Source organism: Nyctibius grandis, chromosome 3 (assembly GCF_013368605.1).
Source record: "Nyctibius grandis isolate bNycGra1 chromosome 3, bNycGra1.pri, whole genome shotgun sequence".
In the NCBI taxonomy this organism is placed as follows: domain Eukaryota; kingdom Metazoa; phylum Chordata; class Aves; order Nyctibiiformes; family Nyctibiidae; genus Nyctibius; species Nyctibius grandis.
This window is the reverse complement of record NC_090660.1, coordinates 46,623,628-46,695,716: the sequence shown is the minus strand read 5'-3', so window position 1 is coordinate 46,695,716 and position 72,089 is coordinate 46,623,628. Positions and strand designations below refer to the sequence as shown.

Below are 72,089 nucleotides of genomic sequence, written 5' to 3'. Positions count from 1 at the left end.
TAGAAGGAACATCTACTGCTGTGAACAATTCAAAGCCTTTAAATGCCATCAGCATGCAAGAAAGCAGAAAATTACATATCAGTGTATACCACAGACTCAAGTCCATTTTCCAGCTGCTAAAATAAATTACTCTCACATGCACGACAGAGAACATTTGAAACAAATCACGCCATGCAAACGCCCGATGAAAACCATCTCCATTAAGTGTGGTATACAGCATGCAACGAGTCCCTAACGCTAGAACATCAAATGTGTCATTTTTTGGGAAGCATTGCAGCCAAAGAATTACCATAATTTCCTAATAGTAATAATAATAAAGTTTATAAGCTATTCAGCAACCAGAACATATTCTGTAGCACCATAATGAATTATCCTCAGTTTCCATCCTACTAGAAATTTGCTGTTACGATGCACATCTTGTTTCTTGTCTGAAAAAAGTATGTATTTCTTGCTACATGCTAGAATCATCTTTCAGCTGTCATTGTGGCATTGCATACTACTTAAGGTGAATCTACTTACTGCAAACAACATCCACTTGCCATATTATTGGGCTTCAACACAAGCTGAACTATCCTTGTCCATTACGTATAAGAAATATTGTACAGTTGTGTCACATTACAGTTGTGTCTCATTTAACCTCATCACATACATAATAGACTGGCTCTTGGCTACCTTCAGATGCTGCACATCAATTCCAGAAGCAGCATAGCCGGTAGATTTAATTTTTTTTTTTTTTAGATCAGGAGAAGGACTGTATAATAACTGAGAACGCTTACAGTTTTTCAGCCTTAGGGCTGCTTTTTTAAAAGAATCATATCATTTAACATTTTGTTGCTTGTTGTGCAGAAGAATTCAGAAAAATACCCAAGCTAACACTACGCTTCCAGTTACAGAACTGTACCTACACAGTCCTACATGAACACATTAACCCTGTGCTGCCATAGCTATACTATTCGTTGAACCTGCACACGGATCTACAAATGTCTTTGAGCAGTGGAGTTTCATTAGCGATCTCAGAGTCACCTTTTGCATCCCAAAAGCAGTAGTGCATCACACGGTGCTAACATGTCTTAAGTCAGATGTCTTTCTCCACTGCACCATTACAACACAGAAACGGTGAATAAAGAATACACCTATGGTGAAAGATGTAGAACGGAGTTATTCATATTAAACACCAAAATATAACTTTCCCAACATTTTTACATTTTTGCACAAGCAGGAAACAGAACAACTGCATAAACAGAAGCACTTACCTTGGACTCTAGCATTCCTTAGCATACTGTTTCATCTTGCAAAGACCTTTCTGGGGTGTTTTGGTTTCTTTTACTAACTGCCAGTTCAACAAATGCAGTCAATTAAGAACATACTGAATTGGTTTTTTTCAGTTTCTAAAGCTTGGCACTTCAGAAGCTTCTACTCATTACTTCACCATAAGTAATAAGAAATGGTGGTAGATTTTTCTAAGATGCTGCCATTTGTACTAGCAGCGTTCTGACTCTCAATATGTAACAGAAATTCCAGGTCAACGTTTAGGTATAAAATAAACAATGTAACCTCCTCCAACATTAAGCACACAAAATGACTCTTCAACAGTGATGGTATAGCATCTCAATAAGGTGCAACAGGGTTTGGAAATCAACTGGGAAAAAGACAAAACAAAAATTCAATAGCCACTTTTAAATGGGATCATACATCTGTTTTAACAGCACTGACAGCAGTAAGATTTATGACTTATGTTCTTAACAAAAGATAAACAGTCCAAAGTCTCCTCAAATATACACTGTCACTTCTCCTTCCCATGTGAGAGTTTAGAATATGGCGGGGAATGTTGTTTGTCTGGTGGGTGCTAGCTGGTGACCCCTTTCCTGCTTTAGTTACAAATATAATTTTACCACTCAGGAATGGGCAGTTCAGCATAAACCACCAGCTCAGTATAACAGGTCTTAAATGATGTATTTCAGACACTTTTTAATTTTCCCTGTGATTTGTAAGTCTTCAAGATTCATTTAAGTCATATTGTCACGCCTGCTTTCACCACCACGCAGTCAGACACCTGGGCGGGGTGGGGAGACAGTAAGGAACCACACTGCCAAAGGTTGCACTGCCAAAGGCAAAATACAAATTATCAGATCTTCCAAACCCTATAATAAAAATAATACTTAGGATTACTCCTTAAAAATTTTGCTTTTTGAGGTTTTTATGTAAAACAGAATTTTCTGAATCTATCCAACTTCATGCTGTGCAGAAAACTGAGCAGTTCTAAGGGAGCACTAGACAAAAAACATTGTTATGACATCAAAGACAAACACAGAAGTCGTTTGCAGGGCATGGGCAGTGAAGAGTTTTAAAATCTATACAAGCTGTTGATTCTTGGCTCATTGATCAAAGATCTGCTGGCGTAAGAAACATTTCAAAGCAATCTCTTGCTTCAGCTTAGATGAACAATTATGTTTCAACCATACAAATTAACTAAGAGGAAGTGAAATATAACCCATTTTTTATGCAAACCTTAGCAGCAAACTCCAACTCTGACCCCACTTGCACATTTTACAGCGGAACCATCCTGACTTTTCTACCCAGCTTCATACATACCATAGAAATTAATGCAGCAGGATATAGAAACACTGGGATTGACCCATGCATAATGAAAACAAGGAGCCTGGAACAGAATTCACTGAAGAGACAGAAACTGCTAGATGGTAGCTAAAATGCTACCGAAAAAACATCATTCAAGACGAAATGTGCAGAAGCCCAAAGGTCACAATGAGTATGAGCTAGAACGGCACACTCAGTAACTAGCTCTTCAATGAGTGACTCTAGGGCAGTGATAAGCAAGTACGCATAATCAAATGAATGCTGGCCTACAAACTAAAGATTGCTCATCAGTGTAACCACATGGGGAGAGCAGTTCCTAGGAAAGGATATTTGCGTGACTGCCCCTAGATTTACTGCTGCAGTTTCATGACATGCTGGCTGGAAGGGGGGAAAGGGAAAGGACACGAACTTCATTTTTCTCAGCCCAGCAAAACTGGCCCCAGCTACTTTTAGAATTCTTTTCAAGCATCTATTTCCAATTGTCAACCTTCACCTCTCGGAAAAAAAACAGGGTTTTTGACAGAGACCTTACAAAATTATCTTTCTCACAATAACCTGATTAGGAACCATTACATGACTGCAGGTGCTTCAACACAAGAAGAGTACTTCCTATGTAATGCTGGAAAGACGGAGAAAGAAATTTTCCAATGAGCACAGGAATAAACCTTCTCATAAAGGCAATGAGTGAAATGTGAATACAAAACGTGAACTATGTATTGACAGAACCTTAGACTTTTCAGATGTACGCTCGCATGTTTAACTATGCTCACCACATAAGTCCTGCTGGGATCTAACTCTTTCCCGCAGATATGCTTCTGTCAATATTCTCACTGAAAAAAATTTGGGACTATGGGAGAAACAGGTGGCAATTTTATTCCCCAAAAGCCAAACTAGATGTATGCATACATACTCAAAGTGAGACTTTGTAGTAGATGGTACCTTTCAAGTCACCGGTTAAAATCCAGTCAAAGAAATTCAATATAGCCCTCTTTCATTATCAGATAAGATATGCTACCTTATAGTTATTTCACGGCAGCAGGATAATATCAGCCACATAACTGAAAAGCAGGCAACACAGATATAAACTGCTTGCATGTCAAAACCTGTTTCTCCCCAGAGTTAACTGAAGATTGTAACCACACTGCAGGTTTATCCTACTGCAGGATGGAATTTCTGTACGATGCTGATGCTAACTTGCTGCATCACCTTTAGTATCCCTAGAGGTAACAAAGCTGAAAGGACATGACTGCTGAGCTACTTGGGTATGTCCAGAGGCGACATTCCCAGGATAAAGTTGCTGATGAACCTTAGTGCCATCCACACTGCACCATTTTTGACCTACTTAGAACGTCTCCGCTTAAAGGAAGCACTTTCCACAGCCTTAAATTCACTTAAAATGCAAACTAGGAAAAGCATTGCCTATAACATCAACAGGAGTTTTTTAAACCCAATGAATAAGATTAACCAATTTCAGTGCAAATTACGAAATTCTTTTCAGTTTAAGCTAACTCATTAAACTCCCTTAGATGTTAACATTCTCAAGGCTAAAAGATTAGTATGCAACTTCTTCTACTGAATCAGTAAGCCGCAACAGAAGTTAAGCTAAACATTTTCTCTCGCTGTCTGTCACAAACTTATAGGAGTGTAATGTGAAAATAAGCATTAGTGAAAGTGGCAGGGAAAAGTGCTGGTTTGTGATTTATGTCCTTTACAGAATAGATGGCTAGAAATTTCACTAGGTCCTTGTTGCCACATTGCAGCTACCATACATATTAAAGTCATGCTTCAGTTCATACTTTCCTTACAAATGGCTGAAATCTGCTCTGTAAAGTGTCCAATTCTGCCAATAATAAGCAGATGCTACCAGTGTGACATATTCTGTATAAACTTCGCTGTTTTACAAGTTTATATTATACTGGAATCTTCTGTCCCTCAGTTGCTTTAATCCACTGGGCAGCTACTGCTCTTTTCATCAAGGACACCAGGAATCACTCCATCCCTTTATATAATATTCAGTTCCATACTTGTGGCCAGATCATTTGCCTGACACTGATGAAGCCAAAAAAGGTCCTGGCTGCTCCCAGCAGCAAACCTGCCAAATATTCAGCAGATAAATGAACAAGGGGCATCCCCCGATCCCCTCCGTGGATACCACTTGGATTAAGATAAGACAGAGGCAGAAACAGATAAAGAAGCAAAAGCAATAGGAAAAAAAATAAGAAAAAGGGGTAGAGGTTGAAGCCTAAAGTATAGAACTTTTTTCCACCTTCAGCTGCAACCTTTGTACGTGCCATTACATACAGTGACCTTTTTCTTGCAGTCTCCTGCTGCAGTTTCCAAGGAGGAGCTGCAAAGATTACCATTTGTTGGCGACATTTGTTGTACCAGCCTTACATTGCATTTCGTGAACCCTCAGCAGTGGTCCATAGCGTAGAAGGCTGGTATCGTCAGTAATGCAAATCACAGAAGGGCTAGTCCAAAATTCCAGTGAATTACTGCTCAGTAAATTGCCCAGCTCGTGGGTAAACTTTGTATTCTGAGAGATATCCTGGAAAAAAAAAAAATCACCTCTCCATAAGGATTACAACAAACCAGTGAGTTCCATGGGCCATCCACACTGACTTTCTGCTTCCATCCAAACTCCATCTCTCTTCTGGAACACATCTCATGACAAGCTCTTTGGCAAGCTCTTTCTTCTACCTTGGTGCAAGAAAGTTCATGGACTCAAAGGGCTTAGATTTATCTCACTTGCCTCTATGCACCTTAGAAAGTTACCTAGGGTAGGAACCCTGTTACTACAGTCTTTCACTACCTTCCCAGGAAAGAAACAGGTACATGGGGGAAGCCGAGGCAAGGAAGCATTCATTTTCCTCTAAGACAGCAGAACTTGGTGCTGCTCTCCAGTTCAAGTCTTACCTTGCTACATGGGAAACATTGGTAGTGACCAGTGCCTAAAAGTTATCAGTTGTTGCCTATCCTATACCCTCTTAGCAGTAAAGAAGTTCTTTGCTTCCTCATACAAACACATTTACAAGAAACACATACAGCAGGAGAGGGAAAGAGAAAGCAAGTAAGCATATGCAAGACAGAATCATTCCATGAAAACAGATTACAAGGACAGTCAGACTACCAGCTGTTTTGGTGCCTTGAGAAGAAACACCCTAATGGCAGAAAAAATGAATGCTTAACCACAGGTGACCTTGCACAGATGCCAGCTGCTCCCCATGTGAAAAACAGAGTGAACTGTCATGAGCCATCCTCTATGAACAAGACTTTGTGCGCAAGTTAGTGTGTGTTATTTTATATATCACATTGAAACAAGAAAAGGAAATGAAAAGAATGATACTGCTCTACACAGGAGCTGCCTGGAATGCCAAATGCACAACAAGGTTAGTAAGAGGTGGTGGGTGCTTCCATAGGGCTAGGAAAAAAAAAAATCAATAAAAGGAGTAAAATGAGAAAATGTCCTGTCTGAAATTTGCTGCAATGATGTGACATAGGCCTCTAGAGAAAAAAAAAATAAGAAAAAGGCGGGGGGGGGCGGGTGGGGAGCATCAGAGAGAGAGAGATATCTCCAGCATCTTAAAATCATCTCTGGGTCTTGAAAAACAACTTTCCAAAACCTTAGTCCTTGGAAAAAGATTCAAATTGTAGATTTAAAGGAGGCAGCAAACTATTCACAGCTAGAAAATGTATTATGATTACCTGGAGTTATAAATAACTTTTCACACAGAGATACACACATACTCTCTACCTAGGTAAGTAAGTCTACACTATGAGAACATAAATGTTAATGAAAGCTCAGCAAAAATTATTAATGAAGGACAAAAGGGGCAAATCAACTTCCGTTACTCTTACCTCTAAAAGAGAAGAAATTAATTTTTCAGAGAAGAATCTCAGATGAACAAGTACCTGCTACAACAGTCAACCAGTGTGCATTATTTTCAGTTGGATCAAGCAGTCATAAATTTGGGGCAGTCTGCTAACATCTGAGAATTGGTTTCTATAAAAATAACTGGTAAGAAAAGCAAGAATCAAGAATGTTTCTATGCTAATACCCAAGCATACTGGGTATAGGTAATTTGCTTGAACCAATTTTTAATAGTCAAGGCAAAACTATCAACACAAACCAGAAAACTTAAATCTTCTTCCTCTTACTGGATGTAATTCTGCCCAGTTTCACTGCTAGATAATTTATTTCAGCTCTGATAGAGATATGAGATTATAAAGTACATCTATACTGGAAATCCTTACTGCTGAATTAGTAGGAATAAACATAAAGAGCTGAGTTAAAGCACCAACCGAAACTCCAATTTTAATAAATCCTGGAACAAATGTCCCATGTAACACAAATAAGGATGTGCAGTCTGACTTGCAGATAGGGCTCTCCTTGGACTTTAAAATTTGCAGACATCTTCCTCTTTGCACTGAAATATTACTGCACACTAGTTGCACAAAATTACTGCAGGTGCAAAATGAGCAACCAAGGCATAGCAGAAGAGTCTCAGAGAGTGCTCTGCGACAGTAAATTAAAATTCCACATATAAGTGTCTAGTAACTTAAGTAGAAGGCCTCTAGTACATTAGACATTACACTGTACTTACTTGCTGATCCCAGAGCAAAACATAGATCATGTTCAGTAACTTAATGGTTTGTCCATGCAAGCACATTTGTGCCACCGGGTTTTTTTAAGAATGTATATAAGCTGTAAAATTGAAGTGCCAAGATTAAAAAAAAGGAGCAGGATTTCAATTACTTCTTCAATCACTTCCTAAAGACAGTGGATTTCCAATTCAGTCTTCACCACATGTCCTGCAATATGTGAAAGCAGGTGCAAAACTTGAAATAAAAAAATTACTAAGTAATTGTATTATTCTATTACTTATTCATTAAATGTCTTTTCAGGATAGCATAATATCAGCATTACAAAGTTCAGTCTTTCCTCATGCACAAATATCCCATTCTTACAAATATACTCTATAATAGAATTACAAGTGAAATTTTAAGATCCTTATATACATTTGTAAAAATTAGAACAAAACATGGTGGACATGTGGTATAATTACTATAACAGGGTTTTTTTCCTCAAAAACATTCTTTTACTTACCATAATGTACAGGTAGCAAACGTGAAATAGAATTATTTAGTTTCAGAGTGCCTCACCTCTCTTTTAAGGTTTTGGTTAAACATTTTAACTAGCTACACACAGACACCTCTCTTTGCACATTTCTAACAGGACAAAAATAAGGGAAAGTTGTAAATCAAGGCGTTCTAAAACAAATGAGATAACAATGAACAAAGAACCACTGATAATCACGAATAAGAATACTGACTTTATTAATTATTTCCAGATGTTTCCAAACACTGGAAGTTTTCAGTATATTTTTTATCTTTACTCATTATTTCCAGATTTTTCCGAACATCAAAAGGTTTTTTCAGCATATTTGTAAAAATGTATTATCTTTGGTATGGAAGAAATATTGATGATATTGAACTCTGATAAGCTAAGTATCTGCCTTAGCTTGAGGGGTTTGGTGGTGGTGGGTTTTTGTGCAACAGTTAAATACTTTCCAACCCCTGCAGATTAAACTGATTTATGGTATTTCAGTGAATAATCAGGACATTACCTAGCTATTACACATTCTTCCCTACCTTGTGGGGTTTTTTTGGATAAGATTTCATCAAGACAGCTGAATTTAACTTTGTGCATGACTGATTCAGGAGAGGAAAAAAAAGTCATTAACATGCATCCTAAGTGGTCTGTATGCAGAACAAAAGTAATTCTACCTACTAATGTACGAATCGTATCTGACTCATAAGTGCATTTCCCTTCAAAAGGTTCATCTGCCTTCAAAAGAGATAAACAACTTAAAAAGAGTAACTCCCATTTCCGTTTTCTTTGGTGTGTTTAAAAGCCTTACAGTTTTCAACTTTCTAATAATAATTTCTACAACTGGAGTAGCATTAATACAAAGTAACATTACTCCTTTTTCACAGACATTTCAAAAAAGGCACAGCACAAGAAAGACCCCTAAATGGTTTAGAATTTGAAGGAAGACCAAAACAAGCAATACTTTTGACATTCAGTACAATAAATCCTTCCTCACTACACACAACTCATCAGTTATCCTTGTTGCCACCATTTCCCATTCTGATTTATGGTGGAAGCAAGAGACAGGAAAAAATGACAGAATTAACTTTTCATATTAATATCCTTCCAACCCACTACACACAAGCAGGGATTAAAACCCATCACTTGTTCTCATTTTAATTTCTTGAAACACTGTTTTATCTGTGCAGTTTCTAATGCAGGTATATTTGAGTTCAGATTCAGTTATTACGACTTAGTGAGTCACTGCGTATCAGCTGAGCAGGAGTAATATGCCAGACAGGCAGGAGAGCAAATGTTTTACCTAAATCTCCTTCTAATTGTTTGAATGTGTTGGAACACCCAGTATATACAAGGTAGGCTACATGACTGTTGCTGGACAGTAACTCATTAAGATATACTTAAGATATACAACTTGATTACTTGTCTAGATTCTTAATCTGAAACAGTATTAATCCATATCAGTTCATGGTATAATTATACTATACAGATATTTTTGCTAAATACTCCATCACTAGCATCAGATACCCACGTAGCTGAATAAAAAAAATACAAAAAGACAGACAGACAGTACTTGTCTCAAAAAGCAAGCATATGACAATGAGAACAGTTTCAATGAAATCAAGACCATACCTAAATATCTAATGGAAGAACGCAAATCAAAACAAGCCCGCTAAATAGGGAGAGAGAGGCCAGGCAGGGAAAAAAACATCTGTGATGAGGCCATCCACCGTACAACTGCTTTCTGTATTCAATCACAAGTTATCAGAAGTGCATTGGAGCAGAAATGCAGTATGAAAGCAGAGCTGGTTCTCTACTAGCCATTGCAGAAAGATGGGAAGAAAAACCAAAGCAATTGAAAGGCCAGTTTGAAAAAAATACCATGATTACTAGCCCACACTATAAAGACTTCAGAAAGACACAGCTGCTATTAGTTCCCCACTAAAGGAAGTGAACAGCAGTAAAGAGCAACGACTCCAGAGTGGCAGTGTTAAAATTAAGGACAATTCTTCAGATGATATAAACCAACACAGTTCCAGCTTGTATCAATGGAAGATCATACTAAGTGCCCAAGAATATTAATGAATTGTTCATTGAAGACATTTTCCATTTACAAGTACCTCTTTCAAAAAAAAAAAAAAAAAAAAAAAAAAGAAAGAAAAAATCTAGAACACAGAATATGGGAGCGTTTAGGTACACAGCAGACATCTGGCAAAACAATGACAAATGGCAGGATTAACATTTAGATGTAGTTCTATTAAAAAGACAACTCCTCCACTGTTGGAATAATCTCACAAAAGCCCTTTCATTAAATCACTCTTTCATACTAACCAATTCCTTTTCAATGCAATTTAATCTCATTACGCTAAATGAGCACTATTATATTTGCAATAAAATAAACATAAGTACTGTTTTTATGCTTGCCTACCAGGTAAATCACCCTTTTAAAAATATTACAGTTCTATCTGTTGCAGAGTACTTAAACACACTCATTGAAAAGTTGGTGGTGGTTACTCTCTTTTTACTTGGATGACTTGGTCCCTGAAGAGCACACAAATACACGTAAAATCTTTAACTTTTAAATTTTTTTCCACTTACCAAGTGCTTATACTTTCTCTCACAGAAATTGTCCTACTACTTGGATAAATGATGCAATTACAGCAAAGACATTGTCCTGTCTTCAGTATGGAACACTAACAAAATCATTAAAAGCAGCTGCAAGAAATCCTGAGGCATTAAGAGGAAAATGTGATGCAAGGCTTAGTGTCACAACCAGTTTTGTATTTTGATGATGAGATTTCAGCTGGTGCCTCCATTTTTCCAATTTGTTCTAACAACTGTCTTTTATACAGCAAGAGTGGGACATGCAACTCATCCTACTGCCTTTTGCACTAGGTATATAAAAAGGGACTTAGCAGAAGATTAGCTGAAGATTTTATCAAAATGTGTAGTTTTTTGGAACAGATGATATTTTCTTTCATGAAAAGGGCCGGGGCAGCTACCTAACGTCATCCTTTTTCTTTGTGGAGGTTCAGTGTATGTCCTCCCTTATACAAAGAAAGGAAGATGGGAGTTAAAGAAATGGGAGTTTAAATGAAGCCACATGCAACATTTCAGGTTTGATCATACAGGTGGTAACTACTGAATTTGCTTTTGCTGTGCAAGTTAAAAGCAACTGTCAGCTGAAATTAAAGCAGTGTACACATGGCATAATACTACAGCAGGTTTAGGGCCATCTCAGACCTATCTGACAAGGTAAAAATAGATTCTTTGTCTTCGTATCTTCAGAACGGACAAGATTATGGCCCTGTTACTTCAGTGAAGATGCATGAGAACAGCTCTGCAACAGTTACATCCATTTTTTAAGAACTCAGAACCACCATTTGCTTGGGTCTGCTGCATATACACATTCTTGTTTATGAACAGCAGAAATAAGTTAGCAATAGCCTGAGAAAACTCTGCTATGCCTTGTATCACTTTTCAGGTTGACAGTGCCGCTAAAGACTTACCCTCTTCCTCATTAATTCAGCTGGAAAACTTTCAGGCTACTAGATTGGAGTATTGGGGGTAAGGACAGCATACTCTCTTATTTCATGTCAACAGTGACACCAGAATTTTCTATAAAATATTCAGTTGTATAAAACAGTCAAATGCTTTAGAAATTGAAATTGCTTTTTAAAGAAAGGGAAGTACTTCACTTTTAAAAAAAACCCCACACATTGGAAATGCAACAAAAACTCAGCTAGAGTGAGCAGTGACAGAACTCTTACCATTTTATGGCTGCTGAGTGCCCAATGACTCCAGCAGCTTCACAGCAGGTCAGAGAACATACTTGCACATCTCAAAGGATCAATGCAGTCAGAATACTTCTACATCTTCATTTAGAGGCCTAGCAGTGAGGCCAACGACTGAGAGAATGGGGGGACTGACCTACCATTTCCTTGCTAAAGGTGGTGCCTCATAGTCTAACCTCAGGCAAAAGAAAATCTTGACTGGCCACTTGTCTGTGCGGCATAAATTTCAGCATCTGTTGTTCTGGCATTCATCACACTCAGTCCACTTGTGAAAACATTTATATTACTTCAAGGGATCCCAGTCCCATCAGCAGTCAATAAGAAAGGAGACAGAATGCAGCTGATCATGCTTGTTGCACTGGTTAACCACCAAACACAGAAGTGTTTCTGTTTCCTCATTAGGCAAGGTCATACAAGTCAAACTAGAACTGAATCAGCCTTAACTTTACTATCTTTGAAAGTTACATCAAGAAACAACCATATCGCTGTAGTAGAAGTCTCCTACTGTCTCTGTAGTATAGAGCCCAAATGCTTACACATAAACATTGCTTGCATGAACTAATTAACGTACTTAAATGAATAAAGAAAAGAGAAATTATTTTTAAGGAAATCACTACCATAATAAAGTCACAGAAATCAACAATATAGTTGTGCTTTTTTATTAACAGAATACTGCGAAACTACACAAATTTGCTGTGGTTTGTAACACACTATGTAATGACACTGGAGTCCCACTATCATGTCATTTTATTTTTTTTAATACAGTGAGTAGAAGATTTGGTCCTAAAGTTACTTCAAAGAATCTGAAAGATCAGGAACATACATTCAACTGTTCTATGAATACTTATTGTTAGATAAACTGTATCAGATATGCATTGTTTCCAAAACAACTGAACCTTACATACATTCAGTAAAAACAAACATCAGCTCAGGTGTGCTGATAATTGGGACACTTAGTCATAGGCCAATACATGAGGCAAGTATCTAAGCTCAAATCAGACAGACGGTTAGAACATGGAAAAACAGAACAAACAGGAATTTAAAGGAATTTCATAATAGACATTATATGTGATTTTCTCAACAAATGCCTTAACTGCCATGTGTTCAGATCTGTGACTTCCTGTCTACCTTCTAAATCCTCTACTAGAATACATTTAAGTGAAGTATTTTCTGAAAAAAAAAAAGTATTTCTGCATTTAACAAAACCTGTCAAAACCTGTTATTTACCAATAACACTAATGAATCTGAAGAGAACAGCACACATGCTGTTTTACTACTAGGCATAAAAGTCAATGTTCTCAAAAACAGTGTAGCTTATGTAAGGTAAGGCATCTTCACAGTATGGCTCTCACAAGAAGCCATTTGTTAACCACAGTAACAAGTATCTATAAAGAAAAATATTCCTAAAAATAATTTCAATATACCTAGTACCAGAAACAGACTAACCATGTGATGCTCAACAGAGAAGAAAAACATTCTTTTATATCAACATGTCTCTTCAATCCCTCCAATGCCAATTAAAAACAAAATATGCAATTGCAGTTGTTACTGAAAAACTTGCAGGAACAGTCTTGCTCATGGGTATCAATTTTAAGCATCAAAAGTTTAGTATGTTTTTTGGTTGGGGTTTTTTTGGGGGGGGGTTTTTTTTGGGGTTTTTTTTTAAAGCAAGAAAATTAGTGACTCAATTAAGTCAGTAATTTGTTCCATACCAGTTATTTACCTTTTTGGTGCTTATATAAAGCACCAAGTTGACTATAATATATTCCTTGTTTTTTTCCAACCATACCAACTCAACACAGACTTTACCCTCTGAATCTGCATAGTCTGTGGTATAGATATGACCCATATAGTCATAAAGGCTGGATGCCTCGGAAGACAGCTTCATGTAGACTGGGGCACTGAAACACCAGAAGAGCTTTTCAGTTTCATCCAAGAGAGTAACATCCATCACGTAGCAGTCCTACAAACACAAGCAGAAGAGATTATTTCCCTATGCCATGGCACAGTAAGTAGCTCTGTCCCTGATTTTAGGAGAAATATCAATGGTTCAGAGAGCAATTTTTGGTATGAAGGCTAAAATCTCAACATATAATTGATAGTGCTCCACTGACTACTGCAAAGCAACAAATACTTATTCAGAGGTTTTATACAGAAACCAAAATTGCAACTTACAGACATCAAAAAGTGTGCTATAGAAGGCAGCACTGCCAACCTAAAACAGACATTATTTCTTGAACATTTTTTAAGCCTTTAACTAATAATTGAGAAACACAGATGTTATCTTACCATTCAAAATAATGACAGTCCTTTCAATATGAGAAAGAAACCTATGTTTAAAACCAGGTGCTAAACTTGTGCGAATGCAGCTGTTTGCAAAGGTACTCAAAGAGACCACCCCCAAGGCAATGTACAGACACAGCAATTACCCTTATATGCCAGCGATAAACAAAAGGTACACAGCACTTTTTGAATGGCTGCAAGCTTCAGTTCCCAGAAAGGTAATATTAATATATCTTTCTACCCTTCAAATAATTCTTCCTTTCAAAAATTCTTGAAAATATTTCTTTACAACACTACACTATTACATCATTTTATAATGCTAAAGTCAGGATGTCAGTTCTTGGGCACTTGCAGACTGATGGTTTCACACATGCTTTAGAAGTATATGGGTTGTTAGTATCAGCTGTTACCTATTCTCATGAGTTCTGAATCACTAAATGAATCAGATGATCCTAATTATGCTATATATATATGCTTTACTTCCAGGAGTATCATATGCTCCAAAAGCATAAACAAACCAACATCACATATTCCATGCTAAAAAATTAATTTAGAATGCTTTATTTCACTGCACAGCATAGTTGTGCTTCCTTTGCTTTAACATTTCTTTCACTGTTACTGCACTTCAATCGAACAATACAGAGGGATGGTACAAACATAAGGGTAATGGGATACATACAGTTCTCCTAAGTTTGTTACTGTAGACTATGCTGAAAATACAAAATTCAAACCAAATCTGATGATTATTTAATAAGTTATACAAGCTATAAATCTACACGAAACAAGAAAGAATTACTATTTTCTGGTCTGACATCTTGCATAACAAAGGCCAACTATGAAAAGTAAAGCAGGGTGGCCTTGAGTGTTGGGCAGTTTTTTCTTCCCATGTATTTCCAACTATCTGTACTTCAGCAATTAATTTTTTATAAAACATACACAGAAGAGCCAAAAAAACCTTTTTTTTTTTTTTCCCCTTCAGAGTACTGTACAAAATTCAAATAAATTCAAAGCACTGACATGTTCTGCTGCTGTGGCTGATTGTATCTGGCCTTCACATGCTTTAAGAGTTTTAGAGATTTATGTTAAAAGCCAAATTGAATTCTACCCACAGCTATGTATTGGCCACAAAATGAGGGGTTTAAAAAAATATTGAAATTATTTATTTTTTCCTAGAAACAAATATTCAGTACAACTTATGCTGTAAGCACACAGGACAGCGCTAAACTAAAGACTACAGCCACAGGTCTCCGTTTCCTCTGACAGTTAATTTCCCAGACTTTTATGTGCTACACACGACTATTTTAATGGAAGAAAAAATTCTGCCAGGCAGCTGTAAATCACAGAATGGTTTGGGTTGGAAGGGACCTTTAAAGATCCTCTAGTCCAACTCCCCTGCCATGGACAGGGACACCTTCCACTAGACCAGGTTGCTCAAAGCCCCATCCAACCTCACCTTGCACATTTCCAGTGATGGGCATCCACAACTTCTCTGGGCAACCTGTTCCAGTGTCTCACCACCCGCATCGTAAAAAAAAATTCCTCCTAATGTCCAATTTAAATCTACCCTCTTCCAGTTTAAAACCCTTGTTCTGTCACTACAGGCCTTGGTAAAGAGTCTCCCTCAGTCTTTCTCATAAGCCCCTTTTATATATTGGAAGGCCACAATAAGGTCTCTGCGGAGCCTTAATTTTCTGATATCTGCCCAACACGGCAGCCAGATTGCCTACCTCCTACCATATGCTTTTCAAGCAAATGAAGCATATTCTGTAATTATGTGCTAAGATCTCACTAACTTTAAGCATGCAAATAGTTCTAACAAAATCAATGGGATACACAATAAAAATGAAATAAAATAAACCAAGTCTAAATTTTTTCAGAAGCCTCAAAAAAGCACCTATTCTGCATTACGGTTCTCAACGAACATTTATGGCAATTAAAGAAGGATGGCAAACCATTGCCTTAAAAGCATTTTCTTGTTAGCTTGAATTCGTTCTCATCACCAACGTACACACAGGGGAAGGATTTGTTGTTCTTTTGAAAACAAACACCCAACTCAAAAAAGTTTAGTACAAACTGAGAAAAAATGCAAGTGAACAAATTTGTCACTATGCAAACAAGGAATCTGAAGAAAAAAATTTGCTATGAGCAATTAGAGAGGGAGGGCTGAATGGAAACTGTCATCCAACTGTAGTCGATGTTCCCAACAGATACTAGTAGGTTACTAATTTTTAAGATAAATTTTATATTCCTCATTGAATAGGAAAGCTGGCTGACACTGTAAACTATAAAAAAAAGTATGAGAATGTCTGTAAGAAAAATATTGTTATCAAACAGTATTCCATTCTACACTTATGCAGAATTAGCAGAAACGACAGTTTTATTCATTGTTACTTTTTTCAAAGTAAGCGTCAAAATTGAAATCAAGTGTTGAACCAGATCATTTTTCAGTAGTGCTTAAGTTACATTTATCAGTATTTTTGGTACTTCTGAAATATTCATGCAGCTGAAGTACATTTAAAAACATGTGCCTTCATCACTATCGCAAAATCTACAGAACCACTCTCAAACTTTTTTTAAAAATAATTCTTTTAGGAATTTTACACGAGAGAAGGAGTGAGAATTCCCCTAAAATACAAACAGTTAATCCAGCTGACCCATGTACATGACTGAAGAGCTGGGTGCTGACTGCATGAATGTGGACTCTCATTTCTGCCTGTCTGTCAGCATTTTAACATTCTCCAACAGTTTCTAACTTTCATTGCACATACATGCTACAACAGAACCACAGAGTATTTCCCTGGAGGTTCAAGACTTATTGCCTGAAAAAAACAAAAACAAAAACAAAGAAACAAAAAACACCACAAAAAGCACACCTGCAGTACATTTTTTATTCAGCATTTCCAAGCATTGCTGGTCAGTCACAGCATCTTTGCTGAGTGGAAAGCATTGGAGTCATCACACATGCATAATGGGTCTGTCATGCAATCTAGACTTCAAAGCAGAAAGGATAAAACTTTTTTCCCCTCAAAATTCACATCATTTTCGCAATATTTGAATTCAGGTTTTTTCCTAGTTACAGACACCTTCCACAAACAAAAAACATTTTTTTTTAAATTGGCATATTTAGGATGCATAAACATAATTCTGTTTTGAGATAAGCATTTCCAGAAACAAAGAATATTTCTGACTGACCTTTACATTGCCTTTAAACACATCTGTTTCCCAGGATAAGCCAACTGTCCCAATAAGAGGCAAGTGCTTCGTATTATCCTTTAAGCTTACAACTGTGAGCCTGAAATATCCATTTGCAATGTCACCTGAAAATATTAACAATATGTAACATTATACTACTACAAATCAAACTGAGCCCAAGTACACTGTAAATGTTCTCGCTTCCTCTCTCCTTGTCTTTACTTTCCTCTCTCTCACCAATAAGGAACCCTGACATACACCAACAGCTGGGTATCAAGTACATTATAGAGAATTTAAGTCGCAATTCAGGGCTTTGACTCTGTGATCCACAGTAGAAGCAGCAGCTAAAAAAAAAAATTTGGTATATTTGAGTATAAAAATCTGAATGCCACCTAAAGGACTTACGCAAGGATGCAAGGGGTAAATTCCATGTTCAGTATTTCAATTTCATGCCACCAGTGCTTCCATCACTGCCCATTCCCCGAAAGTCAAGCTCATAACACATCAAATAAATGAGGAGATACACTGCCCCCTTTTTTTAAAAAAAAAAAATAAAAAAATAAAATCTCTCTTCTCTGTCTGGTAACTCAAATAACCCCATACTAACAGGGTATAAAGATAAATTCACTCCTCCCTGGAAAGGATATTGCATCACTTAAACCGACAAGCAGTATGCCTTGATTTGAATTAAGTTTTTAAATTATGGATTTGTTCATTTTCAAATAGCTTTCCAAAGTCTCACTTTCATTTTTTGACAGAATTATTAAGATTTCTTTGTGATTTTTTTTTATCTTATTACTACACGTAACCATATTTCTTTGGTATGACTTCCTCTCCCCCCAGAAGAGATTGACTTTTTTTAATCGTTCTTTTTTCCCGTCACTGTTGGAGGAGGAAAGTCAACCAGGGAGTCCAATGGTCTAAATATAATTTGGGGTACATCATAACAAACAAGATTTCTGACTACTAAAAAAAAAAAAAAAAAGCATCACACCGTGACACAAGCAGATTTCTTAGTAGGACATCCCTTAAGCAAACATCCTTGAACAAGATATATTCTCTTAAAAGAATAAATGAAAGTACTAGAGACCTCAAAGAAGGGGGGGGGGCAGGGGGAGAAACAGAACTAAGTAACTAGTACTTGCAGAAGACAGATAGGAAGGGAGAGAAGGAATTCCCAGGAAAATACTGCTTGTCAGGATCCAGTAGCAGGCCCTGGATGGTAAGTGATAACTGAAGGGCTTGTAGAGGTTTAAGATGCAAGCTGCAAAAGTGAAAAAAAGAGAGAAGTGTTTTGCCTGTGGTTCTTCAATCAAGCCCAAGCAGCAGCATAAGGCTGAAGACCGAAGAAGCAACATCAGAAACACTGGCTTTGAGCTAAAGCCTGTGTGAACGAGCAACAAAAGCCTTTGCCTGGTGGCTGCTGAAGGCAGACAACGAAGTGACATAGAAAGAGAGCCCACAGTTTACCACAGAAGCCAGAAACTTCTCTGAATTGGTACCGTGGGGCCAAGCAATTCCCAAGAGAAGCTTGGCCACAAACCAATGCTGGAACGACATCACTCACAAGCAGGGAGTCCAAAGAATACTTACTGCGTGGAGGAAGCAGCCCAACACATGACAGGGGACAGAAGCAGCAGGTTTTTCAATACAGACACTGTCTGGAATAGGAGTGTGAATACAATAAAACCAACAGCACTATGCCCAGGAAGTTTTTGTAGGGTTGAAGGAAAATGCATCACTCAAGACAATGATAACCACTGTCCTTGCAGTGAAGTCCCAGAGAACTCAGGGAGGAAAATGTACGCAGAATCCAGCTTTCAGGATCCAGCTCAAAGTGCAAAAACGCTTTTAAGTTGAAACCTACCCAAATAGTTCAGTTCCAAACCTCAGTAAATCAAATCCAACGACAAGATTTCATTCAAGATAAAAGTACTTTAAATAAATAGTCAAGCTTTACTGAGTGAACACTGAAAGCCTGCATTTAAAGTTGAGCTTCTATACAGGAGGCTTTAAACAACATCAGTCAACAAGCATTTTTTCCAAAGGACTATTCAGTTAACTGCAATTCAGATTTGAATGGAAGCAGCTATTCCTCTCACTCATTCAAAACAAATGAAAATTTTCATGGAATAAAAACAGACTGAAAAAAGCATACTGCCAATAAATTAATGAAGCCCAGGACATCACTACTACTGCATGGCATTAATAACATGAACTGCTGCATTGCTAGACGGGTCACCTGGCTAAGGCGTAAGTTATAAATCCCCTATTGGAGCTACTTCATAACTTTAAGCCAGAATGGAAACAGGTGACACAGATCAGGAATCTGAAGGCTAATTATTCACAGGTTAGTTAATTCAGCCTTTATAATGTTTCTTTTTAAATATAAAAGCTCCATTGCAGTCCCATATCCATAAGAAAGAAAAAGTATGCCTAGAAATTAGCAAGAAGCTGACGTGCTAAGTACTGAAATCTCCCCTTCCTCATCCCAGTCAGATGAGAAAAGGAAATTAAAGGGCAGAGCAAGCTATGTTAAACATACCGAGGGAAACACCGAGGAAGCAAATTGGATAGAGCTTTCTTCAGCCTGATCTAGAATTTGTTTCATTGTCCCTTTATAATATCTACAGTCCAGAGTTTATGCAAGACACGTATAGCACCAAAGCAGCCCTTTAACCAGTACAGGTTATAGGGAAGAAATATTTCCAAATAAACAGAATACCAATATAGAGAACATGTATCGTGTAGACACACCTCAGGGGAAAGAAACAAAGAGCCTAGTGGTTCAAAAGCACTTATTTTAGCTAAAAGCCAAGCGAGTTTGTTTTGCTAACCAAGCCTTCATTGCAAGTTGTAATCTGATTATTTTCACAGGAAAGGCAGTGCTTAACATTAATTCTTGTGGCAACAACAAGCCTTACCATGCTGAAATGGTCATTTAAACTTGCAAATCAATTTTCAAGGTCAGGCAAAAAACATTTCAAATACATGATACGATATTTTACAAACAAATCTTAAAAGCTCTCTAAACACACAAAAATCACCCCATTACATTTTGCAAGCGCCACACATCACCTAACATCAACAAGGAGTAATATTGAAAAGCCAAAGCTTAGACTACCATATGGCTACAAAGCTACACTTAAAAAGTTGAAAACCTAGGTAAATACATTTCAAGAATGTTTATTAAAAAGCTAGATGTAGTATTCATGGCTTCTATGAGTCATATGAAAAGCCTGTCACAGCTTCCTGAAAACAAGAAACATTATCTAATACTTTCAATTCAATTTTAAAGTATTCAGCATATTCACCCTACAGTATCTATCAACAAGACCATATTACCAATTCTGTTTAAATGGAAGGATGCATAAAATAAAATGCTAATAAACCAACCTAAACAGAGGTTAATTGTAATTGTTTAATTTTAAGTTTAATATTTTAATCTGTCTCTGCTGACAGAAAGACACCTGCGTAGCTGTAGTCAGGGTTGTGCCGAAGTTAAGTCAAAACAGAGATCACCCGTCTATTTTGCAAAACCCTAGTGCAATTATTAAGTTGGGCTGTACATGAACAACAAGGACAGCCAATCAAGTCTCATTAAAAGAAATGCTAAGAACTGAAAAAAAGCAGCACAGTTAAAAACAATCACTGAAATTGTTTATTACACAATGAAAGGATGTCAGAAGAGGCAACCTTAAGTTGATCTCAATAAAAGCTATAAATCTTAAAGTTCACAGTATCTTGCAAATATATTTAATGTGTCAATGCACCTAAAGTATACTTGAGAAGAATTCTACAGAAATAGGTCTCCAAAATGCATGAGGACAAACTCTCTCTCTCTTATACTATACAAGTGGAAGGAACATCAACCTGCACCAAAAGCTGTGCCACTACATTATTAACTCAGCACTGAACCAAAGGAAAATATCCTGACAATCTGCAGAACTTCTGTCTCAGGCCCGACGTTATGTCAAAGTAATTGCAGGCAGACTTCATACAGAGCAAGCTTATGACACCACACAACGCACCATGCGGATATAAAGAAATCACACAATGAACAAAAAAGCTTACTCTTAAAAATCCATTTCAGTTTCAGATACAAGAGGGGAAACATAACAGCAAGGATCATTTTAAAAACAGACATTACTGTTCTGTCAACTCTACCTTTTCTGCAGAAGAGGTTCTTGAATGTTCCACACAGGTACGTGCAGCTTCCACCGTGCATATCAAGATGTAGACTATAGTCATGCAGTCCATATTCTGGGTCAACATCATCTAATACAGGTTTATTAGGTGGAAGGGCATATTGACTTTAAAAAAATAATAATAATAGAATTAAGCAATGGGGAATGACTTAATAGAAAGAGATATAGTAAACAGCCTTACACGGAGACTATCGTTTTAAGAGAGGTTGTAAGAAGGGAAAAAATTATTAGAAGATACAACTTTTCTTCTTTATTAATGATTTTGAAAATGAAACATCTCTAGTTCATCACACTTCTTTTAAGATGTCTAATACAGCGTCTAATACTTTTAACCTGCTGTCCAGCCTAGCCAAAGGCAGAAAATATGGCAGCCAACTTTAAAAGCTACATCTGTTAAACTCCAAAATATGGACTTGTTTATGCAAAAAAAAATGCATCATCTTAACTACAAATCTAAAAGCCAACTAGCTACAGAATTCTCTGGAATAGTACTTATTGAATAATTTTGTCTGTGCCTAACGTAAAACAGAAACTACTGCACACAAATGACTAGAAGAAGCCAAATCCCAGATGGAACTGAGCAGCTCCTACACAGGATCCTATTTTGTAGTAAAGGAGATGGTGTTAAGTCTTACTTTCTGTGTGAAAAGAACCATGCTAAGTTATAGCAGGCACATAAGACTACCAGTAGATACAACAGTATCTGAGCAGAAAGCTGAGGGGGTGGGCTGGGGGGGAAATAAATCCCCAAAATCATCCTCTAAAGCTAAAAAACTCCGTCTTTTTAAACAGTTTACAGTGTATAAACAGGTATTAGATTATACACTGCAATATACACTTATACACAAATACTTCATAAGAAATCCAAGTAGTTTTTCAATAGGACTGAAAGATAAACTTTATCAGTTTACTAGAATTTTTTTCTCCCCTCTCACACAGCTAAAGATTATTTTCCTACTTCCTAAAATGTCTCCCTCTTTTCTAGGTCTTTCAGATAGGAAGAAGGAATAAAAAGTCTGCTTATGAAAAGGGAGAAAGTATGTGTAGTGTATTTCTAACTTTCTCAATACAGCAAGTACTAGTACACTTGTACGTCTAAATTAGCTCCTTAATAGCACAACAATAGCAACATTTTACTATGAAAATACTTCTATAGCTTTGTATATAGTTACCATAATTGTTGTTTATATTAAACAAGAATAGCTAATTGCTGCCTAAATATAAACCTCTTACCAGCAGCCAATTTTAGCTGTAAAACTCAAAGCTTTATTCAAAAGGTTATTTTTATTACCCACAAAGGAGAAACCAAAACTTACACAGTAGCAGAACCCAAAGTGCTTCTCTCAATAAGTTGATGATAATGAAGACTCGCCATAACAAAAGCAATTTCATTTTTCTCCTGAAAAGTTAATTAAAGTAGATGTATTTTCATCTGGAAACATTTTTTTTTCATACAGCCTTCCTGAGCATTAAAATTCATAGATAAATGCTGCTGCTTATTACTCTGCAGTTACTGTAACGATGTTAATAATGGCTTGCTCTAACACTTGGACTCCTATAACTGCTGCTGCCTTTTCACAAGAGTACACAATATATGTAAAATAGACTCTATTCAATAGAAATACTGAATGTCACATAAAACTCCAGATATCTTCACCAGATTATGTACTCCTGGGAAAATGATAAGACATACTTCTATAGGCCTTTATAGCTCAAAGAAAACTTCAGAGCTCAATGTGAGAACTAAGCAGAGTCAAAGGTATCTATTTACTTCCAAGCACACAGAATGTTAGGATTTCAGCTCTCTTTTTTAAAATAAAAATATATTTTTAAAGTCCCACATTTGCAAAGACATAAGTCAATAGCAAAATTATTCACTGCCAGGAGTCTATTACCGTCCTAAAAAGTGGGCAACTATTGTTTTCCTCTCCCTGGGTTACCAAACAAAATGACATCCCCTACTCAACCTCTTTTTTTTTTAGCTACTCCTGTACTTTTGTAGTGCAAAATTACAGCTATAAAACATATAATGACAGAGATTTATCAGTCACACAGAGTTTCTCAGTCTTTCTCTATCCAGGAGACCTGCATGGATGAGCAAGGATCTTCTGGTAAAACTCAAATGGAAGAAGGAAGTCTACAGAATGTGGAAAAAGGGACAGGCCACTTGGGAGGAATATAGGAAGGTTGTCTGAGTATGCAGGGATGCGACCAGGAAGGCTAAGGCCCACTTGGAATTAAATCTGGCAAGGGACATCAAGGACAAGAAGGGCTTCTTCAAGTACATCAGCAGCAAAAGGAAGACTAGGGAAAATGTGGGCCTGCTGCTCAATGAGGAGGGTGCCCTGGTGATGGAGGATACGGAGAAGGCGGAGTTACTGAATGCCTTCTTTGCCTCAGTCTTTACTGCTAAGGCTGGCCCTCAGGAATCCCGGACCCTGGAGGTACGAGAGAAAGTCTGGAGAAAAGAAGACCTTCCCTTGGTTGAGGAGGATCAAGTTAGAGATCATTTAGGCAAACTGGACACCCACAAACCCATGGGCCCAGATGGGATGCACCCACGACTGGTCAGGGAGCTGGCAGATGTTATTGCCAAGCCACTCTCCATCATCTTTGAAAGGTCATGGAGAATAGGAGAGGTGCCTAAGGACTGGAGGAAGGCCAACATCACTCCAGTCTTCGAAAAGGGCAAGACAGATGACACAGGAAACTACAGGCCGGTCAGCCTCACCTCCATCCCTGGAAAGCTGATGGAACAGCTCATTCTGGATGTCATCTCTAAGCACGTGGAGGAAAAGAAGATTATCAGGAATAGTCAAGATGGATTCACCAAGGGGAAACCATGTTTGATCAATCTGATGGCCTTCTACGATAGGATGACTGGCTGGGTAGATGATGGGAGAGCAGTGGATGTTGTCTACCTTGACTTCAGCAAGGCTTGTGACACTGTCTCCTACAACATCCTCATAGCAAAGCTCAGGGAGTGTGGGTTAGATGAGTGGACAGTGAGGTGGATTGAGAGTGGCTGAATGGCAGAGCTCAGAGGATTGTGATCAGTGGTGCTGAGTCTAGTTGGAGGCCTGTGGCTAGTGGTGTTCCCCAGGAGTCAGTACTGGGTCCAGTCTTGTTCAACTTATTCATCAATGACCTGGACAAAGGGACAGAGTGTACCCTCAGCAAGTTTGCTGATGACACAAAACTGGGAGGAGTGGCTGACACACCAGAAGGCTGTGCTGCCATTCAGTGAGAATTGGACAGGCTAGAAGGCTGAGTGGAGAGGAACCTCATGAAGTTCAACAAAGGCAAGTGTAGGGTCCTGCTCCTAGGGAGGAATAATCCCATGCACCAGTACAGGCTGGTGGTTGACCTGCTGGAAAGCAGCTCTGCAGAGAAGGACCTGGGAGTTCTGGTGGACAACAAGCTCACCATGAGCCAACAATGTGCCCTTGTGGCCAAAAAGGCCGATGGTATCCTGGGGTGCATTAGGAAGAGCGTGGCCAGCAGGTCAAGGGAAGTTATCCTCCACCTCTACACAGCCCTAGTGAGGCCACACCTGGAGTACTGTGTCTGGTTCTGGGTCCCCCAGTTCAAGAAAGACAAGGAACTACTGGAAAGAGTCCAGCACAGGGCTACAAAGATGATCAGGGGACTGAAGCATCTCTCTTAGGAGGAAAGGCTGAGAGAGCTGGGTCTGTTTAGTCTGAAGAAGAGAAGACTGAGGGGGGATCTTAGCAATACTTACAAATACCTTAGGGGTTCAGGTGTCAAGAGGATGGGGCCAGCCTTTTCTCAGTGGTGCCCAGTGACAGGACAAGGGGCAATGGGCACAAACTGAAACATGGGAAATTCCATCTCAATATGAGGAAAAACTTCTTTACTCTGAGGGTGACAGAGCACTGGAACAGGCTGCCCAAGGAGGTTGTAGAGTCTCCTTCTCTGAGATATTCAAAACCCACCTGGACGTGACCCTGTGCAACATGCTCTAGGTGAACCTGCTTTGGTAGGGGGTTGGACTAGATGATCTCCAGAGGTCCCTTCTAACCCTAATCATTCTGTGATTCTGTGAAATACCAGAAGGCCCACATAACCTGTCCTTGGTTGTCAAAACTACTAGCATCAACATCTTCTGTTACGCAGATAAGCTATGTGTAAAAAACAAAGATGTGTGTCATTTACGATTATTACACTCATCTACAGTTAAGTGCCTAATGTAACTGCCTTAATGCCACATACAGAGTAAGAACAGCTGTTCAGAAAAGTAAGCAGGAAAAATACACTAGAGTGAGGCACTCAATGCTTGACAGCATTTTGGAACTTAGTTATGATTGAACCATTTCCAGGTGCTGAAAGAGTACCCCTTCCTATGCTTGGAAAGAGAAATGTGCTAGCAAGACCATAGGGTCAACAACACAGAGGCACCAATCTACTAAACTTCTGAAGATAAAAAAACCCTGCTGTTCACTTATCAGAGCTTTTCATAGATTGAGACAACCTCACGCAGGTCAGCCAGTCTCAAGTTTTCTAGGAAATGGACACCTTTAAGTAAGAGTGAAACAAATCTCCCTACTGTGGTTTTAAACAATTCCTCTGGTGAGTGTGCACATTTGAGGTAGCAAGAGTTTCCAGCTGGAAATAAGACACAGCTTAGAGCAACTGTTCACAGGCTCCCTGAGGAAAGCTCCTTGCCGGTGCCAAATAATACAAGTCTACGTCATTAACACAGCAGGGGGAGAAAGAAAGGGCTGCCACCTCTGAATTCAGTCCAAGAGCAGAACACCTGAGATAGACAGGCTTCCATAGCACCTAACTGTACGCAACTTCAGGAAGACACCTAGGTCCCAGTGTATTCAGTGCAAAGATGCAAATTGCTCTAGAGTAGAAGTCTACTTCAGATGTTCTGTACTGCTCTCTGAAGACATTCATCTCTACACACAGTCTACAGAGACTAACCCCTTAACTTAGACACTTAATAAGAACTGTATATCCCCAAAAGGGCACAATTTACAGTGTTCCTACTGCTGGAGCAGGATACGACTATCTGGTGATATAGATTAATGGACACAACTAGCAAAGTTGCCTTGTGGGAATTCATCACTTTAAGTGATGGGGACAGGGCAAGGCATGAGTCAGGGGAAGAAGTACATCTCTCCTCAAACCATTCTACTTAAAATGGCTTTAGAATATCAAACTTTGTCATGTGAAGACTGCAAAATAAATAAAATTGAACACAGAAATAACATCAGTACAGTATCTAATATACTACGATACATAACTGTTCTTTTAATTAGAGGTGGATTTAAGTACAGATACTCCTGCGACAGCTGTTTAAAGTACAATAAATCATCAACTAGCTCTCCCTACCTGTATTTTCTTGTTAGTTTAGAAAAGACCTTTCAAAATCAAAAAAAAAGAGGAAGATTTAAAACAAACAAACCAACCAAAACCCAAAAAGCTTCCCAAATCCCAAACTACAAGGCAAAAGAATCTGTTTCTTCAAGCCATAATAACGTATTGAAACAAAACGTTATCTTACCTTCCAAAGTCCTACTAAGAGTCCTGGATTCAGACTGAAGAGCTGGACAAGGTTATCAGCACCAACTGCTATACTATTTTCAGTCAGGTTAGCACAATGGTATTCAGCAATTAAGGAATGTCGACGAGGTCTTTGAAAAGAACATGTAGAATGTAGCAACAAGATTATGTCTCCTTGTTTATGTAAAAGGTCAGCCTAATTTAATTTTTAACTTTGAAGTCCAACCAACAGCACACGATGAAAACGGTTTTGAAACCATTCAGCATGCACAGCCACAAATTTTACTTTTGAACAACCACAGCATAGTAGCAGGATCTCAACACCCAACAAGAAAAGAAACAAAAGCCACCATAGGATGGCCTAATATACTACTTAAAAGAGAAGAAAAACTTACGTGCTTGCCCAATATTTCAAAATAGCCACAGAATTACTTTATAATTTGTTTTTAATACTATGTTGGTACTAGATGGAATCACTGAATATTTGACAGTATGAAGCAAGCTACTAAGAAGGTAAATTCTTCCTCCACTGAAGTAAAATTCCAAGGAAAGGATCAAACTGTACAACTAAAATTAAAAGCTTCTGTTAGAGGAAGCTTTCCTTTTTTAGATTATTTCTAGATTTTGCCTGCAGTTAAAGCAATTTAGCTCCATAACACCCTTTAACTAAAGTTCATACTTCACAGGCGTTCTTATTGGCTAATGATGCATAAAAAAAGAGCAGAAAGGGGAGTCAACGTTACCTATTCAGAATGAAGAAACTCTTTCCAAAACCCTTCACAGACTTAGGCTCTTATTATATTCAAAACTGTTCTTAGATTTCCCAATAGTACCACAATAGTATCACCTACCACTACACACTGCTAGAAGACAGCAACCGACAGGAACTTCGTCACATAACCTTAAACTGTAAGATTTGGGGCAGAGATGGGACATCAACCCTTTCCATCTTTAAGTCAGTCAGGCTGGTATAAACACAGGGACTTTCCCAAAGGCCCTGCACTAGCTCCTTATACTCCTAACATTCCGAGTAGCATTCTGATATTTGTGAAATCATTACCTTCATGTATATTTGCTAGCTCTAACAACTTATGATTCTGTGAAATAAATACACTAACTGCCTGCAGATCTTCTGTTACTATTTTCTACATACGAATCATCATCTTGGTAAAACAACTACATTTCCCACATAATTTCACTGCAAGACTTGTTTAGCTGACTTTACACAAAAGGCTTCTCTTGATTTTTTTTGTTGTTTTTTTTTTTTTTTAGCAAATACTTTGCTTCTACTTGAGGAACCATGCTTTTTGTAGGTGAACAACAGCTCTCTCTTTTCAGAGCTCTACTGCTAGCAGTTTTGTGTAAGCAGCATGTAGCTGATACTGCATATACTAAAATGACACATAAGACAGACATGTGGAAAACTCCTTGACAGCAACTAAATACATACATAACTCAAATACACACTTTTAAATTAAACATCTTTTCTCAGAATATAAAGCCAGAAAAATATTGTACACACTTCAGTTACAAAACAACGCCTATCCCACATTGTGCTGTGGACTATTTTTTTTATATGCATCTACTTGTATTGTACACGCAGCCAAACACCAAGTTCCCTAAATTCACATACATACCTATCAGATAGAAAAAAAAAAATGTTAGTAGCACAGCCACATAAACATTGATGAACTGTTTCCAATCCAAATGTCTCACATTGAATTCTCCTAGATGTACATGTTTGTTTCACGCTCATTTGTATCTATGCCTTAGATTCCAAGGCAGAACCTAACAGTCTGTATCTTGCATGCCAGCAGCTACATTAACATATGAATTAATGTCATAGCTTACTGGATTAGATCTATTTCTTGCTAAAAAGTTCTACCAATGAAGAGGAGAGCATAGGCTCTGAAATAAATACCATAGAGAGACTTTCTAAGAAAGAATTAACTTGTTAAGTCAAACCAAGGTCAGATAGCTCCTACAGACACATTATCAACCAGTTACACCAAAAACAAAAGCCTCAAAAATCCTATGTTAAAACTCACCCATTCTTGCTGGGAGCTCCACTTTGGTCAGGAAGCAATGGCGTAACTCCAAATAGTTTTAACGTTGACAGGATGTCTAAGCATGGCCAATTTGTACTACACCAACGTATAGTAACAGATGTGTCCTTAAATGATATGTTTGTCTTCTCCATTACATGTTCCTTTCCATTTTTGTCCTTTAGAACAATGATCCAACTCAAGCCAGAGGCTCTGTTATTTAGGAATTGAGAGGGGAGAGGGATGTTTAAAAAAAGGTTCTCAAAGTGACAAAACTTAAACTATGCTTCCAACAGAATTTCTAAATTTCTACTAACTGCTACTTATGTTTCTCAGGCTAGGTCACTTATAGGCTATCATTGTATCTTCTCATTATGATATACATTTTATAGCTCTTTTTCCATATTCCCACAGCATTTCCAAAGCCATTAATATTCTGTACGTTATTCTCGAGTAAACATCTGTGACAAGGCATTGCTTACTTTATAGCTTCTCTGTTTCTACGTGGGAGACCTGTATAAAGATCTACAGGTTTAACAAGTCGCATTACTCTACTTTTGACAGCAGCTATTTGTTTGAAGATATATTCTTTCTTCCAGTACCCAGGCTCTCTATCATGTAGAGCAGCACAGCCTAAGGAAACAGTTTCTGTTTGTTCAGACTTCATTTTCCAAATTGTCCTTTTTGGTGGAAAACAACTGGAATAGATTTTCAGCCAGATTCCACTGAAAATAAAAACAGAATAAAGAGGAAAACTACATAAATTTCAAGAATAGTTACTTCATTATTCTTATATGCATGTCTCAGCTACCGCTGAGCATAATGTTAGCAAAAAAATAAAGTCCTAGATTATCAGGAAACTGGGTTTGATCTAAATCTAGGTTTATAGAAGACCAGAAACTGTAGCCTCCTAGGTACTAGTCAAAAAAATGCAAAGGCACAGTTGCACACTTTTCCCCATTTTGACCTTCCAACAGCTCATGTGAAGTCAGTTTCCCTTGTGCAAAGATGAAGGCTCAGGAAACAAAAGATACTAGTAAGCCCATGAGAAATGCTAACATCTAGGTTATCTCAAAGAATATGGAATCTCTGGACATATTTCTTGTTCTGGATTATACATATGAAATGAAATCCATTTACAACTATCCGCTCTACCACGGCGGGGGTGGGGGCCGTGGGGGGGGAAGATATTCAGTTAATTCTTACAATATGCCAGTAAGATTGATAAACATCTCAACTACATATACAGAAAATGTTTGACTAGTGCTCTAGAAGCCGGATTATCAGATATTGGGAACTTCCCACTGGTTTACGCCTCTCAAGAGCACACTAGAGTATGTGGTTTTTAAAAAGCCTTCCTTCCCCTTATGCTGCTATGCTGTGAATAAAGGTTTTCAGTAAGTTTTCTAATTTTAAAGTGCTAGGCACACAGTCTAGATAACTGCACTAAAGAAAATTAATAGCAACAGAAACAAATTCTCAAGAGAAATTCTCTACCATCTATCAGAAAGATTACCTTCACCAGTCCTCACTCATCCCCAGGCAAACCTACACTAACGTGCTTTGTAATGCATTTTTCCCCTCCTTAAAGCATTAAAGCATTCAAGGACCGAATCCATCCCACACTGCCTCCTACCCATGAAAACCACTCTCACTTCATCAGCTGCTGAGAGTAAGTCCCCACATGCCGAGAGCCAGGCTCTTTGTCATTGATGCAAACGTACTCAGGAATTTTGCAAAAACCTTCCAGCCTGCTGCTCTGCAGATATATGTACAATCTCCCACTGCCATTTTTTGAGTCAAAGCTGTTGAAACACAGACCCACAGGCTTCTATGACTGGTAAAGGGAGGGGTTCACAGTCAACATGAGCTTCCAACTTTCCTTTCACCAAAATTTGGGGGGGTGGGGGTGGGCAGGGGGACATGAAGAACAATCCCACAAGTAAAACAAAGATTTAAGATACTTCAATTTTGAGATCAGAAAAGACAACCCAGTTATCAGATAGTATAAAACATTTCTGATGGAGGGAGGAAATTCTTATTTAACTCCAAAGCAGCTAAGAATTTAGGGATGATTAAAACAGAGATGTCCTTCACACACCATCATCAGAGGAAACTGAGCTATGTATCATCCAACTGGTCTTATTCAGCCTAAAAAGTCCAGTAAGATGTCCTCCTGTTAACTAGAAATCCCTTCCCAAGACAGACGTCCTTTCTTTCACGGGGAGAGATACTCGGCATCTGGCTGCATGATGCTGAAAAGATGGGGGTTAGTAGTAGGTGTTTCCTGCATTTTGAAGGTACAGTCTCAGACAATGTAAGTTGAATAAAGCCAGACTTGCTACCAATACCTACCACCATTCTCCTCACTCTCAGTTACATATTGCTTCTTCCTTTTCCAAAACAGCATTGTGCAAGCAGATGAGAAATCAGTTCAAGAAAGTCAAAAATCAGTCAGGGCAGGGAGGCAGAGAAGAAAGAGGGACTTGGAATCACAAGTGTTTAGGAAGGTATCACTGCCCCTTCATCCTCAACTTCTGAAGAATTCAGGGCAGATGTATCAAAAAGGCATCCAACAGGAAATCACAAATTTGCCTCTTTCACAGCAGAATACTTGCCACTTTGGCCTCAAAGTGTTGAGTATAAAATTCATCTCAAGGCCTCTTACTGGACGTTGTTACAACAAGCCAACCCAACCTCTTACTGCTAACTCAAATGCCAGAACCAGACATGCACCATGTCAGTCATCACTTGTCCACAATGGCAAAAAGATCTGGGCAAGGCAAAAAAATCACCTTTTGTGCTCTGGCTTCTCACTTCCTCTTATACAAGCACTTTCTGCAGGTGATGAAAACCCTCAGGCTTTCAGACAGACCATCTGTGTGAGCTTCCCACACTGCATGACAGTAAGGCTAGAATAATACCACATGCTGGTGCAGAAAGGGGGTCAGAAACATTTCCTTGCCTTCAATAGTTACATTGAAGACATCAGTGCCAAGGAACTGTTAAAGCACAGACATTATTTGAAGAGCTCAAAGACAAAGCATTGCATTAGGCAGCACAGATATATCATGATGAAAGACTGATGGTCCTGTTGCACCAAGGACAGCATCCTGTACATCCAGGACAGCAGAAGTACCTTCCAAAAGATACTCTGCCTAAAAAACAAGATCAGACTTGTCACAGAGATATGCAGTGACTTCAATTAAGACTTCTGTTAATTCACCACTAGATTCGGGGACTCAAGAAGGTCCACGGATATCTAGCGAGAAGAAGTGACCTGGTCCCACTGAACCAGTCAGTCTCCTAGATACGGGAAAATCTCTCTTCCTCGAATCCCATTTGTGCACATACAGTAATCTCTGTCAAGATTAGAAAATGGAAACAGACATTGTTGAGATGGAGACAGATGAATCAGCTTCCCGTGAACAGCCACAATGATTTTATCTTACCTTACTACCCTGAAGTGGAAAACGTATATTAAGATACATAATTTGTGTCAACTATGCAATTTTTAGCTACATGCACCTGCTGACAACCTCAAAAAATAAATCTGGATTATGGTCTTCCCTTTAAATTCATCAATTCTAAAGGTGTCAATGCCAATGTCAACCGATTCATTGTCCAAGTTTCGGCAAATAATTGAGAAATGAATTAATACCAGATGCAGCAACTTTCTATATACGAAGACGTTTTCTCATTTAAACAACACTAATGCAGAAGAATCCTAGAAAAAAAGGATACCCAGGCATCCTAACTATTGCGTACCAACCAGGGTCTCTCCTCTTGATCCCTTCCTAAAATTATCATGATCCTGGTAGGAGCAATTTGTGAACTCTGTATAATAAATCACTTAAAAAAAAAAAAAGTGTCAGTATTTATCTTCACCCCTTTTCATTTAGAAGTCATCAAAATTTGACAGAAAGCAACAGATAAAACCCACCAGTGAATCACTTGACTAAATCAAACCCTCTGCAAAAACCTGATGAAAGAGCTAAATAAGTAGGACTTCAAAACTATGAAAGTTATGACAATTCTACAAAGCTACTGGCTACACACCACTAAGTATTGCCTGAACCAAAAAGCTTGTGCAGGTGCATATGACCACAAACAAATATATGCAAATTTTACAACAAAATAAACACTAATAGCAACATTTCAAAACACTGTATTTAGGTTTTGCCTCATAACTCCCATTAAACTTAACAAGGCTTGGACAGCTAGAATTCTGCACAACACATTGTACTGTGAGCTATGCAGTACATTTTCAGCAGAGTAATTGCCAGTAGGTACACGCATCAGTGATCTGGCATCAGTGAAACTAAATTAGAAAGACTCATAACTCAGGTAAACTGAACTGCTGCACAATTAAGACTAGCACTTATGCTTTTATCTTCCTTACTTGTCATTGGCCAGATGATAGAAGTGCTTATTCACACAACCAACAGATAACAGGGACACAACATCCAAATAGGAAAATATCTTCATCAGCATTTCTGACGGCATGCTGGAAAACAAGAGAAATACTTGTCTGCAAACTCCAGAAATTACAGTGGCAAAGCATTTTAATTCCAAACCAGAGCAAAACAAAAAGAGATGGAAACTATCAGCTTGTAAATACACAAATCAAAACTCACCTGAAGAGTTAATTTGCAGAGTTTGGGTTCTGATTTGTCTCATATGAGACATTTGCTTAAAACAATTCACCACAACCTATTCAAATGGCACAGCACAATTACATGAAAAGTTATGGGTTTGCATTTTCATTAAACTTTGTTAACTTTAACACGGTTTGACATCAAACTACCTCATTCAACTTCAGTTTCTCCCTGTTTGTACCATGATTTTAACACTTAGTCCACAACCACCAGCATTTTGCCAGAACTGCATATACTCACTCTCCTCCTAACTGTGGTGTCAGGTCTCAGGATGCACCAGCACAGAAATGTCCTAGTCAACCAGCGAGACCACGTGCTAACCTCATCAAAATCTTCAAACCACGTGTGCTCGGGGGTCTCATACAGTTTTCATTTATGTCAGCAGAAAGACGCGAACTTCAAAAGAAGGGCTGAGTGGCATCGTGAGAACATTAATGTTTCTGCGCATCCGTAAGGCTACCTGAAACGCAGGTGCCAGTCTAAGTACAACATAACCTGGGGATGAGCCACCATGAATTTTGTAGTAAGAGACAGAAACCTCATACCCTTTGAGTAGTATCTGGTAACTGCACAGAGTTTAAAAAAATATGCACTTCATACTCTCTAACTTTTTGGAGCATGAGAGTATGGTAACATCAAAATCACCACTGAAAATACAAGTTGCTGTGAAAGTCAACACCTTGGCTGTGCCTCTTGACCATTTACTACTGTCATTTACAACACTTGCTGATTTATAATACTTTATTCCAGAAGCACATAGCTTTCAAGCGTAGAATAAGAACACCAATACTCCAAGGTTTCTATTAAAACTCAGAATCTTAGTTGCACTAACACAGAGGTGACCATGCCAAAACTTGCACAGTTGTTATGTGAAATAACTCAAACACTGTAAGCGCAAAGCAGTTAGTGCATTTATTCCAGAGAGAATTTAGAAATGATCCCTTAAAAAGCTGCGAATTAGCTAAAATAACATGCTCAATCCAGAATTCTCAACAGTAGTTTTTACAACCATATTATTTTTTCTTTGAAGGAAGCTGAAAGGAATTTTATTTTTCTTTTTTCTCTTGTCTTTCACACCAAACTAACAGCATAAGGGACTGAACTGGCCACCCAATGGAAAACAGACAAATGTCTGACAAAAACAGACACAGGAAGCTACAAAATCTATAAAACAAGAAAAATGAATTACTCTTTCATGTATCATATTCTTAGATTTTTTTTTTGCAGAAATGTAACTAATTCTCAAAAAGAAAAAACTCACGATGATACTGAAAGCGCCCTTTCACTGTCAAACAGGAAGGGAAACATTGAGCTTGTAGCAAATACACAGCAGCCACTTCATTCCTCCCCCCCATTTCACTCCACCATCCTAAGACTCTCTATATAAAGCAATAAGCATCAAGAGAAATATCCAAAGTTTAATACCAAACCAGCTTTTATTGAAGTAATACAATAACAATTTTTATTCTAAAGGAACAGCACAGCCCATGATTTGCAAAGGAGCTGCTGAAGGCTTCCTATGACTTGAAAAACCTACATACTTCATACAAACTTAGAAAAGGAGGTGAGGTACAACCATGCCAGAAAACAGTAGAAGGTCAACACAGGATCACAGAGTAGGCCAGAAAGCAAATCTTTCATTTTTGACTCAGAACACTTGACATGGAAATCTCCCAGGTATGAACATAGTAACTGTAAGCACTCAAAAGATGGCTTATAGTCTGCAAGGGGTCTTCCACTCTTACTCCTAAACTAAAGACATACTCACCTCTCAATGCACAAATTAGGTCTCGGTTTTATGGAAGGTGTCAAATACAGACTTTTAATTCCAGCAGTCCCAGTTTCAGAACATTTCCCAGGCCTGGTAGCAAAGCTCCTTGACCTATTTTTAAAAAGGAAAAGCTGTAAGGAGTCACATCACCACAAAATGAAGAAATATGCATTTTGTGCACACCTAGACGCCAAGTCTCAACTGAGACAGGATTCAGGGAATACACACATCATAACTCATTACTATCAGTTCACAAATTTGAACAATTACCACCCAAGTTAAAATATCTGACATCAGGAAGATGTCAGATTTAAACTCATTGGTGTCTCTCCTATGATTAACCCGTCACAGTAGCCAGAAGCGAATAGTGCCACACCACCAAATCAGTTTGAATCCAGTAGAGCTCTATTAATGTTAGACAGCTGCACCACTGTGGCCACCATAATCAAGCTCCAGATAGGCCCCTGCAGTAAGTCAAACTCACTGATTAATCTTCTGTTTTGCAACATCACTCCAGAGATGTTTTTGAGCCACCCGACTTTGCTAAGCTATTAAAAGATATCAAATAAAGCAGTGCCCTGAATCATTCTCAAAAACAGACAAGGCTCAAAAAGAATCCTCGACTACACAACAGAATCATATTTGAAATAAAGTTATGTCTCATTTCAGATTTTCCCCTGCTAAAATACTTGCAAATCTGCAAGATAAGTGTTAGTTCAACAGGCAAGATGGGTATCAATGTTTTTATTGCTCATTAACACATAACAATTTGGACAGAAATTACTTTCTTTTATTACAGAAAGTAACTTTGCATATTTCTAACCCAAATAAATCCTTACAATCCAACTGGCCATACATTTTTTCCAAGTTTTCTGATTGTAATTACAAAGTTCTTACTAATACTATCATTAAACCACATAGAAATATTCAGATGGAGTTTCAGTCTTAATCAAATCCTTACACTTCATACCCACTGATGCCACTGAGCAGGCAGAGCTCCCCACACACTCTGTTAGTGATGGTTTGTATTGCCAGCTGACTTTCCAACACCTGGTCAATCCAGCTCTTAGAAAAGCACCAAATCTTTGTCGGGGGGGAAAAAAAAAGTCTCATTTTGAAAGTACATGGGTACCACATACATTAATGCACACTGTTCTTGATTTAAGATTGGTTTATGCTCAAAGAAAAAAGTCAGAACAGCAGCTCTGCCTTACGCTGTCAACTGTGCTATGTAAAAAAAAAAAAAAAATCCCTGAAGTTTCACTGGGAATTGTTGTAAGCATAACACAAGAAGACATGCACATTTCAGCTTGGGTGCAAACCACTGATAGCCTAATAAAGTTAACAACTACAAAAAAGTTACTGCACATCAAATATGCCCTGAAGGTCAAGCAAATGTTTTACTCATATATTATTATCAAGAAGTGCACTTAGATGATGAGATGAGGCTGTAACAAACTGCATTTCTCAAAAGCCATTAAAGGTATTTAGACACACTCATCACGTTCAACAGCAGCAGAACTGCCACTTCTGTATCTTTCTGGGCAGCACATCCCAGGCTATTCTGCCCTGTGTCTACGCTGAAAGCACAAAGACACCTGGTTTGGGCATACCCTACAGCGACATACCTACACAGACTCCAGATACAGGAGTAATTCAGGTCAGGAGCTGGATCCTGGATTTTATAGCACACTTTACCTGGTACAAGCACAACCTGCGTTGTCTGTATTCAGTCCTTCTTGCTCTCTTTTTAACCACTCCTTGCATCTCCTTGTTCTTCAGCCCAGGAAGGAACTTCTGAATTAAGAGACATGTTGCCTACACATGCCTTGAAAACTTTGACATATCTACCACTTTTGTAAGCTTCAATTCAAAAAAAAGTACTGAATTTTTCATCTTCCAAAACAAAAATATTCTCAAGGTATGAAGAAACAACAGCAAACCCATTGCATAAACTATTTTTCAAGTACTGTGTGTGCTAAGATTTTAAATTAGTATTAACAAAATGCTTCTGCACCACATTGACAACGCTTGCCCACTCAAGTTAAAAATGGATGACAGCTGTTACTCCCCTTCTTTAGAGATTTCTAGTAACTGAGATACTCTTGCTTAGAGGCACAACCACCTCAATTGCCATTTCATTAGCTTTCAACTTGTGGGACTCAGTTTTGTACCAGTATTTTCACTTTCATACCCTGTAGTACTTGCAACGTGACTATTGTTTTTTTGCTGGTTAACAAATCTATTTCAAAGAATGAACAGAAAGTTGTAAGTACTGACAAAACCTGTATCCTCCTCCAAATGTTAAAGCATACCTGGGAATAAACAAAAATGACATGCTTTTCTTTTTTCCTCAGCTAACAATTCGAAAGTCTTTTTAAAAGGTGGGTATTATCCATTCCATTTACAGGTTAAAAAAACAGGGGGGAATGAAACCACTGTAACACCCAAGGTTGTACAAATGGGTTAGCACAAAAAACCTGCTTTCTCAACTTTGCTTCTAAGATTGGTGCTTTAAATTTTTCGAAGCTGAACCTGTACTATAGGAATTAAGCTAATCACACCTTCCGCGATGAAACCCTCCCATTTATTACAAAGGTCTAACTGCCCTGAACATACATTAGCCACTAAACTAGCTAGTCCTTTGTAGACTGGCTACTGCTTATAACACCACCTCCTCTAAGCTCAAGCACACACCCAAGTTTAAGCCCCACTCCTCAGACAGAAAACAGAGCATTAAACCTCGGCCTTCCGTACACCTAGAAATGCCCGTGTTTCCTGCCGTAAGGCATGTCACCCCTTCAAAGACACCCCCTCCACAGGGCCAGGAAGAGCGAGAGGAGGCCACCATGGCCAGGAGGCAGCAGGGCCGAGGCGTCCCAACTTTGGAGCTGGAACCCGGAGCCATGAGGCGGGTGGCAGGGGTTTCTCCGAGGGGCAGTGAGATTTAGGGGAAAACAACAAACCACTCCCCACGGGGAAGGCAACAAAGGCCGAGCAGGCAGCTCTGGTGCGGCACAGCCCCGCTCCCCACTCGACGTCCCGCCGGCGGCCTGTCCTCAGGCCGAGCAGGAAGAACGTTACCTGGGCCCGGTGGCCCGGCCGAGCCCAGGGGCGGCGGCTGCGACAGCAGCGGGAGTGAAGGGCCGCGGCGGCCCGGCCTCTGCGGCACCAGGGGGAGCCGCCACGTCGGCTGCCAGCGCCGCGCCGCGGCCGTACGGCCACAGGGCCCTGCCGTGGCCCGTCGCCATGGCCAGCTCCGCCACGCCGCCCTGCCGCAGGGCTCTGCCGCGACCCATCGCCATCACCAGCAACGACGCGGGACAGCGGCTTGGCGCCGGGCGGGGGGTAGGGGGCGCTGCCGCTTCCCACGTGATGCTGTGGGGCGGGGCGAGGCCTGGGGAAGGAGCACGGCACGGCACGGCACGGCACGGCACGGCACGGCACGGCACGGCACGGCACGGCACGCCGCTCTGTGGGTGCCCGAGGGAACGGCAGCCCGCGGGAGCTCGCGTTCGCCCCTAAGAAGCTTGTTTTTAACTGGCGAGAAGGGACAACCGCCTCCCCGAGAGCTTCCAGCCTGCGCCGGAACAGGCGCCGAATGCACCATTGGGGCGGACCCGGGGTAGGACGGCTGTGGGGCTGGACTGGCGGCCCCCGGCGCCCCGGGCGGTGAGCGCCGCACCTTGCCGTGCTCGCCGCGGCGGCGTTGTGTTCCCGAGCAGCGCGGTGTGGGGCACACGGGAAGCGCTAATACACCGGGGGACCGCAGTGACCCCCGCCATGAGCCCCTGTCAGCACCTCCGACAGGCGTCCTGACAGCTCCCCCCCACACGCCCCACAGCGAGCTCGCGCCGGTCCCCGGGAAGCCGGAGCACGGTCTTCTCGGGTGTTCTGGTCTCCACTGGCGGAGACGTCGGCTGCATCGCTTTTACGCACCTATGTGTGCAAGAGCAAAAAACAATTTGGAAAAAAAACAGCTTAAAGAGGGTGTCCGGGACTGCCGGCGCACGGCGCCGCGGGCAGCCCCCGCTGAGGGGCCGGCGGGTGCCCGCCCCGTGAGGGCGGGCTGTGGCGGCGGCGCTCGGCATGGCGGCCGCTGTAGGGATGCTGCCGGGAGCCGTTCCTAGCGGCGGGCGCAAGAGGGAGCCCGCTCAAACTACCGCTCCCGGGGCCCGCGGCCCCTTCCTTGCCTCCACCCCCCAGGTTTCCGCCGGGGCAATGGCTGAGCGGCGGGTAGAGGGTAATGGAGGCCCCTGACCTGAAGCACCGGCCGCAGAGCCGCGCTCGGGGCGGGCGCCTGCCCTGACTCTTCCCGAGGGGTCCCCCGGGAGAAGTGGCGGTGGCGAGCGGCAGGGACTGTCCGTTCAGCTCGACTGCCTCCGCCGTACTCGGGTGAGAGCCGGGAGCCGTGCCCGGCATGCTGCCCGCCTCCCTTGCGCGGGCCGGGCAGCCCGGCCAGCGGCTGCGGGGCTCCCTGGGGAGGTGGCTGCTCGCTCCCCCCGGCTGGGCGCGGCCGGGGCCGGGGCCGGGGCCCTGCCTGAGGTGGTGGCACCAGCCGCCCCGCAGGGAGCTCGCCCCGCTGCTGCGGGCCGCCCGGCGGAGTATCGGGACGCGAACGGGGGGGCTGCGAGCGGAAAAGCCCGGCGATAGCAGCGAACATCTGCCCGTGCAGAGGGGGCGGAAGGAAGAAACTCTGCAGTCGGCTGCTCGGAAAGGTGAGGCGGGCTGCGGCCACTCGTGAGCGGGGATGCGGTGCGCTGCTCAGGGAGGCTGGCGCGGAGAAAATCGCTGCTGCAGCTGAGTTTTAGAGCCCCAAAACTCAGGAACTGAAAAAAAACACAATTCTCAGAAAACCGGCGAGCCCGTTTCTTTCCACGTCGTGCTGTTTGCAGCAGTTGATACATTTCAGTGTATGTATTGCACAAGCAGAACAAAAATTACGTGGCTTCTTCCAAACAACTTGTTGATTTAGTGTTTAAGTAACATCAGGGATAAGATGTAGTAGCCTCTCATTGCCCTTTTCCAAAGGAAAACCTCTACATGTGGTACTAGTTTCTTTATAGGATGGCTGTCACTTTGGTTGGTCTCGTTCATTTCAGTTACTATGTAATTAGCCTCAGAAATTCTAAGTGCTTTGAAAAGGTTTATGAAAAACGTCCTCAAATGATTAGAAGACTGCAGGAAAAATGGTTGTTAAAGTTTCCTTGGTAATTTGTACCTCACTGAAAGGCACACCTTATCACTTAAACAGATCAGTAGTTTCTTTCCAAGTTCTCAAAAATTTTTTTAACAGAGAATCTAATATGACTTTTTTTGGAGTGTATACTGACACTTTTGCTGGTACATCAGATCAAAAGTAACAGATAAAAAACTAATCAGATAAACTGCGGTTGACAGTGTCAATAAATAAAATACATATTTTGCTCTAATATCCCTCCTTTTTATTGTTCACTTGATTGAACAATCTGCCTAGTGGATGAGGGAAAGGCTGTGGATGTAGTAGTATACTTGGATTTCAGCAAAGCCTTTGATACTGTCTCCCATGGCATTCTCCTGGATAAGCTGGCAGCCCATGGCTTGGACAGGTGCACTCTTCGCTGAGTTAAGAACTTGCTGGATGGCTGGGCCCCGAGGGTGGTGGAGAACGGTACCGCATCCAGTTGGTGTCCGGTCACTAGTGGTGTTCCCCAGGGCTCAGTACTGGGCCCACGCCTGTTCAATATCTTTATTGATGATCGGGATGAGGGTATCGAATGCACCCTCAGTAAATTTGCGGACAACACTAAGTTGGGTGGGAGTGTTGATCTGCTGAAGGGTAGGAAGGCTCTGCAGCAAGATCTGGACAGGTGAGACAGATGAGCATGAAGTTCAACAAGACCAAGTGCCGGGTCCTACCCTTTGGCCGTAACAACCCCATACAGCGCTACAGGCTGGGGGAAGAGTGGTTGGAAAGCGGCCTGGTGGAAAAGGACCTGGGGGTATTGGTGGACAGCTGGCTGAACATGAGCCAGCAGTGTGCCCAGGTGGCCAAGAAGGCCAACGGCATCCTGGCGTGTATCAGGAATAGTGTGGCCAGCAGGACTAGGGAAATAATTGTCCCCCTGTACTCGGCACTGGTGAGGCCGCACCTCGAGTACTGTGTCCAGTTCTGAGCCTCTCACTTCAAGAAAGACACTGAGGTGCTGGAGCGAGTTTAGAGGAGGGCAACAAAGCTGGTGAAGGGTCTGGAGGGTATGTCCTATGAGGAGCACCTGGGGGAGCTGGGGTTGTTTAGCCTGGAGAAAAGGAGGCTGAGGGGAGACCTTGTCGCTTTCTACAACTACCTGAAAGGAGGTTGTAGTGGGGTGGAGGTTGGCCTCTTCTCCCCAGCAACTAGCAACAGGACTAGAGGACATAGCCTCAAGCTGCACCACGGGAGGTTCAGGTTAGACATTAGGCAAAATGTCTTCACAGAAAGGGTTATTAGGCATTGGAATGGACTACCCAGGGAGGTGGTGGAGTCACCATCCCTGGAGATGTTTAAGAAAAGACTGGATGTGGCACATAGTGCTATGGTCTAGTTGACACAGTGGTGTTAGGTCAAAGGTTGGACTCGATGATCCCAGAGGTCTCTTCCAACCTAGTTGATTCTGTGAGAATTCATAAAATCAGTTATTTTCAGTCAGCATGTGCCATTTATAAACTTATGCTTTTTTATTTTTACTTCTCCTTTTCTCTGCCTAAGGATTGCAGTTATTGTGGGTTTATATGGTAGCTTGAATACCTCATTACAGTGCTAAATACCTCATTAATTCTTAAAGACACTAGCTCTCATGCTACATGAAAAGTAATAAGTGCTATTCTGGGTCTTGAAAACACCTAGTAGGAAAAGAAAATAATAAGGCTTAATACAGAGGTAGAAATGTGCCCTGCAAAACATAAGAGACATTCCATGGTCTCTTTCTCTAGTGATGAGACATTATGGAAGCTGTTACTGGAATTTTTTCTTCTGCCAAAATGTTATTTGAGCTGCAGAATAATAGAAGAGCATTTATCTAAGCAAGCTATGCAAGTCTTACTGTCCAAGGTTGTAACTGCTGCGTTGTTTTCTATTTCAGTGAAAGAAGCTGGAAGAGACTTTACCTACTTTATTGTGGTGCTTGTTGGAATTGGTGTTACAGGTTATTTTTAAAAGTTATATTCTTTATCAGAAGATGCTTTTCATTAATTCCATCTGGTTTGATTAGCTTTCATTCCATTTGCTGTTGTTTCTGTTACAGGTGGTTTGTTCTATGTGATTTTTAAAGAGCTATTCTCTTCTTCTAGTCCAAGTAAAATCTATGGAGATGCCTTGGAGAAATGCAGATCTCACCCTGAGGTTGGTTTTTGAATCTTAGTCCTAAGTTTATGTTTCTCAGTAGTTACTGTTTCTCTTTGAGTCAAAAGTTTGCACAAGGAATCTCACAAGCAAAGCTACAGGAAGACCCACATGGTGCTTAGCAGGCAAACACCAGCAGATCTGCCTGTGCTTTTAGCTGGCCAGAGGTGGGTCAGCTCCAAATTGGAGCCTGTATTAGGACAAGGTAATGCAAGGGCTGAGCCTGAGTGAATTGGCCTGCTAAAAGCCAAGTTAAGTGAGTGTACCACAGCACAACAATTGATGCATATACAGTATCTGCCCCTCCAGAGCACGTGCTTGTGTCTCCATACATAAAGTCTTACAGACATACCTGAGTGCCTGCTCAATGTAGTACTTAAGGAGTTCTGCAGGTCAGGGAGGGAACTGGTCCCACTTAAGTTTTGTATATCTAGCCTGCTGCCTTTCCTCAGCACAGTTATTCTGTTGTGACACTTCAGTAGGCTTCTGTCATTCAGCAAAGCACTGCATAAGTATCCAGGAGTTTCAACTCTTCATTTGAAACGTGGTTAGCATTCCTGTGGCTAACAGGAGAAGAGAAAGAGAACAGTCATGTGATCACACAGGCACATAAGATAGCTACATGTAAACAAAAATCGATCTAAAACTAGATTGTAAAAACTACTGCTTCAGGCAAGACAAGAACTGCATGGAATAGCTTTCAAACGAGGTTGCTACAGACGCCACTAAGAATAACCTAGAAATGAAGTGACAAGTTGTCACTAGAGTAAAAATGAAGACTGCTTTGGAACAAGTTTGTTGAATTAAAACTTCTCTCCAGTAATTATACATTAAAAATTACCTTCCCTTTCTAACCAACTTTAAGTTTAAAATTAGGTTAATTTGGTCTGGCTTTATAGATCTGAAAAAAAAAAAGAAACTTCATTGAATTTATTAAACAGTAGTGGTTTTTAGATAATGCGAAGGGTCGTGCATTTGCATTTTAAACTTTGAAGCATTCTCTTGGAGGAGATGAGCAAATATTTCATGGTTTTTGTTCCTTTTTACACAAAATGTTAGTAAAGTATAAAATTTGCAGTAAGAAGAGAGATTAAAATGTCATAATCTCAGAGGACAGTACAAATATAGATATTAGTAGGATTTATTTTAGACTTTTAATATGTGACTGTAAAGCAAATCATTGAAATACAGAGGATGTACTCTTCTATTCTTGACATCAGATTCACAAGGGCATTTTGTTGAAAGAAAATGCATTCACAGCAGGGGTATGAGCTGATACTGGAATATCTGTTTGAATGTGATACCTCCTGACGACTCAAACCTCTTTTCTCTTGTAGATAATTGGTGTTTTTGGTGAACCTATTAAAGGTTATGGGGAGGCAACAAGAAGAGGAAGACGACAGCTTGTCAGGTGCCCTTTCGTGCTTGCCCCATACAGACCCTAGTTTTTGCACAGCAAAGACATATTGGGTCGCGATAGCAAGTTGTATCTACAGTAATGAACCGTCTGTGATGTACCCTGTCACTTCTGAGTGAAAATGAAAGCCTTTTTTTGCAGTACCTCTTGTGTGGCACATACCACTAAATACAGTGCACATACAATACAAAACGCCCACTCAGAGTTCGTCAAAGCAAGCCATGGTCAGCACAGTAAACATAGAGCTGTTCTCTCCAAAAAATAGGACGAGTCTGAAGGGAGTAGTACAGAGGTGTAGGCATGCGTCTGGGGAGCAGGGATCTGACTGAAGTTTACAGTCTGAAACCCTCAAATAGAGTGAAATTGTTCTTTGAAAAATTGTTCTTTGAGAGTTTTTCTCCTTTTGAAGCAGTAGTTCTTATCAGCCCAAAAAGGGCAAGAGGTAATAACTTCCAGACTTTCAGGAATCCAGCTTGCTCTGTTTAAAGCTAGGCTGGGTCTGACTGTACAGGTTGTAGTCACAGCAGTGACTATATTGTCCCGAGACGATATGCAGTATTGACTGCCCATTTCTTATATTGCTTTTTGGTACTTGAGGCCACATATTTACTGTGTATTTTACAGAATATCTCTCACCTAAACCTTTCATGAGTGTGTCTGTTATTTGCCTTTTGAGGGAAACAACAGAACTACTTCTTACAAAATGTAAATCCTCCCTGCACCATAATCCAATAGGGGCTTTGTCTTTATTGAGTTCTTTGACTTGAATTTATTCAAGGAGGTTTCATACAGGACGGGACACATAAGCCCAGATACACAACTTGAAACATGAAGTTGATAATTTTTTTTTCTGGAGGAAGGTGATTTTTACTGGTGGAAGTTTATCTTTTCACCAGACTCTGTGAAAAAGTGTTTAAAGTAGAGCTGCTAAATGAAAAGGATATACACAAATGTTTTTTAAGCATCTGTCAGTAAAACAAACTATGTAAGTAAGCAAATGTACTATCAGCTTTCCTAGTATTTCATATCCATCATTTTGAAAGTCTAGTATTTCAAATAAATTTTTAAGATGAGGACTTTGTAAGATTGTAGCATTTGTGTCTGCAGTATAAGGATAACCTTAAATGTCTCAAAAGTGTACAGATTTTTTGTGTGTGTGAACACTTTGAATGTGACTTTACTGCAGTAAGGCTCTTAGTTCGTCTTTGTTCGCTCTAACCCACCATGTCATCTTAAACTGTATTGGAAGTTTAATTCACAGTGTGTATCTGGGCATGACTGATGGAAATAAGAGCTTGGTAGTACGCAGCAGTTAGTAATTTCAGTAGGAAACATAAACTGGCACCAGAACTCATGAATTTCTGGAAGTGGTCACCTTGAAAGTAATGCGACCTTTTTATTTGCCTAATATTTAGCATAAGCTAACACCAGTCTAAATACCAGCATTTAGGTTAGAGATCTGATATCAGTGGCAAAGTTACTTCAGTAGAACAAAATTATTGCCAAAATAAGTAGAGCATATAGTAAACCATTTGTTTTGATGTGATTTAACCAACCTGACAATTAAGTTGACAAAACATTCTTTGTGTGGTTTGGCTTGGTAACTTCATTTAAGTGCCTCAAAAAACCCCTGGCAGTCTTGGTGATGTGGGTGATCCTTTCTAGATGTCAGACTCTGAATCTGAGGGTTCTTTAGGATAAATACAGGGAAATTCCAGAATCTTCAGCCATTGGATTGCGGTTGAGTTTTGAGGGGAGGACTGGGGTGGGGATATTTAAGCACTTCATCCGTTAATCCTCAACTGCTAATTAGTTCTTCTAACTCTGCTACTCCTTATACACTCACAGTAAAGCTTGGGAAGACCAGTAGAGAAGGAACCCATGGTAGCATAAGGACTGCATTGGAATACACTTTCTCACAAAATAGTTAAGCAGCACCTCTAAATAAGCAGTTTAAATTTGAAGTTTAACAAGCATATAATATGTATCCTTGCTGGGTGCGTTGTTTTGTTTTGTTTTGCTGGTTTTAGTCACATTGAATACGTAAAGGATGGACTGAAACATATGCGTTTGAAGTTCTATATTGAGGGCTCTGAACCAGGGAAGAGGGGAACAGTCCACGTGGAAGTCAAAGAGGTGTGTATAATTGCTTGATGTAGCTGCCAAGTTTAATCTTGAATTTAAACTACCAAAGAGAAAAAAACAGAGCCTGAAATTGTTTTCCTTACAGAATCCTGAGAGCAGAAGATTTGAGGTCCGCTACATATTTGTGGATGTTGACACCTATCCTAGAAGAACCATTGTCATAGAAGACAACAGATAGCCAGTGATCAGTTGCCGCCTCATCTCATTGAGTATTGGATGACACTGGTGTAGCCAGTCTACACATGAATTGTTGGGTGTTCTTGATCGTGTCTTGCAGCTTTGGGGTTGTGTTACAGGACATAGCCTCTCAGGGCCTCCGTTAAGGTCCTTCATAATAACAGATACGGAATTTGAAGTGAAGCCAATGAAAAATAGCAGAGCCATCACTTACAGCATATACTTTTGACATAGGAAAATAATGGCTCATAATAAACAGTTTAATGTTGGATAATACTTCTACACACCCAAAAACTGAGTCTTCCAGGATTTTAGGTTTGGATGGGGAGGTTTTTTGTCTTCCTTCGCTTGAATTTCCCACTAGCACTGCAATAAAGAAAGTGGTATTCTAAGTGTAGACAAACTCACTGTGTTCATTCTGGATGCCTTTGTGTAGATGAGGTAAAATAAGAATGTATGTTAGTGATGCAAAGGGGATCTAGCCCAAGGGCATGTAAGAATATGGATTGTGGAGACACACATCCGTGGCAAGTGACTGAAGATAAAGACTTCAATATCGGTACCTGCTAAATAGATTAACAGCGCACAGAACAGCAGTACTCTCTGCTCCTTCCAACATTTGCCATGCTGCTCCGCTAACTAATGACAGTGTTGTAGCTGCTCAGCACTGCCCACAGTTTTTCCATTCACTAATTTAAATCTTCTGGGAATCAGATTCATGTAGGTTTACCCAAACTCAAAAGTTCAACTCATGACCAAATTTCTCACCTGGGTTTCTTCCTTAGTGCAACATGGCAGATAGCAAGCATAACCCTGTGTATTAATAATCAGACTCAGTCGTGCCCATCTGTCAAAAAGCACCAACCAAAATATTTCAAGCTTTAGCTTCTTACATTTAACCACTTCCTTAAACACCGACTAATGCATTTTTCTGTAGTTACCTATCATATGTTATGAGCTTTTTAGTTCACCAGTTAATTATTAAGCACACACTAATGTTCAGTCACCAGCCCTTATTACAGTTTATTTAATGGTACATTTGGACTGTTCTAAAGTTCATACAGTATTGCCTCATACAGTGCCATAAATATCATGTGTAGTATCTTTAGTAATACTTGACTGGACTTCAGCCATCCTGTTCATCTTTCTCCCAAGTAATCTCATTTGAATAATCATAACAACTAAACATAATACTTTGTTAGACCTAGATAACTTTGCTTTGTATTAAGCACTACAACCTTGACTTCAGTTAGATCCTCATATTGTTTGAAACTGTTCAATGAAGAGGAATCACACATTCATCCCAGTTTGTGAGCAGAGCAGAGTAACAGCACATTATAGCACAGCAGTCACCAGTGTCAACCTGTGTCAAACTGCAAGGCATTTTGGTGTTTCTACACAGTATATAAGGTAAGTGACTCCTACTATGCAGGACAAAGGGCGTTTTACAAAACCTCAAACATAATTGAGACTGACCGAAGTGATTTCATATCCAGTAGTTTCAGCGGAGTTATAAATTTGTCTGCTTGCTTTCATCCCTCAATGGATGCTTTTCAAGACTAACAAGCCCACAATTTTACAGATAGTCAAAAGCTATGGAAGCCCATGTTGGTGGCTCCCTATTGTAAGTAACTGTGAGAAATCGTTGTGGTACTTGATATATTGCCATGAAGTAACTTTGATAAACTTTTATTTTTACATACAGTTGCTGACATGATTAATGTCCATCTGGAAAGGTGTCCTTAAATAATGGAAGCAGTAGAGTCAATAACACATTTTGACTTATAACTTAGCTCATGACTCTTCTCAATTCTTCGCATTACACTTGCCAGAACTGTTGTTTCCGAAGAAACATTCAAACCAACCTAACTGATTTATAACCCAGTAAAAAAATAGAAGAAAATACCTGAGGCCTTCGTTGTTTCATTGCAACCTGCTGCAGTACTGCCCAATAGCGTTACGTACCACTTATGTCCAGTTGCTATAAGCATGTGTCATACCATGGCGGTTGCTGAAAATCACCTCTGCAAGGGTTTTGTCACAAATGCAAGCCAGAGAATGTTTGTCAGAGAACAGAGGAATACTGCAAGCTATATAATTTTCTAATCCAATACTAAGATTACTAGCCTTAAACCCATAGTATACCTTGATAAAAATGTAATCATTCTTCACCTTTTACAAAGCAAGACTATATAAAAATACACAGTTTAAATCAGAAAATGTAATGCTATTTTTGCCGACCCTTTATAAGTTTGTACCATATCAAGCTGCCTGAAAGCCATTGTAAACATCCATGTCAACAACAGAACTGACAGGCTAGGTTTTTTCCTGTACCTCTGCGTCCCAGCTTTGCTTTCTTATTGATCCAGCTGTGACTTGTTTTCAGTGGGCTCCACTGCTGGACAAAGGAGTACTTCCTAAAGCAAGATGTAAAAAACATTTTGTTACAGTAAATGGTATAGGTACAGCAAAGATAGGACAGCTGTTCGGTTTACTTTTGTTTTAGAGACTTGTTTACACTGAAGAAAGAAACTGCCAGGACTAGTAACTTCCTAGGAAGAAAAAGATGCTGACCTCACATAATGATGTTTTTCCAACAGTGCAGGTATGGGAAATTCTATGTCAGCCTTGTGGTAAAACAGCAAGAATTGGCCATTGGGGTTAATGTGCATGTTTGGGTTCAGCTTGAGAAGACAGACGAAGAATTTGCACCTAGATTTATTTACAGTTTTTTTCAGTAGCCAGGACTTCCTAATAAACATGGAAATGTAACGAATTTCAAGGGTTGTGTGAGAGAACTGCCAATTTTGAAATCAGATCCCTGGTTGTTTGGTCCCTTTGAGACATCAGAATAGAAGTTTTTAAAGTTGTCTGCAAAGCCGTCAGTGCCGTAGTTCTTGCACTCAATGCCCTTGACATAGGTTGGCATTTGTATCAGGCCTCACTATCGTGCTCCCTAGGTGGGAATAAATGCTACAATTACAGATGTTAGAAGAAATCTTAGTGAAGTCAACATAATGATTCTGTCTGGCCCTTTGGCAACCAGTCCAGACCTGTATGAGAAAAATGGGAGACGGACCATAACCAATAAAGAAGAGAGATAAGTGTAATTTAAAAGACACAGATGGATGTGGAATTGTCCACAGTGCAACTGACCTTTGCAATTTGTGTCTAAAAACAAAGTACGAACCTCTGGTTTATGCACTGCATTTCAAGAAATTGGAGAATCCAGAGAAACAAGTCGGGATTACTTTCAAGCTTATTTTTGGTTAGGGTAGCCCCAATATGGCAGGGTTGTAAATAAAACATTTCTCATCCTGTACTTACATGGAGTGCGCTGTTGTCATTTCACAACTCATCTCTCTCCTGTGGAGCTGCCAGAAAGCAGGTGGGTGAACACACTTGCTCAAAGCAGCAGGATACAGAGCCGTAGTGGCACCCTCTACACGCTTCGTAACAAACAAAACATCTCACAGGCTGGAAAGAAGCTGCAGTGGAGGAGTATATCATATATAAATCGTCTTTGTATATCATCCTGCTCTGTAAATAGCAGAATACTAGAGAGGCAGGATAATATTTTGCTTCTAAAAAGTGGAAAACTACAATTGCCCTTATAAATATAAAATTATAATTATCTCCCGGAACTGCTAACTGCTCTTTTCTAACTAAAGCTTAACCCGCTTTCAATTTTGGGGTCCAAGGAACGTATCAAGTCATTCTCCCCCCTCTTGGGAAGGGATACAGAGCCCTTTCAGGGTGCCCTCAGTCATCCTCTTTGCTGAAACTGCATCACACCCCCTGTCATGGTTAGGTCGAAAAGATATTCATAGACTAGGAGAGCTGTAACACTTGCAGCCCTATATCTGACAATCTCATTTCCTCTTAGCCACCTCCCTCAACATCATCAACCCATCAGAGAAAAGGGAGAAAGAACTCGGTATCCGTAATTAGCTTCTGACATTCACATATTTCTAATCAGTGACATGGGCTATGCCCCTGGATGAATTGTGTAACACAGGTGGTGTTTTTACCATGCAGTGCTAGTTACTCTCCTGTTTGCAAAAGGCCACATAAAAGGATTTTTAGCTCTAGAAATGTTCTCCTGTAATTTCAGGAGAATATTTGGTATTTCCTTTAAAGCTGCCTTTTCTGTGGAATAACTAAAAGTGCCCATAAGTAGTGTACTCCATCAGTACACTTTGCTTTCAAGCCCCGTTACCAGAATTCCAGCTAAATGCAACAGTAAGCGAGATGAGCACACACACACAAAATGCTCAGGGAGCCAAACGGTAGTGAGATCTTCACCGGTGTCTCTTTAAGAAAACTATCTAGCCTTAAATATCATTACCTTCAAAACATACTGAAAAACACAATATTCCGTTTAAACTTCTTCCCATCTTGTTTATGTCTAGAAGTAGTATTTATCAGTCCATAAAGTGCTCCTCACAATTTTTTTTTACTGCCTACATCACCTTGCTAGCTAAATAGATATACAAGTGTATTTTTCTTTATATTTCTAGAATGGGGGAACGCAGCTCTAAAGGAAATCACTTTTCCTGCTTTGTGAAAAAGATGACAATATACCTGAAAAAGTGAAGGCAAAATAAAAGGAGTAGCAGAAGAAATCCACCTTTACCTGGGCTTTAGATACATTAGCATTCTTAATTTGGCCAAATGACAAGTACAAGGCTCAAATGCTTTCAAATCTCAGTGGAGGAAAGCTTTTGGGAATCCTTTTTCTAGTAAAATCTCTTCAGTGAAGAAAAAAAAGAGGAAATTCATAGCTTGATTTGTCTTCCTCCTCCTAGCTAGATACCTATCGCCAGCAAGATTATTTAAGCCTCATGAGATTTCAAGAGTATCGAAGTTTCCTATCTATGTAGTTTGGCTGCAAAAATAAGTTAGACTCTTGCTAACATAGAAGTCTTGTAGGAACTAGTTACTTCTTCCCACATTCCTTGTGAGACTGAAGTTCTGTTTGTCCTTATGGAACAAGCTGGGATCCACGTTTAAAAAATTATTTTCTCAAATCCTGTTTAAAGCAAGCAAATATATGGGGACACCTTCATCAAAGTTAGGTGAAGAAAAGTAGTCCAGCAAGGCATGTGGTTCAGAGTACATTGATCTCTTCTGCAGTACTTTACCTGGTGGTAGTTACGCGCTGGAGGAGAACAACTGCATTCACGGAGTTTAAACAGAATGTTTTAGAACGCCCCTGTTGTAATTTTGAAGACTCTTAGCCTAGATTGTTCCTTAAGAAGCTGTCCCTGCTTCACTGGATCATTGCGCTACCAGTAAGCTGTGTAGAGCTCCTTCTGCATGGCAAGCAGCACAGACTGCTCCGTCCTCTCACTGGCTGGGGAGAAAGCAAAGTAACTGGAAGATTCAGCTTCACCTTTTTGGTAAATACAAGCGATGAAAATTTCAGTTTTCCTTTTTAAAGCTCTTTCCTCTTTTGCTCTGGGAAAGCACAAAATTATAGCATATGGCAGTAAATTTCTGGTGTAAAACTGTCAAGTATCAAAAAATGACTACTCTTTTACTAAGCTTCAGTAAACAGAAGGTCATGCAAAGAAAATAGGATTTTAGACTGGGAGAGAAAAATGGTGTTGTGCATGACTGATTAAGTTTTAAAATGACCTTGATACATAAATAATTCTAGCATGGAAATCAAGTTTCAACAACCAATTTAGGCAATGAAGTTGTGATCTTGGGAATGACTGAAAATAAATGCATGTCTGATACAAGAAAATTCAGCAAACTCACTTAACAAGCAGAAAGGACAGGAATGTGAATAAGACAATTATTATATCACATGCCAGCTGCAGAAATAAAAAGACAAAGAAGATGTGCTGGAGGTTTTCACAATTAATTTCTATTCACTTTGTTCTCAGCTTCATCTCACTATCACAAGGGATGCCATCCATCCTAATACTCATGGGATTATTCCAATGTGTAAATTGTCAGCAACCTAACCTGTTAAAGATTACGTCCAAAAAACATTGGGGGCACATTTTGAGTCAAAGCCCACTTTTAGGATTTATTACAGCCTGTAAGCTGATGGAAGTACATAAGGAAAGCATAAAGATTTTAAAAAAAAATTAAAGGATAAAAAGTTTCAAGGAGCAAGTTAAAGATGACAGTAAGAGCTCATAACTGGCCTCTGTATATGAGGTTGTGAAATCTGCTTGAAAATCATTAGGAAGAGTGTGGCCAGCCAGTCGAGAGAGGTTATCCTTCCCTTCTACACAGCCCTAGTGAGGCCACACCTGGAGTACTGTGTCCAGTTCTGGGCCCCCCAGTTCAAGAAAGACAAGGAACTACTGGAAAGAGTCCAGCAGAGGGCTACAAAGATGATTAGAGGACTGGAGCATCTCTCTTATGAGGAGAGGCTGAGGGAGCTGGGTCTGTTTAGCCTGAAGAAGAGAAGACTGAGGGGGGATCTTATCAATGCTTACAAATACCTTAGGGGAGGGTGTCAAGAAGATGGGGACAGCCTTTTCTCAGCGGTGCCCAGTGACAGGACAAGGGGCAATGGGCACAAACTGAAACATGGGAAATTCCATCTCAATATGAGGAAAAACTTCTTTACTCTGAGGGTGACAGAGCACTGGAACAGGCTGCCCAGGGAGGGTGTGGAGTCTCCTTCTCTGGAGATATTGTGGAGATATCCGGTGCAACCCGTTCCAGGTGAACCTGCTTTGGCAGGGGGTTGGACTGGATGATCTCCAGAGGTCCCTTCCAACCCCAACCATTCTGTGATTCTGTGATTCTGTGATCTAGAATACAGTTGGCACTGGAAAAACAGACACATTTGAAAACAAAAATATCTCTCTCCCTGCTTTTATTCTTCTGGAAAAAAAAAAGTCTTAGTCCCTAAAGAGATGTCCACTTGCTCAGAATAGAGAATAATAAAACTCCAGTGCACATTATCTTTAGGCAGCTGGGAATATATATCATTATATTATAATATATCAAGGATTATGAAACAATGATTCCAAACCATACTGTAAATAATTGAACAGCAGAAGTACTTGATAGTTTTTCTTAGTAAGTTATCAGGGTTTTTTTATTCTGTTTGTGTTATGTAAAATAATCTGTAGGAATTATAGAAGAATGTAAATTAATACCATCCTGTATTCAGATTCAGTGTATTTAGATTTTTCTGATAATGATATATAGCTAAAACTTGAAAATGTAGCAAAATGTTTTGCAAGTAAAAGGAAAGAAAAGGAAAAGAATTTTAAAAGCTTGTTTGGAAGTCTTGTGGTTGTCCTAGGAGGAATACATTTGATTCCCTTCATCTCATATAGGTCATCGAGGAACATTTGTAACTTGACAAAAGAAATAAGCACAGGTACCTGTTTCAGTGAAGCAGTTCAGTTTGGAAAGCCTCTGTTTGCTGTGGATCAGATAAAGGTTTATGTCCTCACAGTGTTCAGTATCAAACTACTGCATTTCATTGTAAATATCCACATAAAAAATAATACCCGTTATGGAAAAAATGTAGTAAGCAAGCTTATAATTATCTACATAAAGAAGATGACACAGTACATCTTAAAGAAAGTACCAGGGATTTTAAACTAATAGAAAATGTCAAGTTTAGTTGTCATATATGACAAGTACAAATATTTACCTGTCTATATAAAAGTTTGCTGTACATAGTTTGGTACAGGCTTTTGCCTGAGGTGGCGGTGTGGGGAGAGCAGACGCACCCCTGTCTCTCTGTCTGGGGGTGGGATGCCCTCACCTTCTCCGGCCCAGAGCCATACTGCGGCAGGTTGGACTTAGCCAGCACCCAGACTCCCACCTGGCTGCTCCCCCCGCAGCAGGATGGGGGTGAAAATGGGAAATAGCAGGAACAAGAAATCTTGGGATTTGGGATGAAGACGGGGAGATCACTTGCCAATTACAGTCACAGGCAAAATAGACTTCAAAAATAACTCAATTTATTGCTTGTTATTGCTGCTGTTGCCCGTGTTGCCGTGTGGCACAGCGGCGTGGGCAACCTGCTGCAGTGGGGGAGCATCCAGGGAGGCTGACGGCGGTGGCATCTCTACCTTCAGATCACTTACACGCATCTGCCTCCACATTTTAGAACCTCCCGATACTGTGCCGGGGAACCTTTCCAGGATAAACATGTCTATCCAACCTCAATTTAATTACAATTCCCCTTTATCTGAATCACAATTATGTTCTCTAGTATGAGTTGCCTTCTTGTATTACTCCCCACAATTAATTCTATTAACTGTCATTTATCCAAGCGCGTTTTCACTTTTTGTAGGAAGGGAGTTGTTTTGCAATTTCAATCCTAATTCATTTTTTCCACTAAAAACATAACAATCTCAGCCATAACAATGTTTTATTACAGCTGTTTTATACACGTACTAAATACGTGGCTATATTCCCTGAGATCTGATTTGCTTCGTTAGCGCTACAACAACCATAGAGGAGCTGGAAGTGAATTGCTCTTTGGTGTGCTGTCTGGAGCCATGCATTACCCTGTGCTTAATAACACAAAGCCAAATACCGGTGGCGGAGCGCAGTTTTGCAGAATGCCACCGGTTGCTTTTCGTCGCGATACCTGGCGAGGTCCAGGCACCCTGTCCTCCTCCGTGTGGCTGCAAAGCCATCGTATTCAGATGTGTGACACTGGTAAGGATGAAAGTGGTGGAGAAAAATAGCTGATGCCTCTCAAGATTTAAAACAGAAAGCAGTTTTCTATCAACTGTCTTGAGCATAAAAGCCTCATAATAAGGCACAACTATTTTTCCCTGAGAACATCCGTGAAAGATGTCCTACTTCACTAATTTTTTATATTCTTCCCACTTCTTTTCCCTGACTTTCTCTTTTAACACTTCTTTTGGGAGTCCTGCCAGCCTCTACACATATTCCTCTTTTACTTCAAAATATTATGCCTAACTTCCGTGTCTGCATTTCTCTCCTTTACCTATATTTAATTTAGCAGAATGAAAGCTGGGGAAGAAATATTAACACCTTCGGTTTTCAATGTTTCTAGAGCTAGTGGGTTTTCTCCTGTGGCTGTCTCCAACTTTTCCATCATGCTGACTCACTTAAAAGGTGGTATGATGTAATTCAACATCATCTGGATGATAAGTAATCTTACAGCTACCAAATATTTTACCATATGTTAAGGTAAATAAAGTGAAATGATTTCAAGGAAATAATTTTAATTTTACTGAGTGTCTGATTTCTACATGAAACAGCAGCAGTATAACATTCAGTGTATTGCCTATGAAAGTCTGGAGGTATGATTATATCAATATACCATATGTTACACGATGGTTTATATCCAAAATAAAAGTCAAGGAATTCATCCCTGCCCCATCACAAACCGAACAATTAATCCCAAAGAACAATGTCATCCAAACCAGCCCTCTGCCACATTCTGCAACTATTTGCATTTTAATGTGGCATGTGTCTCTACACAAATGCATGTATATGCATATACATAAAAACATATATGAATATATAATGTAGAGCATATATGTTATACAATGTATATTATGTATATGTAGTAGAAATACCTACCTACATATATATATATGTATATGTATATATGTTCTTGACCTCACCTTGGTAAGCTTTTCATGTAACATCAAAGTAAACCAGGTTCTGAGGCCATTCAAAAACAGACGCCTGCCATTACTGACCAAGTCATATCAGAGAGCAGGTCTCCAGTGATGCTCCTGAGATCACTGTGATCCATGTAAGCCACGTGGAACTCACAAGTGGTGACTTCTGGATGGTGAGTCAGATCAAACCCTTCATTTTTTAACTGATGTCCAGCACCCCATCCAAACCTTCAATGACTGACATCTACAAAAGCTCCAGACATCTCTCAGTGGTGAATACTTCAGGGGAATTAAAAACAAGAAACCAGATAAGCACAAGGTTGTGACTTGTGCTAAGATTAGAGCCAGTCAACTCTAGTCTTCTCTCCTGCACTGAGTGAATCATGATGGCAGTTTCTTCTTGATAATCTCTCACTCCATCCTGCATTGTAATGGTAAAGGCCAGAAAAATAGTGCTGCATTCGCTGGTGGTTGTCAGCCTTTGGGATGGAATACCAAAATGAAAGAATATGGATTTGGTTATTGTAGTTTGTAAAAACACGCCCGTTGTCCCACAGGCTAGCCATTGTGCTGTACCACCCACATGAGGGATGTGACATAGTGGCATCCTTTTCATGGAGGAATGGCCCTGTGCTTCCTAAGCAAAGTGTTCCTACACGACGTCTCCAAAGTAATTATCCACCACAACCATCAACACATACACACACAAGATCATAGAAAAACTAATACTCTAAAAAATGAAACCATCATAATGTCAAGAAAATGAGTATGTATTCCACGGAGTGAAGTCTATGTTTTTAGATTTAACACACTTCCATGAACATTGTCAGGCAACGCTATAGTCAGTGAGCAATCTTGCTGTGTGAGAGCATTAAATATTTTTGCTCTATGCCCAATCTGATGTGGTTACATTGCTGTACCTTGTGATAGAGTTCAGGAGAAACCAGCACATACATATCCATGTTGAGGTCACTGTAATGATTTATAAAGGGTTTTGCTGCTGTGCCCACCAGTGTCATACTCGTGGGAGTCTACACCTTTGAAATAGAAGACATTTGATGGCTGTCTAAAAACTATATTCTATTCAGTCTTGGAGTCCCGGGGAAGGTTCCTGTCTCTAATTCAAGGGTCATTCATCTCTTCTCTGGGAATAAGAGGTGGTTTGCTGGAAGCCAGCTGCAGCGTGGTCTTTCAGACCTCTGCATACCACACACGTTCCTCAGGCCATGCTTTCTGCGGCGACTCCGTGCAGATCTCACTGGGGTTTTAAAGACAAGAAACAACGTGGATATTTTTGGAATTGCCTATACATCACTGCCACAACGTACAGGGTTACATGAGAAGCACACTTTCACACTGAAATAATTTACTTAGTAGAAATAAGGCCTTGTCAGTAATGATACAGATATTTTCTGCATCACATAAACCAGTAACGAGCACAGGGCTGGGTCTCAGGAAATACTGATCCTAAACTAAATTCTGTCACTCATCCCTTCTGTGGGCCTTTTGTCTTTCTCTCTGCTGTAATAATCACCTGTCCCAAATGAGTGTTGTGAGAATCAGGTAACGAACTGAAGCTGCAGAAAGCCTGGGCAGGTAGGCAGGAGCCCTCAGAACAAAACAATGAGCGTGAGAAACCCAGACGGACGGGTTTTCAGAAACCCTTGAGCACATTTCTTAAACGCATTTCAAGCCAGGTACTCAAAAGCATTTTTCCAGGAAGAAGAGCTCATCACTTCTGTCTATTAAAGTGATGAGTAAATAAATTATTACATAATATGTCATGACATTAAAAAAAATCATGATACCAATCTTTCAGGCCATACCTCAAGAAACCCATCATTATACAGCAAGTTTCATAGGAAATTGATAATATTAGCAATGATAACGAAGGGCCAAAGTGTCCAATAGCCCAAGCCTGGTATTTCTGGATATCCCATGTCCCTGCACTGCAATTAATCCCTGGTTTCAGTGAAAAGCTCTTTGGACTTGAAAAATAACGTGACAAGAAGTAGAAGATCACTTTTAAGCTCAGATTAATAAACAAAGCAAACTAAAGAGTTTTATGGATAACAGAATGAAACCCATCAGTCAAGGAGAGTATGAACTTCTTTATGCACATGAAGAGTAAAATACATTTCTCTGAGCTGGATGCAGCTTGCTTCTGACGCGAACAGGAGCCATAGCACCGCGTGCTGGGAGTGGGAGCATACATATCACTCCACAATATAATGGGCTGCATGACTAACAGCAATTAAAAGTCATTGAACTGCCACCTACTGTAAATGACAATCCTGTAATTTACAAAATGTGATCTGGAAAATCATTTTAAGCCTAACCACCGCATGGTACTGTAGGGTTTTCTTTTTGCCTCTTTATAGCTTAACTCCTCAGGAAGGTTTCTTTCACTAACGCAATGGGTCTGGCTGGGGAGGAGCAGGAGAGGCTGGAGCACAGCTCCTCATCCCCAGGCGCAGGGTCATGGTGCAGAACCTGTGAGCGTGAGTCTGTTCTGAGCACAACTGCCCTAGGTGAGAGGGAGGGAGGAAAAGCAGGTCTGGAAACAAGATGCAGCTGAACACAGGTAACATTATCTCACACTGCAAGTGCTCTAACAGGTGGACTGGTTGAGATTTTGCTCCCTTGGCTGACTTTTAGTGGATATTGTGAAACACAAGCAAAGAGAAATTTGCAGTTTATGTCTCGGACATGCATCTCATAGACCTTATTCTACAGCTGCTTCAGCTCCAGGATTATGCAGATGATCCCTGTTCAGGAGCTGCTCCCTCTCCCAACAGCCTGTACCTCCACACTAACCAGCACATCGCAGCAAATAGCTGGGGAACAATCCACAAATTCAAGTGTGTTGGCAATGAGCAAATTATTTCTAAGAGTGAACAAATATATGGGAACAATAAAGCAATAGTCTGCCCATCTGTAGTTCACAAGCGAAAAGGACAGCAAGAATTGATGAACATCTCTTCACTGTAAATAGCAGGTCCGGCTGCATCATAGCTGGCTCTCACTGCATGTTTGCTTAAAAGTTGGTGGAAGTAAGTGGGAACACTCAGGACTTCAAATAACTTTCTAGTCAACACTTGAAAGTTTTACATTATTTCATACCTGTGCACATTAATTAAGCTTTCTAGTAGTTTTCATCATAGATTCTCACCGATCATGGAAAAAAGCCACAAAGTTGAGGGCAGATCTTGATTCTTCTCACACAACAAAAGTAACAGATGCTGCAGAAAGGACTGAGCTTTCCTAATACTGAACTGTGAACTTTATTAGGAGACATTAAATAATATTACCCTAAGCCCACTCACCTGCCTTTTCAACTACCTATAACATTCCCTCTACAATCTTTCCGGATTTTGAGAAACATTAACCACCATCAGTAAATCCTTCTTTATATGCAAAGAATGCACGCTTCCTCGGCTTTTGCCATAATTTGTAGTTTAGCACCACCTTCCTAGACACCAAAGAATGACAGGTTTGCACTGCCAGCTCTTTTGCCTTGAAGCCTTTGTACAAAAGCAAAGAAAGAGGAAAGTACAAAGAAGGGTGGTTATTTCCCCATTTGTTTTAATTACTTAACATTTTTAGTAATGAGATGGAGTTGTCCATCCTCAGTAATTTTTAGACCTCAGCAGGTTTTAGAAACTATCCCACAGACTACTGCTCCCTGTAGCACTTCAGTTACGGCAGCTCTATTGATAACTGTGGATCTGTGCTGTCATGGTTTCAGGGCCCATGACTTTCAGTTCCACGTCATGAAAACTGAAGTTTCTAATGCAAACTGTAGTTCATGCTGAATATAGCGCATTTTCGTTTTAAAAAGGAGATTGTGAGTGCTTGATCTGAACACAGTACATCTTCTCAACATTCTAGGCAGTAAGTTTCAACCTATTTTCTACACTTTATCATAAACAACTGTTAGGTGAAGAGTTTCAATGAACCCTTGAAAAACAAACAGAATTAACAAATGTATTTCATTGGCAGCCTCATGGTCCACAATATAAATATTTTCTTCCATAATCCAAGGAGATGATAAGAAAAACAGTAAAGGTGACAGACATAAGGGTAACTGACCTGCATTAGCATCAAAGAAAAGCCCATACCTCAAAGGAAATTCAAGCAAAGCATCTAGATTTTTTTTTTTAATGCATTCTTCAGTTTTCCCCTTCTGCATGTTCCCCAGCATGCCCTCACTTGCATGGGACATGTCCAGGATCAGCTAACCAAGAATAAGCTTAATCACAAAATTACCTTACAGTCACCCTCTGCAAAACCTCTTTCTAGGCTGATCTCCTTATCTTGTGACCCAGAAGTTGCACATACCCCCTGTTTTATAGAATTCTCACATGCTGATACTTCAAAAAAACAAAGAGGTCTGTGTACTTTTGCTTGGCTTGGTTCTTCCCATCAGCACTCTATCAGAGACCCACAGGAGGTGCTCCCCAAGATATGGTCACAAAATTCTGGGTGACATGTTGTGTCAGTCCTGCCTGTGTTTCTTGGGACAGCCTGGTAGCTAAGCTGCTCACTGCCATGTTGGATGCTGAAGCTGCATCCCCTCTTAAGCCTTTGCTTCCCTCTCTGGTTGTAAAATTATTCTCTGCCTAGAAAACACTTTTAATATGGGTGAAATCTCTTAGGCATTTTGCGTCTTAGTTTCTTTGCCTATGCAATTACTCAAGCGTAATCTGACTGTGAATATAAAGCAATGACTCATTTTTGTCTCTTTGAGGGAAGAAAAAAATAGTGATATTGCATATTAAGCAACCATCGCACCCTTCTATCTCCACCCTTCTATCACGTACTTAATTTCCCAAAATCAGAACCCCAGTGGCAACCGACAGTGGTTTTAGTTATGGCAGTGAGCTAAGGAATGGACACACGTTTACGTCTGCTGACTCTGGGCAACAACACAGAGAGAAGAGAAGACGATAAATGAGAAAAGGGGAACTGTAGGTGTCAGCCTTTAAAATCTTTCCCAAACTCCACATGTGAATCAGGTATGGTTCCTGGAGGCAGGTTCAAGAAAATGCATGTGAATGAGTCTTTTAAGGTGAAATAGTTTAATTTTTTACGCCTTTGTGTGGATATTCTCATTCAGAATTAAAAAACCTAAAGTGGCCTTAATTTCATTTCATTAATTTCCAAGGAGAACTAAAGCAGATGATTGAATTAGGGACACTGTAATTCTGGCTAACAGTGTCCACATAATACTATGTAATGCAGTTTAATTCATGCCATTTCAATTCACATCTTTAGTTTATTTGGACTGCATTTCCAGCGTGGCCCTGAGAAGACAAACGCAAAATGCATTACTGTGTGAAGAATGTCATGATAGCATTCAATGCTAAACAGAGATATATTATTTTGTTGTCCCAGTTAATGGAGCATATAAATATTTCCACAGACTTTGCTACTCAGTAGAGGCAACTGCATAAACAGGTCTGCATGCTCAGGTGGTACACATTTTTAATGCCTCTGTTAAAATTTGAATTTCACTTTAATTGCACCTGGAGTTTGCATAGGAAATGTATTATATCAGAGAGCTCTTTCAACTGCATATGACATTTACACTTGCAGACATTACTGTTTTTTATACAGACATGCCCAGTGTAAACAGATTAACTCCTACTTATCAGGAAAACTATTTTTAGATGTCTGTACTTCCCTTGGTTCTCCAGACCTTCTCAGACACCAATCGTTATCTCTAAAACCCCTCTCAGATTCCTCAGTATCAGATCCAGACCAACCACAGCATGGGACAGGCAGCTCAGTCAGGAAAGCCATGGGGAGGACTCAAGCGTTGTGGCGTTTCCCAGTCATAACGTTAACATCCCTAGTTCATTAAATTGATTTGAGCAGGCTCAGACTTCTCTTTGTAAAACATTAGCACTGTAGTTGAGCCAGCGGGTATCTCATGGGTGTTAACACTAAAGAGCAAGCCCTTAACAGCTCTGGTCCATCAAGAGCCGTGGTCCTGGAAAGCACATCCTGCAGAGCAGGCGGCTGCCCTGGGCTGGCAGCAATTCTCCGTCTTCCTCCCCATCACCCTCAGCATTGCTGGCAGTGGCAGAGGCCACAGCCTGGCTCCACACAAATGGGAAAGCAGCACCTGGGCACTTTTGGGCCTTGTGAAATTGGGGGCTGGAGAAGGGTCTGTGGGGTGCCTGCAACCGGGAGTTATGGGCTCAGTCACTTTGGTGTAATGCTTTTCTTCACTGTAATCCATCCTCCCTCATGAACGACTGATAAGTAAATCAAAGTGTTGTGGGCAATAAGATATTTCTACCTCGAATGTTCTGGCCTGGTGAAGACATTTGTTTGCCAAGCGGTTTTCCGTCTTTCAGGTAAGTGAACTTTGCAATTAGCCCCCTGAGTATTATATTTGCATGAAAATCATGCCATTAAGGATGCTCTCTTTGTCTTCCAGCTGCTGCACTTCAAATTTGACAGCATTGCTGTGCTGTTAGAAATTTGAACAGAACGAAGGGCATTCAGAGAGAACAGAAGGCACACAATATTAGCAATTATTGTTTGATGAATACAAAGCGATAGCGCCAACTATAAAAGCTAGAAAATTCCTGCTTGCACTTGTTTAACAACTTGGAATTCAATTTTACACAACGAGCATCTGTTATCAGCCGATTTCCCCCCACACTCCTTCACCAAAACTTCAGCCAAGATAATTTGCTCATTTCTGGCTGAACAAAAAAAAGGTGTCTCTATTTCTCCTCTGCCTGATGTAAAATACCACAACCCTCTTCTGGCAGATCCAGCAACCTCTGGTTTGAAGCGGGGATTTCAGATTTGCCTGCAGACAACTTCTGCTGCAGAAATGTGGCCTTTTATTCCCATGAAAATCCCAGCAAACTTTGCCAATACACCAAAAAGTGATGATAACACTTTTTTCCTTCCCACAAGCCAATGCCAATGCAATAACCACTCTGCCTCTGGTTAATCCTCAGCAACTGGGACTGGCAGCCCTTCCTGGGCCATGGAACCATCAAATGCCTTGGGGCACACAAGCCCCATCACCCCATGCTGACCATACCCCAGTCTGTGCTGGCTGCTGGGTCGTATCTGTGTGGACATCCCGCTGGGCAGCAGGAAATACCCCGGAGCCTCAGAAACAGCCTTTCCCCAGTGCCTCACCCTTTCCTCCAGGATTTATGGCAAGCGACAGGTAATAGCTTTTTCATCGTATTTTTTAAAAGGTAACATCTTACTTATTCTTGACTGAAACTTTTCTGTGTGCTGACAGATCCTCGCATCCTTCATGCTCAGGAAGGTGAAGCCAGCTGAGCAGCTCACCACTGAATCAGAATTGTACGGCTGCAAAATCCATTCTGCAGACCCAACGCAGCTGCTGTGGGGAGCCCAGGACCTCTACCTGGGCAACCAAGTAGATTTTTCTGATTAAAGCAGAGATGTGAGATTCTGCTATAGAGAAGAATATCAATAACTCAAAAAACTTATTTAGAAATTTATTCCGATATGGATTTGTTCTTTTTTTTATCCTCCTGTATGTTGAGAGCACTGACTGCTTATCCTCAGTTATTGTGGCAGCCCTGGCAGATGTCCCTGGCAGGGGCAGGCGCTGGCAGATCTGCTTTCATTAGCACATCCCACCTCATCCTGGGGACAGGTGGCTCCTTCAGCCACCATGTCTCGTTTACACCCAGTTATGTCCATAAGCCCTTAGGTTTTTCCTGTTGCCATAGAAAAGTCGATAAGCAGAGGCTGGAGCAGAGGTCTATAGCAATGGAAGAGGATGTTTTTCCAAAGGCGTTTAGCAACAGCTCTTATCGAATGTTTGCAAACTCCCATGCACTGCTAGCAATTGAAAAATTTGAAAAAATTACCAAATTGTCTTAGGTCACATGTACAAACAGTTTAACTTGTACAAATTGCTCTCTGCAGGTACGCTGGGGAGGAGGCTGCCAGCAGACAGCAGTGAGGACCCACCGGCACCATCATCTCTTCCCTTGATACACTTGGCTCAAGAGAGGATTTATTTCCACGGTCTAATGACTGAAACTCCTTAGTTTTAAGCCCAGCTCAGACTCATTAAATCCACTCTGATGCATTTAACAAGTCTCTTTTTCCACTTCGGAGTTCCCAATGTGGTAACTGGATTAATTGGTGTTTACACAGAGCTTTGTGATGGAAAGACTTGGTAAAATGTTTTCTGTAGATTTAGAACTGTTAGGACTACAGATTCAAAAAGCTGCAATACAAAGTTATTTAAGGGTCCTCATTCAACAAAATACTTAAAGGCATGTTTAAAATTAAGGATTTGGGTTAACACCTCCACTAATTTCAAGCCTAACTTTATTAATTTCTTATACAAAATGAGCAGTTTTCCATGTTGGCATGCATGCCACATTTCAACAATGTTTTATTTAAAGATGTAAGCAAGTTACATTTTTGTCAGACATCTGTAAACCCTACTGAAAATTTATGTGAGTTATTTTGCATAAATAATTTGTAAATGTATATTAGGAAATTTTAAACATTCAGAGGCAGATGCCTCTTCTACATCCCTGAAGAAAAATTGAGAATAAAAGTGTCTTTAGCTGTTTAGAACAGATGGTAGAGCAATAAAAGTGCTGAACAGCTATAAAGCAAGCATCAGAAAATGACATCCATCAGAGAGGACCTAGTAGCAGTGAGATGCACAAGTACAGATATTAGAGAGAGTTACTCAAGAGTAAAGAATGAGACTTTTTATCCCACCCATCATATTCTGCCAGGCTCTATGTCTTTTTGGTCCTCCTGATGCCAGTCTGCAATTGAGCAATGAACAAAAAATACAATTAATCGCTTTACTGGAAACAGGTGCAGCCATATTCAGCATTTACCCCTCACGAGCAGCAGTGGTTGTATGCTGTATGTATTACGGAATTCTTCACCCACCAATGCTGAAAACAGTGAACATTTTTCGCCGTAAATTCGAAAGATCCTACCACACACCCTGAGAAACTGGTTTTCCCGCTCTTCTCTGTCTTTTGCTCCGACTTGCTCTGTTACCACTTCCATGCAGAACTGGAAGGAGCCAGGTTTCCCTGCTTGGGTAGTCAACGGCAATATTCAGCACCTGATGCACTCCCATGCGTGTTCATTAATGATTTCAGTGACACAACTATCTGTCTCTCTGCTACTACCTGAACTTCTGTGGCCTATGACAACTTATTTTCAGACTTCTGTAAATAATATTCTTAAGAGTTATTAAAATTATTAATCATTACATTATTATTTTTACAGTTATTATCTCTCGCACTCCAAAGCTTAGTGAAGTGCTGTGAAACATAACACTTCTAAACTTTTCTATTATCTATCTACTCTGGAAGACCAGTAATTCGGTAGCCTATTTGAAAAAGTAAATGGTTTCACTGTCTCTCATTATCTGCTATCCTCAGACTTTGAAAGTGTCAGTAAAATTCTTAGGTCTAGCCTCATCTGTTCCAAAAATCCGTGTGTCTCTGTAGGCCTGTCTTATTTGAGGCCTTGATGTCTCTTCAAGTTCCTCATGATCCACATAAGAACTCTTCACGTCTTCAGTTGTTTGACTGAAAACTCCAAAAAAGAAGATCCTCTATAAGGAATAATTGTTATGTGTCAAAGGACATTTCTAGATTTTGCAAGCCTAGAATTTAAGACTTTGAAAAACATTTCTTATCCTTTTATTTTCCTTATTTATCTCCTTAGGCATTGAATTAAATTTTAATATGCTCTGATTTTGATCACAGTCACAGAGCCTACAAACCTGTAAACTGAGAATCTTGGATAAATCACTTGACTCCAGAAACAGAAGATTTATGCACATCTCTTCAAAAAAATAGTAGCACTGCAAGTCTAGTTGCACTGAAAGTAAAAGTCTATAAACAAAAAGGAAAGAAAAGTTCATTTTTATTACCCAACTATAATCAAATTCAAGGAGTAGACAAGAAAATAAAGTAGAAAAACTAGATTAGATATTTTAAGTCTTTATTTTTGATATAAGAACTTTTGGTAGACAAAATGAGGATCCTTTATATCTGAAAGTATAATTCACTTGTTTAATCTTCATTGCTTGGTTTGACTGAGAGTGCTTAATCACATGTGTTGGCCATGGAATAGGTGTCTTTGAGCTGCACAGAGCAATTAAAATCATGTGGCACCTCCTAAAGTGGAGCTAAGCTGCTTCTTTCTTACAGAACAGAAAATTTCCATTTCTTCCCTAGAAATGGAAAATTCTCTTTTCTTTGATGCTTTCTTTAGAATTTAAGACATGCTGAAGGTGGCTTGAAGTTTATTGACAGCAGGAGGCTTCACATCAACTGACTACACGGTGATGCCTGCTGCCTCAGATCTGCTGATGCTCCATTTACATTGGGATTCATCACCACATAAAAATCAAACCTGTGAATTATGTCTTTACTTCAAAACTGTTTTGTGGTTATCTAATGCCTCACACTACATTGCTGTGTTGCAATGACAGGCATTGTATCCTGAATGAAAAATAGATGAAAGGTAGCTGGAAATGCAGTTTCTCCATTTTTTTCCGAGCCAGACCAATATTTTTTCTCTGTTCATAACCTAACTTGTGTCACGGATCTTTACAAAAAGCAGGTACAGGATTTCATAGTGCTTTTGTCTACATCATGTATCACTTTTTACATAGCTACAGTTACATACTATAAAATGGGAAAACAGCTCCCAAACAACGCTGAGAAGTTTACAAACTTTTCCTGAAGACCAGCAGGCTTGGCTAGACCTTTGGTATTTTTCTTTCCATGCTGTATGTCAACAAATTATGACTCATACCAATTCACTTAGACCCTAAGAGGATAATATTAGCACTGGCTAAAGCCAAATAACTCAAAGTTTTTGTGTGTGAACAGGAAACAGATTCAGCACAAATCTTCCGTTATAACTGAGATGATTAACATAGTGACGAAGGGGCCGTAGCAGACGAATGAGCTGTTTAATTGGATACGCCTAACAGTTTCTGAGAACTGAAGAAATGTCTTTCAAAGTCCATGGATAGTACCTTAGAGTCAGTAAGTCAATGGCAAAACTCCTACTGCCTTAGCTGAACTACCTCTGCCTGGATGACTCTTCCCAGATAGGTAACTGCAAACTGCCTGGAATTCATCCTGGCAGGTCAGCCTGCAGGCACCAATCCTGAATAATACAAGAAGAAAGAGTTTGAAATAGCTGCATTGGCATAACTGCAAATGTACTAATTAAAATGTGAACCTCATGAGGTTCAACAAGGCCAAGTACAAGGTCCCGCACATGGGCCAGTGCAATCCCTGATATCAGTACAGGCTGGGGGATGAAGGGTTTGAGAGCAGCCCTGAGGAGGAGGACTTGGGGGTACTGGTGGATGAAAAGGTGGACATGAGCCGGCAATGTGCGCTCGCAGCCCAGAAGGCCAACCGTATCCTGGGCTGCATCAAAAGAAGTGTGGCCAGCAGGTCAAGGGAGGTGATTCTGCGCCTGTACTCTGCCCTCGTGAGACCCCACCTGGAGTATTGCGTCCAGCTCTGGAGTCCTCAGTACAGGAAAGACATGGACCTGTTGGAGCAAGTCCAGACGAGAGCCACGAAGATGATCAGAGGGATGGAGCACCTCTCCTATGAGGACAGGCTAAGAGAGTTGGGGCTGTTCAGCCTGGAGAAGAGAAGGCTCCAGGGAGACCTTAGCCTTTCAATACTTAGAGGGGGCTTATAAGAAAGATGGGGACAAACTTCTCAGCAGGGGCTGTTGCGATAGGACAAGGGGTAACGGTTTTAAACTAAAAGAGGGTAGATTTACATTAGGTATAAGGAAGACATTTTTTTACAATGAGGGCGATGAAACACTGGAACAGGTTGCCCGGAGAGGTGGTAGCTGCCCCATCCCTGGAAACATTCAAGGTCTGGTTGGACAGGGCTCTGAGCAACCTGATCTAGTTGAAGATGTCCCTGCTCACTGCAGAGGGTTGGACTAGATGGCCTTTAAAGGTCCCTTCCAACCCAAACTATTCTATGATTCTATGAAAATGGGTTGCATCGCACAATAACCATCAAGAACGTACACATGAAAACATAGTAACTATTGAGAGATAATAAATTCTAATCCTTCGCTGTTGTGCCATCATTAAAGCAGAAGTAGCCTGTTAGCTCAAAACACATACTTTTTTTCTAGTGCAGATGCAAAATATTTTAGCATATCATGGCAAAATTCAAGAGAAAGTGCACACTAATTTACATGACCATATACTGAATATAGAACCTATGCAATATTTCTTAATGCAATTCTTAGTTAGGAAAAAATGTTAAGACTACTACATGAAATCACAGTAGCTTTTAGCACTTGTACAGTCCTCTGCAAATTTTCTGAAATGCAGTAATCCATTTTTCAACCAGCCAGCCCTTCTGTACACTCAAAAGGGATTACAAAGAGCACAAGGCACATACATGCTGAAGGCATGTATACCTCCAGGAGTATTGTGGCAGCATGTAAAACTAAGGATGTGCCTTCACTGTACAACACAGTACTGGGGAGATATCTGCAACAGCTGAGACAGATGAAGCAGCATGGATGCATTAGCATCATGCTGTGCCAATGTTGAATCACACTGTGGCTCAGGCCAGACATCATACTCTCTCAGCCCAGTACAAACGCTTTGTACTGTATAGACAAAACCTCACATAAAATCAAAATGGATTTCAGTTTAAGAAGTCATCAGCACCCACAGAAACTATGCTCAACAGCTTTCCTCCAGCTTTGCCCAAAAGCCTGTGCAGACCCTGTGTGGAATCTGTCACTTTTGCACGGGGCAGGGACGACACGCAGCAATGTTTTCTGAATCCACAGGCCACATGACCTGCATGTCCGCGATTCAAATCCCCGACGGCTACAACCTGTCTCTGTTTCGTTGAAGATTTTTGCTGGGCTCTGCTGTTCACACTGCCTTTAACCTTAATGCTTAGACTCCCATTTGCTAAACTCATCATTACAGATAAAGTACCCATAGGCCACCAGGAAGACACTGCAACCAACCCATGGCAGAAAAACGTATGCAAAACCACCTGACACATCTTCACACTTGCCAGGACGCATAGCCCCACAACAAAATCTGGAAACACATGGGTCCTACCCATGCACACATCAGGTTTTCCTACACTGCTGGGTGCCCCAGAGAAGGTAACAGTGATGCCCTTGCCCCTATGCCCTCACTAACCCTTCCCCTCTGCTTTGCAGGCACCAGCCACAGCTCCTCTCAAGTCTGATTAAGACAATTAGTCTCTTTGGAGCAGCTCTTCTCAGTGTGTATTTAGCTTCACAGCTTGCCAAGAATTTAAAATCCAAAGACCTTTCACTGCACTTGCACAACAGAGTGTTTGTTGAAGAAAGCCAATGCATGCACACCCGCTGTTTCAGCTTCAACTGTACCCTGAAATTGCAAACTGTGTTTTTGGACCTGAGAAGTCATGAAAGAAACAGACTACTTGTCCTGGTTTTGCAGGGATAAAAGTTATAGAATCAATTTTCTGTTACGTGTTGTTTCAGTTTGTGGCCAGCCATGGTATGGTGATCAAGGCTATTAGCAGTGAAAGCCAGGGCAGCTGACCCAGGCTGGCCCACAGCTGTATTCTATATCATTAATGTCACGTTCACTATAAATTGGAGAGCTTGTTAGACATGGCTGGGGCTATAACTAATGGTTACTATTCCTGGGGAGACTTGCCACTACTCTATGGGCGGAGTATAATTTTGTGTCTTGTATTAGTATTGATATTGGTTTTCTTATTTTGATAAATCTGTTTAAATTTCAGCCCATGTGTCTCCCTCCTTTTCCCAATTCCCTTTCTTGGTGGGGGAGGGGAGGTTGGGTGATAGAACAACTGGTTATTGTTTAGCCCTGGGTGTGGGCTAAATGAAGACACTACTCTTATGAAAGTAATCTGAAGCCAATGCATCCCACAGCCAGCACTGCCAATATCCAAACAAATGGTAAATGGAAATAAATGAAACAGAAACTAAGTTGAAAATATGTTGTAACTAAAATATTGGCAGCATGTTTATTAACAACAGCTAGGGACTTTCCAGAAATGTAAAACAGGATCGTCTTTCCCTGAAGAAAGTAATAGATAAGGGTAGATAAAGGCTAGGGGATCCTTATACCTGAGATACAGTAGAAGGTCACTGGAAGTTATTTATTAGAATTTAAAGAAAAATTAATTTTTCATAAGCAATGGGAAAGTTCTTAAATGAGCACTGAATACAGATGGATTATCTTTCACCCAAAGTTACACTTAGAATTTGCATCACATACCATAACTTTGAATAAATGGCTGAATAGTACTTTCACAGGAAAAAAAAATGCCATTTGGGATCATAGCGTAATTCTGGGTGGATGGGAGTTCAGGGCACCTCACTCAAACCTCCTACTCGCAGTGGGGCCAGCTCCGAGGTCAGACCGAGTTGCTCAGGGCTTTGTCCACTTCACCTGCTTCTTACCACAGTAGATTTTTTCCCCTTCAAAGTAAGGAAAAGAGAAAAACATGAGAAGAAGCTGTACTGATTCAAACTGAGGAACCACCTAAGCCAGGATCTTGTCTCCAGTGGTGCTCCACCAGCTGGGGCATCAAGAACTGCCTTCGTTCGTGTCCTTCACATGTGTCCAGTTCTGGGCCCCTCAGTTCAAGAAGGACAGGGAACTGCTAGAGAGAGTCCAGCACAGAGCCACGAAGATGATTAAGGGAGTGGAACATCTCCCTTATGAGGAGATGCTGAGGGAGCTGGGTCTCTTTAGCTTGGAGAAGAGGAGACTGAGGGGTGACCTCATTAATGTTTATAAATATGTAAAGGGCAAGTGTCAAGAGGATGGAGCCAGGCTCTTCTCAGTGACATCCCTTGACAGGACAAGGGGCAATGGGTGCAAGCTGGAACACAGGAGGTTCCACATAAATATGAGGAAAAACTTCTTTACGGTGAGGGTGACCGAACACTGGAACAGGCTGCCCAGAGAGGTTGTGGAGTCTGCTTCTCTGGAGACATTCAAAACCCGCCTGGACGCGTTCCTGGTGATATGGTTTAGGCAATCCTGCTCCGGCAGGGGGATTGGACTAGATGATCTTTCGAGGTCCCTTCCAATCCCTAACATTCTGTGATTCTGTGATTCTGTGATATTATTCCTTTGCATGTTACTAGCAGAAAATTAATAGCCCCTTTGTTTTGTCACGAGGGCAATAGCCATAGCTGCTTGCCTAGTGGAGTCTGTCCTGTTTTTCAGCTTATTTATCCGGAATGAGTTTAGATGAGCAGCATTTTGGATCCTGTACTTTAGTTGACTACATCATGATTAATTCCTTTGGGACATTTCAGCATGGTTGTGTTTTGCACCCTTCTCCAAAACACATGCAGTGACACGCCACTCATCTCTGGGAGCTGCTTATTTTTACAGCTTTGTACGCCTTGCCTTATAGTACTCTGACACATGTAAATATCCACTGAAATGCATTTAACAGCTTTATTCTCCTTGTATTTATCTAAAGCTTCTGCAGTCTGTTCTTCTTGTTGTTCCCTGACACAGGTTTTATCGACACGTCAAGCAAAACTGCTTTGGCATCTTGCTGCTAACATGTAAAGCTGTAAAGCACTTAGAAGTTGGTCTGACTTTCCTGATTTAAGGAATGCTACTGCATGCCTTAAGTCAAAATGGTTATAAGAGAACAATTCATGCCTTAAAGAAACTGAAATCATACAGCATTGCGTAGATGTAGCTAAAGAAAGGTACTGACACAAAATAGGTGTTTCAGATACAATTCAGCAAAAAAATTAATGTGATCAAAATCTACCCAAATAAAACCTCTGATACATTTTTTTAATGAAGGTTTATATATATCTGATGATGTAAATTTGTTTTGAACAGACAGGTTTTAAGCAAGTGTGGGAATGAGGCTGGGTAGCTACACTGTCTCCCAGATGCATTTTGAATCTGCTGAGTTTACAAGGTCAAACAGCTCTTACATAGTCAGCCCTGCAAAGCCTGCCAGAGAGCCGTCAAATTAGAGGTTTTTCTTTTTTTTTTTTTCATCTTCATTAATTAAAGTCTCACAGGAGAGAAGGCTTCCATGTTCCAGCAGCAGCAATTGTATCCTACTCTTAGTTAAGCTATTTAAACTATGCTGAAAACTGTGAAGTGGCTTGAGA

General features: G+C 40.3%; 2 protein-coding genes across 3 annotated transcripts; one reads left to right on the top strand and one right to left on the bottom strand.

Moving 5' to 3' along the window:
• Positions 1-13,192: 13,192 nt before the first annotated feature.
• Positions 13,193-38,493, bottom strand: FBXO15 (F-box protein 15). 2 transcript variants are annotated; one of them, XM_068397035.1, is made up of 10 exons: positions 38,465-38,493; positions 35,186-35,293; positions 33,162-33,266; positions 29,242-29,484; positions 28,763-28,972; positions 26,716-26,845; positions 22,499-22,581; positions 21,142-21,287; positions 16,975-17,099; positions 13,193-13,462 (listed from the first exon to the last, which is right to left on the bottom strand). In XM_068397035.1, exons 1-10 carry the CDS (start codon positions 38,491-38,493, stop codon positions 13,193-13,195), a joined length of 1,449 nt encoding a protein of 482 aa, XP_068253136.1. The 2 variants fall into 2 exon arrangements, with proteins under 2 accessions (XP_068253136.1, XP_068253135.1); XM_068397034.1 differs by lacking the exon at positions 38,465-38,493 and adding an exon at positions 38,277-38,439 and having other exon boundaries at positions 35,186-35,309.
• Positions 38,494-39,385: 892 nt separating this feature from the next.
• Positions 39,386-46,690, top strand: TIMM21 (translocase of inner mitochondrial membrane 21). The gene is made up of 6 exons (XM_068396475.1): positions 39,386-39,906; positions 42,289-42,351; positions 42,451-42,548; positions 43,886-43,959; positions 45,996-46,101; positions 46,196-46,690. Exons 1-6 carry the CDS (start codon positions 39,609-39,611, stop codon positions 46,286-46,288), a joined length of 732 nt encoding a protein of 243 aa, XP_068252576.1. The 5' UTR covers positions 39,386-39,608; the 3' UTR covers positions 46,289-46,690.
• The last annotated feature ends 25,399 nt before the right edge of the window (positions 46,691-72,089 follow it).

Coding starts and splice junctions, on each gene's coding strand:
- FBXO15 (XM_068397034.1), bottom strand. CDS start 38,439: ATGGCGACGGGCCACGGCAGGGCCCTGTGGCCGTACGGCCGCGGCGCG. Junction 35,310..38,276: donor GCTCGGCCGGGCCACCGGGC/CCAGGTAACGTT, acceptor AGCTTTTCCTTT/TTAAAAATAGGTCAAGGAGC. Junction 33,267..35,185: donor CCTAATTTGTGCATTGAGAG/GTGAGTATGTCT, acceptor CTTGTTTTCCAG/CATGCCGTCAGAAATGCTGA.
- TIMM21 (XM_068396475.1), top strand. CDS start 39,609: ATGCTGCCCGCCTCCCTTGCGCGGGCCGGGCAGCCCGGCCAGCGGCTG. Junction 42,549..43,885: donor AATGCAGATCTCACCCTGAG/GTTGGTTTTTGA, acceptor TTTCTCTTGTAG/ATAATTGGTGTTTTTGGTGA. Junction 46,102..46,195: donor TCCACGTGGAAGTCAAAGAG/GTGTGTATAATT, acceptor TTTTCCTTACAG/AATCCTGAGAGCAGAAGATT.